The 72089-nt window shown below is 37.3% G+C and overlaps 1 protein-coding gene and 1 long non-coding RNA gene across 3 annotated transcripts; one reads left to right on the top strand and one right to left on the bottom strand.

The window, feature by feature from the left end:
* The first annotated feature begins 25438 nt into the window (after nucleotides 1-25438).
* On the top strand, nucleotides 25439-27015 carry LOC114477433 (uncharacterized). Of its 2 annotated transcripts, none has more exons than XR_003675702.1 (3): nucleotides 25439-26125; nucleotides 26424-26580; nucleotides 26858-27015. It is a non-coding gene; the product is annotated as an uncharacterized LOC114477433 (long non-coding RNA). The 2 variants fall into 2 exon arrangements; XR_003675701.1 differs by lacking the exon at nucleotides 25439-26125 and adding an exon at nucleotides 26272-26323.
* A 31542-nt stretch (nucleotides 27016-58557) lies between these two features.
* kcns2 (potassium voltage-gated channel modifier subfamily S member 2) lies at nucleotides 58558-61114 on the bottom strand. Its single transcript, XM_028470913.1, has 2 exons — nucleotides 60619-61114; nucleotides 58558-60382 (listed from the first exon to the last, which is right to left on the bottom strand). The coding sequence occupies exon 2, from the start codon at nucleotides 60378-60380 to the stop codon at nucleotides 58941-58943; it is 1440 nt and encodes a 479-aa protein (XP_028326714.1). The 5' UTR covers nucleotides 60381-60382; nucleotides 60619-61114; the 3' UTR covers nucleotides 58558-58940.
* Nucleotides 61115-72089: the final 10975 nt, after the last annotated feature.

The following is a 72089-nucleotide window of genomic DNA, read 5'->3' as shown; positions in this document are numbered from 1 at the left end:
GTCCTTCTTTAGTGAGACTTTAGTAGTCACTCATGTATTTTGTCGACAGGGACAAGGCTGGCCTAGAGCAGTGAGTGCTATGTGATATGTGTAAGCCATTGAATTTATATTGAATTTTCATGCCAATTACAATTACAAAGTCAATTATCTAAACTCAATTACAATTTAATTACAAATACGACAGCAATACATTTTTTCAAGTACAATTCCAATTATAATTACCCTGTAATTGTAATTAATTATCAATTACGCAATTACAATTATAACTGACCCCAACCCTGACCCATGGAACAGCTGATTCTTACATGCCTTATGGTATTGTTCCCCAGTACAGCAGTTTTGGTCTCTAATTACTGAAAAACTGTCCTCCATTTTGGACTGCAGGATTCCTCTATCTCCAAATCTATGTCTGATAGGAGACCTGACGATGCTTAATCTTCCAGCAAACCAATCCAACCAATCCCTCCTTGCGGCACTCACCATAGCCAAAAAAAAAACAATATTAGTGAATTGGAAAGATAAAAAATCCTTTAACATCAACCAATGGCAAAATCTCCTCATACAATTAATTTTCATGGAAAAGATGTCTATTCTCAGAAAATGGTAACTTCACTGAGTGTCTGACACTTTCTTGCTGTATTTCATTAAGAAATCAAGGTAGTAGTGGTATAAATATTACAAATAGTAAAGCTCCACACACACACACACACACACACACACACACGCACACACGCACACACATACACACACACGGTGTGGAAAAAACCAAAAAAACAAAAAAAAAATGCAAGAAATTGCACCGATCATAAAACAAGTTAAAAAAAGAAAGTTATGCTGAGTATGAAAACTCTTGTTCATTAAATTATACTTCATAATAGCAAAACTTGTTCTGTAAAGTTTGTTATCGTGATCAAAACCATTGATCTGATGCTGATGCTGTCCTGTAAATAGTTTTCTAATCAACCCATATCAATTGCATGCTTAAAATAACATACTGGTTACAGCACTGCCCATTTCAAGACAATCTGATTCACTTCTAGGTTAAATCCCACCCACTTCCGGGTTAGGAAGATAAAGATACAGAAAATTAATAAGATTAACAGATACAGATACATGTTGTTATGGTCATTTTTATATTCATCATCATATCCTCAAATGTATGTTCATGTGTACAATTTGTCATGTTTTAATACATGACGACTCCATTACTCTTTACACTTTTTCTTAGCTGAATCATGATTAAACAGTACAGATCGTATTATTCTCAGTGCAGCACAGTCTCTGCCAAGCCAGAATCTCTGCTCAAATGCAGACATACACTGACGCACACACTTATCAAGACAGATAAAGACTGGAGCAGAACCTTCTCATAACATCTTCATCATCCTCCAACAATTCCACTATGGGCATCTGACTCCCTCCCTTTTGTCTCTCACTGTTGGGACCTTTTCTTATCTGTATAAAAAGCTTAAGCTGAAACTGTTAGAGGGCGCGGCACTTCCTTCGGACGTCCGCCTGGACGGACGCTAATTTTGTTCCATCTTGTACCTTTTTTCTTAGTTTAGAATAAACTATTTTTTATATAAAATCATCAATGCTTCTCCTGGACTCCATCATTCAACCAGAGCAATGAATCATGTCTTCAAATGAGGTCAACCGTAAATTCAGCCGTAACAATGTTCAGAGAGGCTGTGGGCAGCCTTATATATCTAACAACATGTACACGCCCAGACTTAAGTTTTGTGGTAAGCAAGCTTTCACAAAACTTCTGTAAATCAACAGAGGAACATGGAGTACCTGTGAAGCATCTTCTAAGATACTGATATGTACTACAAACAAGTAGTTGTGTTTCAAGCAAAACGACAATGAGGTTTTAAGCCTAGTAGCCTATAATGATGCTGACTGGGCAGCAGACCGCTCATACAGGTGCAGCACCACAGGATACTGTGTAGCCTAAGTAAAAACAGTTCTTTAGTTTCTTGGAAAACAAACAAACAGCCTACAGTAGCTCTCAACATGTGAAGCAGAATATATGGCTCTAGCTTCTGAAATGCAGGAGTGTATATGTCTCTAGAGCAGCTATTAAAAGGCATAGATGACTACAAATACAACCAAACAGTGGTGTATGAAGACAATCAGGGAACGATCGCTTCAGCCAAAAGCCCTGTAGGCAGACAGAGGTGCACACATGTGGACATTAAATACCACTTTGTAAGGTTCATGGTAAAACAAAGGAAACATGTCCTTGGTGTATTGCACGACTGAAGAAGAACTGGTGTAGATATGTTGTGAAATGTGACAGAGTTTATCTTCCTAGAGACCATCAGGATGTGACACATACACCTTCTGTTAGATTAATAACTGAGATTTTAACGTCTCCCACAGTGGAAGGAACGACGTAAGTCACCATGAAAAATCAGCCAATCACATGCGCCACAAATATACACTGCTTTATAAAGTGTTAAAGAATGTAAAGTCTGTAATAAATATGTCTAATAAGTCATTAGTGAATACTAGAGAACCATATGAGTCAGCATGAGAAATTATAATAAAATATATAATGAAAATAAAATGTTAATGTCTAACTTAAAGACAAACAATGGGAAATTAATAATAAATATACAATGTGTTGACTTGTATATAAACTGTAAGTATATTAAATAAACACATTTATATTTTTATTTAGGCTGTTTTATAATTTAGGAATTAGGGCTGGGCGATATATCAAGATTCAAGATGTATCGAGTTTTCTATTTTGGTGATATAGAAAACTATAATATTTCATATATATATGTATATTATAGCTTATTATGTATCAAAATACTAGTTTTAGGAGTCGCTGCTTTTACTTCTCAGAACAACATGTAAAACTCAGAAGGATTTCTGAGCGCACATATTTGATCAGCTGTTTGTTAAAAAATGTCCCTGTGTGGCATTTTAGCATCAGCAAATTTAACCCAGAATTGTCTTTTTGGTCAGACTTTATTTGATAAAATTATATAGATTTATATCATATATCACCATTTTGAGAAAATATATTGAGATATGAGTTTTGGTCCATATTGTACAGCCCTAGTAGGAATGTTCACAGCATTTCAATGTTAATAAAGGTCGACCTCCAGATTCTAATCACATAATTGTATTTAATAAGTGGTTGACAAGTGGCTATTTTAGATTTATTGTACACTTGTCTTAAAATATAACGGATACTGGAGCTTGGTTGAGCTGGTGGGACGGCTCGTAGTGGGCGCCAGAAAATTTCCCTTATTTTCAAATTCAAAACTTGACAGGTATGCCTATAAGCCTAGATTTTTTTATTTTTTGGCGCCGCGACACCAATGCGCGTCAACTGTTTTGACCCAGCGGCTCACTCACACAGCCAGGATCAGACAGAAGCTGAAAGTAAGGGGAGGGGGAGGGTTTACGTGGACATACAAGTAATGATGATTGGCTAAAGGTAGAGTGATATTTCATGGTAAGCCAATCAGTGACAGAGTTTAGGTAAGTGGGCGTTGCTACCAAGCGTGTGCTGACAGTGAGAGGACAAGAAGCAACCCTGTGGAGCTTGAAGAAGTCTGTTCATTTAAAACTGATGTTTACAGTGTGGAAGTACAATCACTACAAAAAAATACATGTCAAGTGTCCTCTTCATACGCAAGTTATTCTAATCTAATGAAACATCTCTCAGCTGTGCACACCACTACTAAGCTAGTGGCCAAAACAAATAACACTATTAGGGCTGCACAGCGCTGAAAATGTTAAAATGAGCACCACATCCAAGTGTGTTAGTGCTCATTTGAGTACCTAACATTTTACAGTGCAGACTTTATTGCTATTCATGTTCTTGTTCTTAGGGATACAAACATTGTCTGGGGAAATGATTTCAGGTAGGTGCTGCTACTGTTAAAATGATCAAAAAAGCTAACCAGTACTGTTAACAGCAGTAATGTTATAGTGAAACTCGTGGGGTCATTTTATGAAGTCAGATGTCATCTGTAGGTTTTATTTAACTGCCAATTTCATTTTTCTTATCTTGTCAGAAAAAAATATCTGACCCATGAGTCAGACATTGAAAAAATGAGCGCAAGAAAAAACCTCTGGTGCTCCTTGAGAACCAGATCAAAATTGTTGTGTGCACCCCTGGTTATGACATAGCCAGCAATGATGTGTTAACCTTAAGTGTACAGTACAAATGCTAAAATGACTATATAGTGAAGTATATTAAGATACTAGACAGGTAGTGTTTGTTTAAACAATAACATTGCTAAATCAGATTCCATAAATTATCCTGTGTTTAATAGCTTTGCAGCCAGTGAATCATGCAAACAGAAATACTTTTCACTTTTAAAAGTACTTTTGAGTACATTTCAGAGCCTTTACTTTTTACTTTTACTTGAGTAGATATTTGGATCAATACTTTTTACTTTTACTCGTCTTTTTTTTTTACATAGGTATTTTACTTCTACTCAAGTAAGGAATCTGGGTACTTTTGCCATCTCTGTTGACAACAGGTGATGTGTTAAAGGAGGAAGTGTGGTGATACAGCGGAATGTTTTGACAGGTTAACTGTAAGGCTGTGTGTGAAGCAATAAAGAAAGCTGACTCAACATACTCCTTTTTCACGGCTTCTACATTGGTGATGCTGATATTTGAACATGTCAGCAGAAGGCGCACAAGGAGACAGGGCCGCAATGTTTGCCGCTACGGTCAAGTTATCAGAGTTTTGGCAACATGTCGTGGTTTCAACACGTTGAAGCCCAGTTTCAGCTCCGAGGAATCACTGCAGACGACACAAAATATTACCACATCGTTGCAGCCTTGGATTCGTTGACCACCTGTCCAGTGATGGGATTGCTGCGAGACCCACAGCAAATACTCAGCTCTCAAACATCAGCTCCTGAGACTGTGCCGTACCAGGAAATAGTGATGTCATTTAGGCTATGAAAAGCAAAAAATGCTGACACTTTCAAACTTATAGGTACTGTGGGCTATCGGAAATGGAAAAATAAATAATTTATAATTATATTATAAATTAAAAAAAACATTTAAAAAATCAAAATATCAATTCACTCTTGGGTAGGCACTGGAGGGTAGCACTTGAAGTCTTGTACATAAGGCTGACATTACTCTGTCAATGTCTGTCATTAGCATGAATAAGGTGTCGTGAAGGCTGTCATTAAGTGTCGTTTTCTAAATTATGACACCTTTAGAGCTATGTTGGCACTTATCCTGCAGCCTTCGGCCAGAAATATTTATATTTTACTAAAACATGATTTGTTTTTGTCATTAAACCTAAAAAGAAGAGTTTTAAAAAGACTGGATGGTTATAACTTACAACACATCCATTCATTTTCTGACCCGCTAACTTACAGCACAGTGCAGATAAAATAATACAGAATAAATTTTAACAGCAGGCAGAGATCATTCACATTGTACTGTGATATTGTTTCTTTTTTTAGGATTTAAATGAAACATGATGCTGGAGTTAACATTAGGATGCACTGAAATGAATTTTTTTGGCTGAAACCGAAACACCGAAAAAAATTATTAGGCAAAATATTCATCGTATTGCATTTTTGGCTCTGAATGTGTACTAATCACTTTCATTAAAACATTGCTATTGTCTACTATTATATTAATGCTTCAAAAAGTAAATCACTTAAAAACATGAAAATATTATTTTTTAGCACTGACATTCCAAAAACGCAAAATATAAAATAAAAAGTTAAACCTGACCCCACTCTTACATTAAATAATGTTGAAAGAGAGTCAAATTAAACAGGTTATCTAATTAAAACACATAGTATATGTGTCATAGTATAATATCTTGATGAAAATCAGCTTATTGGTTTTATTTATTATCCAAACATGTTGTTTAGATGCACACACTGAAAGTTCACAAAAAATACACGCACAACAATTAACAGTTAAATAAAAAGTAATGATATGAAAAAAAAAAAAAAACACTGACACAATTGGCTTAATGTTTATAGTATTTTTGTATAATTAAATACACATGTGGTGTTTAATGAACCAACATAACATTTGTGTTTGTGTTTATTTATTAAATGACAAATTGACTTGATTTATATAGAGCTTTATCCCTACAATGAAATTCTCAAAGTACTTTACATATCAGCTCATTCACCCATTTACATTCACACACCAATGGGACTAAACTGACTAAACCTCATCAAACCAACCAAATCCCTATTATTCACAGAATGATGATGTTATTATTATTATTATTATTATTATTATTATTATTATTATTATTATTATTATTATTATATAATAATAATAATAATAATAATAATAATAATAACAAGATTTATATTTGACAAAGTGAAAGTATAGAATAAAATTCTATAAGATTTTATTTTGTGAATATTCTTTTATTCATTATTGTTTTATTTTTTGTTCATCAATTACGAGACAATTCAGGCAACTCCATTTAAACTCCAAGCAACCACACCTGGGGTCAGTTGAAAAATGCGGGGGAACAAACGTGCCAAAATAAATAAATAAATAAAAAATAATATATATATATATATATATATAATAAATAAATACACGTAAACAAAAATAAAAAGGGAAAATTTTAGATTAAATACAAATAAATAAATATAAGTGGGGAAAAATACAAAAGTAAAAATATAATTTCAAATATAAATACATCATTGATTTTGCATGCAAAAAAAAAAAACCATTCAAAACAAAAAAAATTTTGTTGAAAAATTCAATGAAATAGATTGATAAATAAAAGTGGAAATAAAAAAGAAAATACAGATATAATTTACATACTTTTTTTAACTTGTATTTATTTAATCATTTATTGTATACATATTAAACATTTTTATTTTTGTTTCTTTTATTAATTTATTTTTAATTTTGGCAGGTCGGTGGTGCGTTCATAGTCCGTGGGAAACCGGGGAATTGCTATGACTTTTACGCAACAGACAGAACGTGAAAAGTGGTCACGTGCGTCGTAAAACTGAAAGTTTCACCTTACGTAATTATTTTTAATTTTATGGTTCATATAAAACGTTAAGATAGTCATTATGTATGCATTGTTTACAAATAAAAACAAAAATAGACAGTGTATCTTGAAAAGTTTTTTTTTTAAGTTTTTACGTAAAGTTGCGTGACGTCATCGCCATGGAAACGAGTTGGGATGCGGCATTTAAATTCACCTGCTGAACGTTAACGTTCTAAGCGAGCAGCGAGAGACGTTGAGGGGAGAGCTGTTAGCATCTGTGAGCACATTTGAGCATCTGTGAGCTGAGAAAGGAGAGAAAAACTCTACAAAACACTGAGAAAAGTCATCAGAAGACCTCTACACGACCAGAAGAAGAACTTCAGACCAGGACCAGAACTTCACAAAAGGACTTATAAGGCGACGAGACCAGAAAAGTGAACCATGGCCCTGCGCATGGCTAACGGTAAGACACGTTTGAATTATTCTCACCTGATAGGCCTTATTTCATCATTTTAGCACTGAAAAGTTTATGATTTATAATCTATAGGTCTGTCTAAATCAGGTTTAGGGCCTGAGACGTTTATATTTTATTTTATAGGCCGACAGAAAATGGTTTTAACATAACGGAAATCAAGAAATGCTGATTTGTCATGTGTTACTTTGACTTTTGTAATAATTTTACTCTGATGTGACACTTTTAGTGAGCGTTTGGGCTGTTTCAACTGTTTTGCAGAGGTCTAATTATTTATTTAATAAAAAACAAAAAGTAGATTTATTTAAGTCCTGTACTGACTGAGGTAGATTTAATGTAAATTTGTACTTTAGTTCATAAATAATTTAAAGTCGAGTTTCACTTCATATTTTTCTAGATAAAATTGATACTGAACTATTTGTTTTGGTTTGTTTTTGAAGCAGCCAATGAGGTGGGTGAAATGTAGTTACCATGGATACTGTTTGCATTGTTTGTGCTTGAATATTTACTTCATTTATTTACATAGATACATACTTTATTTCCTACATTGACTACTTTTTTAAAAGTCTCCTTATTTAAATTTAAATGGCTTATTTTTCCTCCTCTTATTTAATTTGTTTTTCAAAATCCTCCTGTGGACTAGTGTTACAAATTAGCACACGTTAAAACAATTAAAAATTGTCCAATGTCATTGTGCTGTCCATATCAAAATATAAAATAAATAATCAATAAATCAATAAATAAAGTCCTTTTTTAAAAAATAGCAGTGCTAAGCATTAATGAGAGTGATACAGTCATCACTGCACAAATTAAATGTTTATTCATGTTTTGTCTGTATATGTTGTTAAAGTTTATCACTACATAGTGCAATCTTTTTGCACAGCTATAAATGTTTTAATCTTCCAAGAAATAAACAAATACATTTATTTTTGCTTTATTGTTATAATCATTGCCCTCCTGAAGGAAGGACAAACTAAACTTTATAAGGGGAATTAAAATGAAATGAATTGTTTATTTTTGAATATGCAAACAAATGAATTAAAATGGGGGAAAAAAAGAGCATAAATTTGAACATAAAACATCAAATACAGAAGTGTAACTTATAAACTCCTACTCCTTCTTCTAATCTAAACTAATGAGTCACAATGACAATCGTCATTGCACTAAGACAGCATAAATGTAATATATATATATACAATATGTATATAAGTGCATAGCATGTACATCACAAAATATCATCCCAAGTTGCCCGTTAAGCCCTTGAAAAACAAATTAAGAAAAATATAAGATGATAATAATAATAATAATAATAATAATAATAATAATAATAATAATAATACAATTTACCAAATACAAAAACAATAGAACAATAGTGTGTGTATATATATATATATATATATCTATATATACTCTTAATACTCAATGTTACTCAACATCTCCCTCCTCCCTGTACCTCTTAAAAATTGTTGTTCTACCTTCTTTTGAAATGTTTAATATTTGGACTCTGCTTTAACTTCATGGTGAACTTGTTAAATAGTGTCAACGCACTAACTGATACAAAAACTTTGCCTAGTTTTACGAATTGGAGGTAATTTAATGTACATTTTCCCCTCATTATTGCTGAATAACTCCTGCATTTTCATCGCTAATTGTTTTTTTTTTTTTTTTTAGCTTTTAGTCTTGCTGTCTAACATTCTGCAAACAACAACAAAAATATTTGGTGTTTCTGTATGTGAGACCGTATAACAGTTCAAATGTACATCTAAAGGAAGGTCCAAACATGTTTCAGTTAAAAAAGAGCTTTAAAAACTTTTACATTCATTTACAATGTAATGAAAGAAATATGTTTAAATATCACTGTTCGTTAAACATTTTTTTTGTTATTTATTTCAGGTATGGGTCAGCCCGAGGGTTGGGTCGCTGGCTGGGCCGAACCCGAGGGTTGGGTCACTGGCTGGGCCGAACCCGAGGGTTGGGTCCCTGGGTGGGCCGAACCCGAGGGTTGGGCCGAACCCGAGGGTTGGGTCTCTGGCTGGGCCGAACCCGAGGGTTGGGTCTGTGGCTGGGCCGAACCCGAGGGTTGGGTCGCAGGCTGGGCCGAACCCGAGGGTTGGGTCGCAGGCTGGGCCGAACCCGAGGGTTGGGTCGCAGGCTGGGCCGAGCCCGAGGGTTGGGTCTCTGGCTGGGCCGAACCCGAGGGTTGGGTCTCTGGCTGGGCCGAACCCGAGGGTCGGGTCTCTGGCTGGGTCGAACCCGAGGGTTGGGTCGCAGGCTGGGCCGAGCCCGACGGTCGGGTCGCAAGTTGGGCCGAACCCGAGTGTTCAGTCGCAGGTTGGGCCGAGCCCGAGGGTTCAGTCGCAGGCCGGGCTGAGCCCGAGGGTTCGGTTGCAGGCCAGACCGACCCTCCGGTTTTGTTTCCACCCTGGACAGACTCTCGCTGGTCCGACCCTCCGGGCTCGGATCTAGGCTTGGATCCATGCTGGACCGACCCTCGCTGGGCTGACCCTCTGGGTTTGGACCCAGGCTGGGCCACAGGTAAGTTCTGAGAAACCTCCATCGTTCGGCTCTGACTGTCGGTGTGAGTCTGTCACCAAGAGGCCTTGGTGAGGTGACAGTTCTGACTCATCTTAGAGTCTTCTGTTTCTTGTTTTTCTAGATGAGTTCCTTGTTTAAACGTGTCTTTCACAGCTAGTCCTTGCATCTGGCTGGATGAGTTTAGCCTTTGGTTACATTCACGCCAAGGCTTGTGTTTATAATATCACCCTTTTGTAAATAGTTAATTTAGGTGATTAATCACAGCTGGCCTTTGCATCTTGCGAGGCTTCTGATGTCCCGGGCAACGTCTGGCACCTGGACCTTTTTAGATTGTAGATTTAATTTTTTGTTTCTTTATGACGGGCCACAGTGGGCGTGATTCTCCCGTCACTCTCGTAAACAGGTATGTATGTTTAGGTATAGTTAGGTTGTTAAGAGTTTAGAGATTACGTTTTTATTCCCAGCATGTTTGAGACACAAGAGGCATCAGCAGAGGATGAAGACTTCTATCAATCAAAACTATGTAAGTAAATCGTCTCGTTTACACAGAAAGACACTCAACACTTTTTTTAATTGTAAAAATACTGCCATTGGTAGAAAAAAAAGAAACAGATGTTCATTTACACTAAAACCTGTAAATTGTCCACCACAGTGTCCCACAATCAGCCCCAGGAAGAGACGCCAGCAGAGGAAAGAAACAATATTAACCAAAACAATGTAAGTAAAACCTCTCATTTACACAGAAAGACACTGGACACGTTTATTGTAAAAAACGACATTACTTTATCATGCCTGTAAAATATTGGACTTGAACACCAGATTTCACTGATTGAGAACAAGGAAGATGGAAGAGTACCATCATCTACCAATGGAGGAGGAGGAGGAGGAGGAGAAAAATGCGGGAGCACCAGCATCCAAAAGTGTCCCACAATCAGCCCCAGGAGGAGATATCAGCAGAGGAAAGAAACAATATTAACCAAAACAATGTAAGCAAAACCTCTCATTTACACAGAAAGATACTGAACTTTTTTTTATTGTAAAATTTTTGTCATTGGTTAAAAAAAAAAGAAAGAGAAATAGATGTTCATTTACACTAAAACCTGTAAATTGTCCACCACAGTGTCCCACAATCAGCCCCAGGAGGAGACGCCAGCAGAGGAAAGAAACAATATTAACCAAAATAATGTAAGTAAAAGTTCTTATTTACACAGAAAGACACTGATCACATGTTTAATATATAAATAGACGTCACATTTAACTAATGCCTGTAAAATGTCGGAGAGGAACGCCAACATCCACTGATGGAGGAGAAGAAAGATGGAGGACGGGAGTGCCAGCATCTACCAATGGAGGAGAAGAAATACTTTTATTAACCAAAACAATGTAAGTAAAACCTCTCATTTACACAGAAAGACACTGATCACATATTTAATGTATAAATAGAAGTCACGTTTTACTAACACCTGTAAAATGTTGGACTTGATCACCAGCATCCACTGATGGAGGAGAAGAAAGATGGAGGACAGGAGCACACAAACATCAGCACAAGACGGAGATGAAGAAAGACTTCTATCAATCAACCAAAAACAATGTAAGCAAAGCCTCTTGTTTGAACACACATTTAATATAAAAATAGGTGTTAATTACTGTACTAGTGCCTGTAAAACATCTTGTGTGTGATTACAGATTCACTTCAGAGGAGAATCAGACGGTTCCAGATGTTCATCACCACAGCACAGAATGAGACAGCAGTAGTAGTAGTAGTGTTTACTCTGACTGCTTTCATTTCAACTATAAATAAATAAAAAATAATATCTTAAGAAATCAAACTTGGTGAAATGCTTTGTGTGCTTTTAAGTGTTGTGTTCAAGACCACACTATCCAAGACCAAGACTTGCCCGAGACAATTTAAAAAAATCTATAAATAAATAAAACTATGACAAGGTTTGATAGTAAAATAACATTCTCTCTTTAATTTTAGTTTATTTTAAATACATTTGACGGACAAAAAAGGTGCCTGCAAAAAATTAACTAAAATATTAAAACTACTACTGCTACTGATAAATCCACAATTATTCTACATGTTTGAAAACAAGATTTTTATGTCAGCTGAATGTACAGCAAGTGTTTAAAAGTATTTCTGCCAAGAAATAATTATTCTCAATTCTGATTTTTTCAGTTGTGCAGGTCAACAGGTCACAGATTTCACATGATAATTTTTTAGTTTGAAAAAGCCTTTACACAGGTTATTTTTATTAATTCACTCAGTTGATATAGTTTAATTTGGTTGCTGTAATGTAACTAGGATATTCAATTAACAAAGGTTTCCAGCTGTAACTGTAAAAGTGAAACTTTCTGAAATAAAACTACAAACAAGTTGTCAACAGTCTAAAAAACATAGAGCTACAGGTAGATGTGAAACCAAATAATTGTTGAGAATTATTATTATTATTCTGGATACAGTGGAAACAGAAACTATAAAAAATAATTATATTGTGAACCTGTTAATATTGTGGGGAACATATTATATACATAAATGTAATTGGAGTCTAAAGCCACAAAAAACACCACTTTAAAAAGAAAATAGACTAATATAAGACCTCTTTACAGTTATTTGAGTCATTTTGGCTTGTGCAACTTGTGGTGATGACGCGCTGGTGACGACATAATCCAAGATGGCGGCGGCCCGGACTACAGCCGACACTATGTAATAAAAGCCTTAAAAGACATGGATATAATGAAAAGAGTGGATGGACAGAGGCATAAACATGACACACACGGACTTATTAAACACTAGGACCCAGAGGTGGAGTAAATGCGTCCCCCGTACTGCATTCACAGGCTGTAATATCACCAGTTTATCATTTTACCAGTTGTTAGAGCTACTGTCTTTACCAGGGAGATAATATTTATTACTGGTGATTGTTTTCTGGAGTTTTACTGGGAATTAGGGAAGGTTGTGGTCATTATACGGGGTGGATTAAAGAATGAATAAAAGATTGTTTTATCCCGTTCTTCTCTGTGTTATTATCACATTATAAAAAAGTTTTAAAATAGCAGGAGTTAGTGCTGGTCTCGAACGGTCTTGAGAGAAAATCCCGAGTCCGAGACAAGACCGAGACCTTTAAAATTTGACCGGTCTCGACTACCACAACACTATCAGATAGGAGTGCATCCATGGCATAAATGGAGTTTAACTAGAATTTACTATTATGACTAAGTCCATGTAACTATTACCACTTTACCATTCACTGAGTTAACGTTACTTGATTTCTGAGAAGTAAAACGTGCTGTGTCGGAGCTCTGAGCTGTGTTTCAGGGGTCGATCCCACATCCCATAAGACATTTCCTGCCAATGTGATTACATACTTATATCTAATCATATGGTAAATGTAATGTCCAAGATATACGTTTTTCATATAACCTTTAAAAAATAAAGAATAAAAAAAGAACGTATTAACAACACCCAAAACCAAGTATAAAATGAAAAAGGATGAAGTGTCATGAATGACCAACTTTAAAGACTATTTTGAGTGAATTGTTTTTACAGCAATGGGCCAATTGTGATAGGTTTCCGACATGTTTAGGATGAAATCATTATCATGCTTTCAGTAGTTTAATTTACTGTTTGGAGCCTATGATAAATCAATCTAACAAAGTCACAGGTGCTGTTTATTCATTACTTGGACCAGATTTTTTTCCACCACGTTGCCACAGAAACTTTGACAGGATCAAAGCATTAATTCACTATTCAAGAGGTTTATTTGAAAGAATAGCCTGCGATCAATAGCATCAATATCAGGAGAGAAAGAAGATTTAGGGATTGGATGCAATCCTTTGATTTACCCAATGAGAAACTATAGAAAAAGGTATAGATTTTCATCCGATGGACTGACCAACATTTCGTACGAAAGATGATGTTGCCTGATCTTTTCTACATAAGCGTAATGTGCCTGTGTTATCACTGTGTCAGGATGGCCGAGTGGTCTAATTAAGGTGCCTGATTCAAGAATTCTTACTTCCGCTGCCATGGGTTTGAATTCCACTTTTGATAAATATATTTTTTCATTTTAACATATTTAACATGGCAATTTCCACCTTTAAAAATACATATACGAAAAAAATATACATTATAGGGTATTTCCTGGGTTTGGTTAGGGTTAGGATTAGGGATAAAGTTAGGATTAGGGCTAAAATAATAGGGTTAGGGTTAGAACTAAATTAAAAGGGTTAGAGTTAGGGATAGGGGCAGGGATAAAATAAAAGGGTTATGGTTAGGGTTAAAATATAAGGGTTAGGGTTAAAATATAAGGGTTAGGGTTAAAATAAATGGGTTTGGGTTAGGGCTAAAATAAAACTGACAGAACTTTAGGGCATGTGGTGCACCTATCACGTGACCTAATCTGGCCAATGAGGGGTGCTGCGTACGGATTGACACGTGTTACATACTGATAGCCACTGCTATCTTTTATAAAGGGAATTCCTCTGTTGGATACGACAAATGCGAGAAGGGTGGATGTTTTCAGTTTATTTATTTATTGCACTTTTTAACCAGCAGGTGCTGTTATTATTATGTAATTAAACTTGAAGCTGCTTGTGTTTTTTATGACTTGTACAAAAAAAGAAGATACTAAAACCCTCTAGAAACATTTTGGAGACATAGGCTATCGGTGACAGAGTAAATTCTGCCCCGTATTGCATGCTCAGGCTGTAATATCACCAAGTTTATCATTGTACCAGTTGTTAGAGCTGCTATTTTTACCAGGGAGCAAATACAGTATTTACTCTTGGTTATTGTTTTTTGGAGTTCAATAAGGTTTTATTCACCAGTTTGAGGAGACGTGGCAGCAGCATAGGATGGCTGCATAGAGAGCCCCCCTGTTACACTGGCTATAAGACAGTGTGACTGCTGCTTTATATCGCATCATTTATATTGATTTTTACTGTAATGTTGTCTCCAGAGTCATCTCGACATCCAAAAAATGTTAGAAAAACGACTAAACGGGACACGAACTCTCGACCCTATGCTTTCAAGATCAAACTGTATTACAGTATAAAACAACGTTCGTGTCTTAAAAGTGTATTAATTTCAATTGTCACCTCCCCTTTACTTTATCCACAGGTTTCTACAGACGTCAGTAGATGTTTTAATGCAGATCAACCTCTCAGTGTCTTTCACCTAATGATCTGCATCCACACTGTTATAAAGAAAACTACCGTTAGCAAAAAAATAAATGAAAAAGCAACACAACATTAGTAGTGATGTGAGCACGTCTGTGGTGTGTGATGTTACTAATGTGTTTCAGAGAAGAGTGTCAAGTTTCATTAAAGTGTTCAGAAACGGTGTTCAGGTGGGCGGAGCCAGGTAGGAAACCCAGGGTTTCTTCGATAAAACCTGCCAGCGACCAGGTTTAGTTCACGGACAACGTTGCCATGGTAACATACTCAGAGAAGAACATACCTCGCGTTTTGGAATGGGATACTCAGAGTTTCCCTCATTTGAGCCCAAACATACTCAGAGTTTGATCATAACCCGCTTTATGGAATACCCCTCAGGTGTAAAGTCTAGGGCTGCAACTAACGACTATTTTAATAGTCGACTAGTCATCGATTATTGAAACGATTAATCGACTAATCGGATGACAAATTGTACAATTATTTGCTCTATGTTACTACAATCTTTTAAATTTGGCTTGGGACAAATTAGGACAAATAAAAACAATAAATATTTAGAACAATTTCCAACTTAAAGTGTAAACAGGTTCCTTACAAACACAAATTAAATTGAATACATCAACACTATAATGTGCTTCAGTAATAGCATTTACACATTAAAAAAAACTACAACAGCTGCCAAGTCAAAGAACTCATGGGCTGATATTTTATGAAACATGTTTGTGCATTTAGGTCACTCCATTAGTGTTATTGTATATAGTTCATGTTTTTCCTCAATTATAATAAAATTATTTTCTAAAAAAATAAAAATAATAATAACCACATGAAAAGCAAAAATAACTACAATAGTGTTTTTACTGCTACTGAACTTAGTTTATTTTATATCTGATAATGAGTAACAATTATGGTTGATAAATATCTCACTGATTTACTATAATTAAACCAGATCAGACTTGATGATTTTATCATTAATTACTGAGAGCAGTACTAACAGGATATTTAGATGTAATAATCACAATAGTTACATTACTGTCTAATGGGACCAGCTTTGTCTGTGAACACGGGAAATATAATGAAAAAAATTTGCGTTTCACCAGTCGGGACGGATGAATAGTGACAATAGTTTTATGCCAAAACGTATTTCACAGGACGTGTGACATGTTAGCTTTTATCCTTCCATACAATGTTACATCTGGCCCTTTGTGGTTGATTGACAGTGAGCCGTGTACTTTTTACTATAGTCTCTTCCTTTCATGAAGTGGGAAACTGAAATTATTTAAAATGACAAGGAAAAGGAATTTTAAAATGAGGAAAAGATGTTCATGAGTGATTGAATGATGGAGTATTTACTTGGTTGTCATAGTAGTAGTGCTCTACGCGTCTAGTTGTTAACAGTATGAACCCACAGATTGGCCTGTTGTCACATTTCAGATAACTATTCTCAAAGTAATAACAATAAGACCAGATCCACTTAATTTTTTTATTTGAACATTGCTAATAATTTTTAGTTTTAGTGCAACATAGTAAAATGACTTTAAAACTCATAGTTGAGATAAATTAATGCTAGTCGTCTAGAACTGCTCGCTTTTTCTGCCATATGTGTGAAACAAGGGAAGGTGAGATAGATTTCAATCTGTAGTGCTTTCATAATCTGATGCTACAGACAGTATGCTGCACATATTAAGAAATTGGACCATGTAACGTTGGCAAAATATTCATTTCCAAACAAGTTGGATGTTGAAAAAACCCCCAATGTAATCTTTTTTCAAATCTTGTTTGGATAAGATAACGTTGCCTTGTCTTGTCTGTTGCTCTTGTTTCTGAATATTGACCACCTTGTTCACGTCGTGCAGCAGTGAGTGTGGTGTGTGTGTGGGTTTGAGTTCAGGTGGGCAGCAGGTTGGTTGATGCTCAACTACATGTAGGCAGAAGGCATGAGAACAACTGACTCTCCTCCAAATGTGATCTTCTAAGATGTTTCACAGTCTAAGCTAAAGGTCCACTTTAAAGTGTGAACATTTACAGTGAAAAAACTAAATTTTATTCCTAATATCAATTTTAGTGGCTAATTATAAACACAATCATGAATCCACATTTGTCTAAGATTGTTCAAATAACATGAATAATTGGGTTTAAAGCCATACATGCTCTAGAAACATAATAAAGTCTATATTGCACGTATCAAACTCAAGGCTCGTGGGCCAAATCCTTCCATTTAAAGCATCCAATTTGGCCCCCAGGGAAAAGTAAAAAAAAAATAGAAAACATGAATCATAATGTAAATTACAAACTAATTCTGTTGTAGATATCTTAGCCCCTCCAAATACACATTTTTGATAGAACGCCACAATATTTGCAGGGTTTCACAGATTTGACCATGTTTATATCATATGTCATTTGTAATCTCAAATTGTTGAAATAATTCCGAAAAGATCTATTAATTTCCTTAAATTATTCACTCAAAATCCATCAATCAAAGTCGATATCGTAATGGGACTGATATCTGTCACTTATTGTTTGATTATTATACTGTAGGTGCCTTACATATTTCATATATCATTTATACATAGAATTGCAAGCTAGGGCACAACAATGTTGATATTGATTGTTTTCCCACCTATAATCTACTGTCAAAATAGTCCGTATTTGGCCCTTGAACTAAGATGAGTTTGACACCCCTGCTATAAAGCATTAGTCTGTAATGCAAAATGCTCACACTTATGACCTCAATTATGTATGAAGCATCAGTAGTATTATGTGTCAGACTCTCACACTGTGCTTTAATAGTGGGGAACAGTTGGATCTGTTGGTTCCATTAACTCTGATCATACACTGGGTCACCCAACATCCATATAGTTTCAGATAGACTGGTCAAACATATTCAGATAGTAGTGTTGTGTTCAAGACCACACTATCCGAGACCAAGACTTGCCCGAGACCAGAATGCACCGAGACCAAGACAAGACCAAGACTTCCAGGAGCCGAGACCGAGTCAAGACCAAAACCATAAACTTTTTTTTTTTCAATTTAAAAAAATATATAAATAAATAAAATTATGACAAGGTTCGACAGTTAAATAACATTCTATCCTTAATTTTAGTTTCTTCTAAATACATTTGATGGAAAAAAAAGGTTCCTGCAAAAAATGAACTAAAATATTAAAACTACTACTGCTACTGATAAATTCACAGTTATTCTACATATTTGAAAACGGAGTAAATGCGTCCCCGTACTGCTAATATCACCAAGTTTACCATTTTACCTGTTGTTAGAGCTACTATTTTTACCAGGGAGATGATATTTATTCCTGGTGAGTGTTTTCTGGAGTTTTACTGGGATTTTTACTGGTGATTAGTTCATATCTCCCTTGCGCTCCACGGTCCAAACTGAAACCGTAGCCAGACACACACGCACACACACGAGTGTGTCATACACGTCATTCAGTCACATTAAGGAAGGTTACGGTCATTATACAGGGTGTATTAAAGAATGAATAAAGAATTGTTTTATCCCGTTCTTCTCCGTGTTATTATCACATTATAAAAAAGTTTAAAAATAGCAGGATTTAGTGCTGGTCGCGAACGGTCTTGAGGGAAAATCCTGAGTCCAGGCAGCCCGAGTCCGAGACAAGACCAAGTCAAAATGCTTCCGAGTCCGAGACGAGACCAAGACCTTTAAAATTTGGTCTCAAGACCAAGACCGGTCTCAACTACTACAACACTAGATCTAGGTCAATGATTCAACATGAATTGTTCATAATTAATGAGTAAATTGATTGATAAACTTATTTATTTAAATTGCTGTGGTTTCTCCCAGTCTGTGTTAAACTAACACATTCCCTTTAATACAGTGTGACTACAGAAGGTGATTTTATGTCTGTCTAAAATAATACAGTGAGCAGGTTACACGTATTCTATCATTTTCTGTCTTTATTTGCATGTTTGGTGTTGAAGTAATCAAAAGTAATCAGTTACATTACTTTAATATAGTGATACTTAGAGTAAGTTACTGATTCTATTTTTTAACAGGTATCTTGTAATTGTACCAAATTACTTTTTAAAAGTAACCCTCCCATCACTGTGTATAAGTCCCACCTCTAATATATATATTAGGGGTGGGACTTGATTTAAAAAAATAATTTAATTAACTTGGGTCTTTGTAATTAATAATTCAAATTAATCACATTTTAAGTGCATAACTATATTTGCAAAAATACAGTAAACTCAAACAATTTAATGTCACAATTGTGGAAAAATTTAACAAATCTAAGTAAAAGTGCCATTTCAATTACATTATGTACTTTTCACAGCAGTGTTGGCTTCAAATGGTAAAAAAAAACAAAACAAATCAACATCGTGTTTTTTTTTTTAATTCAAGTAAAATTTGAAATATAAACGGTCATTTGGCCTAAATCTCTTTGGAACTCCAAGTACTAAATAACAGTAGATAAACATTCGAGTGCAAAAAATAACACCCATCAGCCTCACAACACCTTCAGGTCTATTTCTTATCCTTCAGCTCAGACAAACTAGCCAGTTAACATTATCAGAGCTCAAGGAAGATATTTTTTGTCACTATGTGACCTGCAAGTGAGAACAGCCTCACACATGGGACAGAAGTGGCAGGGCTCGTCAGAAAGTTGCGGGCCAGGACAGACAGCTGTGGGTGGGTCTCTGCTGGACTGGACCACCACTGCAGAGGGCAGTTTGTTTCACTGATGGTGGATTCAGCTTTGTACAAAGTCAGGGCCCTGTTACACAGGGCTTCCTCATCTGAATCAGAGTCTGAAGACAAGGAAGAGAGAAGGAGGATCTTTTTCCTTGCTGGCTCCTGTTTTTTGGTGGTATCTTTACGCCGTTCCTGCAGCAGAGCTTCAAGGCTGATCCAAACTTCTTCTCTCTCTCCTCTTGAACGACACTTAAAATCCTTAAAGCATGGGTTGAGCACAGTAACAATCTTGAGCCATTTACAGTTTAGAGTAGCAACACATTGGGGCCATCTCTGATGGAGTTAACATGACCAGCTTGTGCTTCTGTCTAAAGCAGCAACAACAGCCTCTTGATTCTTCAGTAGACAAGTGATCATTTGAAGCGTTGAATTCCACCCTGTGGAAACATCCAGTGTAAATGTCTCTCTTTCTTGCCTCAGTCTTGTTTGTTCTTCTGTATTAGCAGGGCTGTGTTTAAAGTGACCCACTATCTTGCTACATTTTGCTAATATCTCACTAAACCTACTATTGGCAAGGCTAACAGTGATAGTTCTCTGTAAGATGTGAGCATCTAAACATAGTGTCCATGAAAGGCACGAGCCAACCACTGGGAGCAATTTAGGGTTCAGTGTCTTGCTCAAGGACACTTTGAACCCCCAACTTCTCAAACCGAAAATGGCCAATTTACCACTTTAGTCATGGTCGCCCCATATACACATACACACAGACAGGACCGTGTGTGCTATAAGATAAAGAAATAGGTTGAAGTCTCATTAAATGTCATATAATGTTTAGAGGTACGTTAAATAAACCAAGTATCACATGTAACGGCAGTTCCATTACATTAACTGTATGGAAAGTCCTTGGCACATGCTCTCTGCCTTCATGTGTGATCGGTGCTCTCAAAAGACAAAATGCCATTCGATGTTTTGTGACAAGTCTTCACCCAATCAGAGACAAGTTGCTGAGTCATCACTTGGTAAACTGCTGATGTGGTGTTCCTAACAGAAGGTGGTCTTAGGTCAAAGTCCCTCAGTGACTCTGTTTGAACATACCTTGCGTTTAGGAATGGGATACTCAGAGTTTCCCTCATTTGAACCCCAACATACTCAGAGTTTAAACATAACCCGTTTTATGGAATACGACTCAGGTGTTGCTCTCCCATCTTTTAAAAGCTGTCGTTTTTCCTCAAAAGAAAGTTTCTCTAATGTCTCTACCACTGTCACCCTGCCGGTAGTATTATATTCAGCCCACTAGCTAGAGAACGGAGCAGCAGCGGCCAAGCTGTATCAATTCACTAATGCACTCTGAACATATGTATAGCATTTAGCATAGCATGGTTACGTCCAAAGGCAGTGTAGAAAGCTGCCTGTTTACATAAATGGTTGTCTTCTTGGGGAAATGACTGAGCATGAGCAAACACATAAAAACACGCTATGGGGCCAGAGGCAGAGCAGCAATGTGCTTTTGGGAGAGGGCGTGGCCTCCTCCTGCATTACAGCAGAGTGAGACTGTGCCGTACCAGGAAATAGTGATGTCATTTAGGCTATGAAAAGCAAAAAATGCTGACACTTTCAAACTTATAGGTACTGTGGGCTATCGGAAAGGGAAAAATAAATAATTTATAATTATATTATAAATTAAAAAAAAACATTTAAAAAATCAAAATATCAATTCACTCTTGGGTAGGAACTGGAGGGTAGCACTTGAAGTCTTGTACATAAGGCTGACATTACTCTGTCAATGTCTGTCATTAGCATGAAAAAGGTGTCGTGAAGGCTGTCATTAAGTGTCGTTTTCTAAATTATGACACCTTTAGAGCTATGTTGGCACTTATCCTGCAGCCTTCTGCCAGAAATATTTATATTTTACTAAAACATGATTTGTTTTTGTCGTTAAACCTAAAAAGAAGAGTTTCAAAAAGACTGGATGGTTATAACTTACAACACATCCATTCATTTTCTGACCCGCTAACTTACAGCACAGTGCAGATAAAATAATACAGAATAAAGTTTAACAGCAGGCAGAGATCATTCACATTGTACTGTCATATTGTTTCTTTTTTTAGGATTTAAATGAAACATGATGCTGGAGTTAACATTAGGATGCACTGAAATGAATTTTTTTGGCTGAAACCGAAACACCGAAAAAAATTATTAGGCAAAATATTCATCGTATTGCATTTTTGGCTCTGAATCATTAAAACATTGCTATTGTATACTATAATATTAATGCTTCAAAAAGTAAATCAATTAAAAACATGAAAATATTATTTTTAGCACTGACATTCCAAAAATGCAAAATATAAAATAAAAAGTTAAACCTGACCCCACTCTTACATTAAATAATGTTGAAAGAGAGTCAAATTAAACAGGTTATCTAATTAAAACACATAGTATATGTGTCATAGTATAATATCTTGATGAAAATCAGCTTATTGGTTTTATTTATTATCCAAACATGTTGTTTAGATGCACACACTGAAAGTTCACAAAAAATACACGCACAACAATTAACAGTTAAATAAAAAGTAATGATATTAAAAAAAAAAAAAAATAACACTGACACAATTGGCTTCATGTTTATAGTATTTTTGTATAATTAAATACATATGTGGTGTTTAATGAACCAACATAACATTTGTGTTTGTGTTTATTTATTAAATGACAAATTGACTTGATTTATATAGAGCTTTATCCCTACAATGAAATTCTCAAAGTACTTTACATATCAGCTCATTCACCCATTCACACTCACATTCACACACCAATGGGACTAAACTGACTAAACCTCATCAAACCAACCAAATCCCTATTATTCACAGAATGATGAAGAGCTGTTATTATTATTATTATTATTATTATTATTATTATTATTATAGCATAATAATAATAATAATAATAACAAGATTTATATTTGACAAAGTGAAAGTATAGAATAAAATTGTATAAGATTTTATTTTGTGAATATTCTTTTATTCATTATTGTTTTATTTTTTGTTCATCAATTACGAGACAATTCAGGCAACTCCATTTAAACTCCAAGCAACCACACCTGGGGTCAGTTGAAAAATGCGGGGGAACAATTGTGCCGAAATAAATAAATAAATATATATATATATATATATATATATATATATATATATATATATATATATATAATTTCAAATATAAATACATCATTGATTAAATGCATGCAAAAAAAAACCATTCAAAACTAAAAAAATATTGTTGAAAAAGATAAATAAAAGTGGAAATAAAAAAGAAAATACAAATATAATTTACATACTTTTTTTTAACTTGTATTTATTTAATCATTTATTGTATACATATTAAACATTTTTATTTTTGTTTCTTTTATTAATTTATTTTTAATTTTGGCAGGTCGGTGGTGCGTTCAGAGTCCGTGGGAAACCGGGTTATTGCTATGACTTTTACGCAACAGACAGAACGTGAAAAGTGGTCACGTGCGTCGTAAAACTGAACGTTTCACCTTCCGTAAATATTTTTATTTTTATGGTTCATATAAAACGTTAAGATAGTCATTATGTACGCATTGTTCACAAATAAAAACAAAAATAGACAGTGTATCTTGAAAAGTTTTTTTTTTAAAGTTTTTACGTAAATTTGCGTGACGTCGTCGCCATGGAAACGAGTTGGGATGCGGCATTTAAATTCACCTGCTGAACGTTAACGTTCTAAGCGAGCAGCGAGAGACGTTGAGGGGAGAGCTGTTAGCATCTGTGAGCACATTTGAGCATCTGTGAGCTGAGAAAGGAGAGAAAAACTCTACAAAACACTGAGAAAAGTCATCAGAAGACCTCTACACGACCAGAAGAAGAACTTCAGACCAGGACCAGAACTTCACAAAAGGACTTATAAGGCGACGAGACCAGAAAAGTGAACCGTGGCCCTGCGCATGGCTAACGGTAAGACACGTTTTAATTGTTCTCACCTGATAGGCCTTATTTCATCATTTTAGCACTGAAAAGTTTATGATTTTTAATCTATAGGTCTGTCTAAATCAGGTTTAGGGCCTGAGACGTTTATATTTTATATTATAGGCCGACAGAAAATGGTTTTAACATAACGGAAATCAAGAAATGCTTATTGTCATGTGTTACTTTGACTTTTGTAATTATTTTACTCTGATGTGACACTTTTAGTGAGCGTTTGGCCTGTTTCAACTGTTTTGCAGAGGTCTAATTATTTATTTAATAAAAAACAAAAAGTAGATTTATTTAAGTCCTGTACTGACTGAGGTAGATTTAATGTAAATTTGTACTTTAGTTCATGAGAGTGATACAGTCATCACTGCACAAATTAAATGTTTATTCATGTTTTGTCTGTATATGTTGTTAAAGTTTATCACTACATAGTGCAATCTTTTTGCACAGCTATAAATGTTTTAATCTTCCAAGAAATAAACAAATACATTTGTTAATTTTGCTTTATTGTTATAATCATTGCCCTCCTGAAGGAAGGATAAACTAAACTTTATAAGGGGAATTAAAATGAATTGAATTGTTTATTTTTGAATATGCAAACAAAATAATTAAAATGGGGGAAAAAAGAGCATACATTTGAACATAAAACATCAAATACAGAAGTGTAACTTATAAACTCCTACTCCTTCATCTAATCTAAACTAATGAATCACAATGACAATCTTCATTCATTCATTCATGCACTAAGACAGCATAAATGTAATATATATATACAATATGTATATAAGTGCATAGCATGTACATCACAAAATATCATCCCAAGTTGCCCGTTAAGCCCTTGAAAAACAAATAAAGAAAAATATAAGTTGATAATAATAATAATATTATGAATAATAATAATAATAATAATAATAATAATACAATTTACCAAATACAAAAACAATAGAACAATAGTGTGTGTATATATATATATATATATATACTCAATGTTACTCAACATCTCCCTCCTCCCTGTACCTCTTAAAAATTGTTGTGTCAACGCACTAACTGAAACAAAAACTTTGCCTAATTTTACGAATTGGAGGTAATTTAATGTACATTTTTTTTTTAGCTTTTAGTCTTGCTGTCTAACATTCTGCAAACAACAACAAAAATATTTGGTGTTTCTGTATGTGAGACCGTATAACAGTTTAAATGTACATCTAAAGGAAGGTCCAAACATGTTTCAGTTAAAAAAGAGATTTAAAAACTTTTACATTCATTTACAATGTAATGAAATAAATATGTTTAAATATCACTGTTCGTTAAACATTTTTTTTTGTTGTTTATTTCAGGTATGGGTCAGCCCGAGGGTCGGGTCGCAAGTTGGGCCGAACCCGAGGGTTCAGTCGCAGGTTGGGCCGAGCCCGAGGGTTCAGTCGCAGGCCGGGCTGAGCCCGAGGGTTCAGTCGCAGGCCGGACCGACCCTCCGGTTTTGTTTCCACCCTGGACAGACCCTCGCTGGTCCGACCCTCCGGGCTCGGATCCTGGCTTGGATCCAGGCTGGACCGACCCTCGGTGGGCTGACCCTCTGGGTTTGGACCCAGGCTGGGCCACAGGTAAGTTCTGAGAAACCTCCATCGTTCGGCTCTGACTGTCGGTGTGAGTCTGTCACCAAGAGGCCTTGGTGAGGTGACAGTTCTGACTTATCTTAGAGTCTTCTGTTTCTTGTTTTTCTAGATGAGTTACTTGTTTAAATGTGTCTTTCACAGCTAGTCCTTGCATCTGGCTGGATGAGTTTAGCCTTTGGTTACATTCACGCCAAGGCTTGTGTTTATAATATCACCCTTTTGTAAATAGTTAATTTAGGTGATTAATCACAGCTGGCCTTTGCATCTTGCTTCTGATGTTCCGGGCAACGTCTGGCACCTGGGCCTTTTTAGATTGTAGATTTAATTTTTGGTTTCTTTATGACGGGCCACAGTGGGCGTGATTCTCCCGTCACTCTCGTAAACAGGTATGTATGTTTAGGTATAGTTAGGTTGTTAAGAGTTTAGAGATTAAGTTTTTATTCCCAGCATGTTTGAAACACAAGAGGCATCAGCAGAGGATGAAGACTTCTATCAATCAAAACTATGTAAGTAAAGTGTCTCGTTTACACAGAAAGACACTCAACACTTTTTTTTATTGTAAAAATACTGCCATTGGTAGAAAAAAAAGAAACAGATGTTCCTTTACACTAAAACCTGTAAATTGTCCACCACAGTGTCCCACAATCAGCCCCAGGAGGAGACGCCAGCAGAGGAAAGAAACAATATTAACCAAAACAATGTAAGTAAAAGTTCTCATTTACACAGAAAGACACTGATCACATGTTTAATATATAAATAGACGTCACATTTAACTAATGCCTGTAAAATGTCGGAGAGGAACGCCAACATCCACTGATGGAGGAGAAGAAAGATGGAGGACGGGAGTGCCAGCATCTACCAATGGAGGAGAAGAAATACTTTTATTAACCAAAACAATGTAAGTCAAACCTCTCGTTTACACAGAAAGACACTGGACACGTTTATTGTAAAAAATGACTTTCTAATAATGCTTGTAAAATGTTGGACTTGAACACCAGAATTCACTGATTGAGAAGATGGAAGAGTACCATCATCTACCAATGGAGGAGGAGGAGGAAGAGAAAAATAGGGGAGCACCAGCATCCAAAAGTATCCCACAATCAGCCCCAGGAGGAGATATCAGCAGAGGAAAGAAAGACTATTAACCAAAACAATGTAAGTAAAACACTGATCACATGTTTAATGTATAAATAGACGTCACGTTTTACTAATGCCTGTAAAATGTTGGAGAGGAACGTCAACATCCACTGATGGAGGAGAAGAAAGATGGAGGACGGGAGTGCCAGCATCTACCAGTGGAGGAGAAGAAATACTTTTATTAACCAAAACAATGTAAGTCAAACCTCTCGTTTACACAGAAAGACACTGGACACGTTTATTGTAAAAAATGACTTTCTAATAATGCTTGTAAAATGTTGGACTTGAACACCAGAATTCACTGATTGAGAACAAGGAAGATGGAAGAGTACCATCATCTACCAATGGAGGAGGAGGAGGAGAAAAATAGGGGAGCACCAGCATCCAAAAGTGTCCCACAATCAGCCCCAGGAGGAGATATCAGCAGAGGAAAGAAAGACTATTAACCAAAACAATGTAAGTCAAACCTCTCATTTACACATAAAGACACTGATCACATATTTAATGTATAAATAGAAGTCACGTTTTACTAACACCTGTAAAATGTTGGACTTGACCACCAGCATCCACTGATGGAGGAGAAGAAAGATGGAGGACAGGAGCACACAAACATCAGCACAAGATGGAGATGAAGAAAGACTTCTATCAATCAACCAAAAACAATGTAAGCAAAGCCTCTTGTTTGAACACACATTTAATATAAAAATAGGTGTTAATTACTGTACTAGTGCCTGTAAAACATCTTGTGTGTGATTACAGATTCACTTCAGAGGAGAATCAGACGGTTCCAGATGTTCATCACCACAGCACAGAATGAGACAGCAGTAGTAGTAGTAGTGTTTACTCTGACTGCTTTCATTTCAACTATAAATAAATAAAAAAATTATTTCTTAAGAAATCAAACTTGGTGAAATGCTTTGTATGCTTTTAAGTGTTGTGTTCAAGACCACGCTATCCGAGACCAAGACTTGCCCGAGACAATTCAAAAAAATCTATAAATAAATAAAACTATGACAAGGTTAGTTAGTAGGATAGTAAAATAATATTCTCTCTTTAATTTTAGTTTATTTTAAATACATTTGACGGACAAAAAAGGTGCCTGCAAAAAATTAACTAAAATATTAAAACTACTACTGCTACTGATAAATCCACAATTATTCTACATATTTTTTTTATGTCAGCTGAATGTACAGCAAGTGATTAAAAGTATTTCTGCCAAGAAATAATGATTCTCGATTCTGATTTTTTCAGTTGTGCAGGTCAACAGGTCACAGATTTCACATGATAATTTTTTAGTTTGAAAAAGCCTTTACACAGGTTATTTTTATTAATTCACTCAGTTGATATAGTTTAATTTGGTTGCTGTAATGTAACTAGGATATTCAATTAACAAAGGTTTCCAGCTGTAACTGTAAAAGTGAAACTTTCTGAAATAAAACTACATACAAGTTGTCAACAGTCTAAAAAACAAAGAGCTACAGCCCAGGTAAATGTGAAACCAAATAATTGTTGAGAATTAATTTTATTATTCTGGATACAGTGGAAAGAGAAACTATAAAAAATAATTATATTGTGAACCTGTTTATATTGTGGGGAACATATTATCTACATAAATGTAATTGGAGTCTAAAGCCACAAAAAACACCACTTTAAAAAGAAAATAGACTAATATAAGACCTTTTTACAGTTATTTGAGTCATTTTGGCTTGTGCAACTTGTGGCGATGACGCGCTGGTGACGACATAATCCAAGATGATGGCGGCCCGGACAACAGCTGACACTATGTAATAAAAGCCTTAAAAAACATGGATATAATGAAAAGAGTGGATGGACAGATGCATAAACATGACACACACGGACTTATTAAACACACACGGACCTCGGTAAACGGAACAGGCTTCACCACCCGGCTGACACTAGGACCCAGAGGTGGAGTAAATGCGTCCCCCGTACTGCATTCACAGGCTGTAATATCACCAGTTTATCATTTTACCAGTTGTTAGAGCTACTGTCTTTACCAGGGAGATAATATCTATTACTGGTGATTGTTTTCTGGAGTTTTACTGGGAATTAGGGAAGGTTGTGGTCATTATACGGGGTGGATTAAAGAATGAATAAAAGATTGTTTTATCCCGTTCTTCTCCGTGTTATTATCACATTATAAAAAAGTTTTAAAATAGCAGGAGTTAGTGCTGGTCTCGAACGGTCTTGAGAGAAAATCGCGAGTCTGAGACAAGACCGAGTCAAAATGCTTCAGAGTCCGAGACAAGACCGAGACCTTTAAAATTTGACCGGTCTCGACTACCACAACACTATCAGATAGGAGTGCGTCCATGGCATAAATGGAGTTTAACTAGAATTTACTATTATGACTAAGTCCATGTAACTATGACCACTTTACCATTCACTGAGTTAACGTTACTTGATTTCTGAGAAGTAAAACGTGCTGTGTCGGAGCTCTGAGCTGTGTTTCAGGGGTCGATCCCACATCCCATAAGACATTTCCTGCCAATGTCATTACATACTTATATCTAATCATATGGTAAATGTAATGTCCAAGATATACGTTTTTCATATAACCTTTAAAAAATAAAGAAAACCAAGTATAAAATGAAAAAGGATGAAGTGTCATGAATTACCAACTTTAAAGACTATTTTGAGTGAATTGTTTTTACAGCAATGGGCCAATTGTGATAGGTTTCCGACATGTTTAGGATGAAATCATTATCATGCTTTCAGTAGTTTAATTTCCTGTTTGGAGCCTATGATAAATCAATCTAACAAAATCACAGGTGCTGTTTATTCATTACTTGGACCAGATTTTTTTCCACCACGTTGCCACAGAAACTTTGACAGGATCAAAGCATTAATTCACTATTCAAGAGGTTTATTTGAAAGAATAGCCTGCGATCAATAGCATCAGGTCGGTGATTAATGAGTCACTGTGTAATGATGATATCTGTGATTGAACGAGTCTCCACATAAAGCAGCAGACACTGGTTATAGTAAATAACATTTTCTTTAGTTGGAGGAAATATTTTTGGTAACACTTTAATTTAGGGAACACCTATTAACCATTGATTAGTTGCTTATTAGCATTAGTAACATATTGGCTCTTAATTAGTAATTATTAAGTACTTATTAATGCCTTATTAATAACTTAATGGTAGTCTCACAGTCCAAAAAGGGTTGGAGTTAGGAATAGGATCAGGATTAGGATTAGGGTTTGGGTTTACCTTAACCCTAACCCTAATCTTAATCCTAATAACCCTAGTATGTTAAGATTGTAATTCATATACAACAACTTCCTTACTTAATACTAATAAGTAATAATTCTGAGGTTATTGAGGGAAAACGCTTAGTTAATGGCTTACTGGTTGTATATTAAGGCCATCCAGAATAAGGCATTAATAAGTACTTAATAATGACTAATTAAGAGTTAATATTTATGCTAATAAGCAACTAATTAATGGTTAATAGGTGTTCCCTATTATTATTATAGTTTTATATATATATATAAACCACAGTCAGTGATTTTACAAAGTACAAGTACCAATACCTTACAACAAACTCAACTTTAAACGATAAATCTAGTAGATAAAACATATTATTATCAATGTCATTATATCTGCAAATTAATTTTAGGTTATTCTATTGTTAATATTATTTATAATCATAAGGTAGTGTCTATTGTTTTACTGTCCATTGCTTCATAGATCACTATCTGTGTAAAAGACCTTCACAGGCTAACTGTTTAACCTGCTAGTAATGTCTGACTGTATATTTTATTCTCCTGAGATGTACATGTACATGTATATGTGGATGAGACAGTCTTGCCCTAAGCACTTCTTCAGATTGTTACAGAGAAGCTTTTTCTCTCCTTCCAGCAATGACAAAGAAAATATCCAAGACAAATTGTTTTGACTTAAGACCTTCATTGTAAATATGTGGGTGTGCATAATATGTTAGCAGGCAGAAAGGATTGAGGGAGGCGATTCAGGGAGGGGCTCTGTTGGTGTCTAATCACAGGTGTGGCGCATGCGATTCATCATGTCTGATTAATATTATCCTAGTGATTTACCGAGCAGGTTGACACTCCTGCCTCAGGACACGGCTGGATTTACTACTATTACGGATGTAATGTTGACAGATGTGACACACCATGAGAAAACCAACAAATCGGCAAGAAAGAAATGAAGAAAAAGCACAAAAACCTTTGTTTTGTAAGAAAATACAGTAATTATTTTCATGCTAGTAGAAGTCACAGTATCGGATGTTTTAAAATGGTAAACTTTGTGTTTGAAAAGGGTTATAATTAGTGTGGAAGGGCTTCTGCTTTGGGCCAATAAACTGCACTTTCATGTCAGATACATGGCTGCTTAAGCATCTATTCTGATTGAGTCTGGAAGTGTGCGTTTTGGTCGCAGCAGCAGCATAATTCATAACTGGTTCCTGGTTTGCACATGGCATGTCACAATCTCAATATGAACATATATACATTTCTTTTAAAACACAGAGATCCTTTCACATGTTGGTTAATAATAAACAACAGGCGTGTAAAAGTGTTTTATTGGATTTATCGCAATAATAAATGTAAGGCAGTTACCACATTTCTTTTGTGTTATCGCATAAATCCATATAGCGTTGAAAATATTTAACCTCATGCTTGTCGAATTTTTTATTTATTTTTATTTTTTGCATCCTTGGTTCACCGGAGGTTAGTTCGTGCCGTTGGAGGCTTGGCGTCACTTTAAATGATGATGCATTATGGGAAGTGGATGCAAAACAATTCTGGAAAGCCAAACAGACATCTGTCTAAAGCAGTCACAGAAAGTAAATATTAAGGACAACTATTTTTGAAATTGTTTAAATGTGAGTCTATACATTAGCAGAGTTGGAGGAGTAAGTGTGCTTTTTACTGATGAGTCAGGTGATTGAGAGTACAAGAAATATGATGCAGCAGCGAGACTTTTGAATATGTCTCTGTCTGCACTGCACACAGACTGCAGCATTCTGTCCCTGTATAATAATGTGTTTGACAATGCCATCAGAACGTTGCAAGCTCAGGCTTGCAACGTTCTGATGGGTTCAATGTCGTCTAGCATTTTACTTTATACTTTATCATAGCTCAGTGGTTTGCACATCTTGGCGGCAGACAGGGCTCAATTCACAGCTGATGGGAAAAATGTGCATCCTTAGCTAAAGTCCTTAATCTACCAGCCTGTTCAAAAATTCTATTGCAAGAAAAACAACAGCATTTTTTGGTGTTTGGGTGATCTCTCTCTTTTTACTTAAAATTGAAATTGGTGTATGTTCTTGCCATTATATGTATATGAAGTCCATCCTATTTAATTGAGATTACCATTACAGACATGTTTGTTAGCTGTTTAATAAAATAATAATTAAGACCAGAGAGAGAATTGCACCTGCTACATTGCTTCACCTCCAATTCAACAGCTTCAAATTCTATTTTGTGCTTTGTCCACTCAGCTCTCCTACATTCTTCATCTTATACACTTTACAACCTCAAAATGCTTGAAACCACATTTGCAATGCTCACCAATTTGTGCAGCAATTTGAGTACATGAGGCACAGCAGGTAAGGAAAGATGTATCCAACTTATTTGGAAATTTGCACCCTTTATTTGAGTTATGAATTATGATTTTGGGTTCAAGTGGATTGAACCACCTTTTATTTACAGAAGATTACTAAAACGGTTCAGTGCTGGGAGCCATTTTATTTCTAATTTATATGAACAATCTCTGTAACAACTTTTTCATGCAGCCGTGTAAGACAATTGCTGTTCAACCTCAGTCACTAAGGCTTTTGAGTTTTTACAAGTTGTTTTTAATGTTATTAAAATTTATGTTGGTTTTAAACACAAACTAAACCAAGCTCATGGTTTTCTCTCATGCAAAGGTTCTACCACAGAACAATTATAACATTTAAAGGAAAAAAAACCTAAATCAGGGAAAAATTCACAATTAGGTTTCATTTTAGATCAGGAGCTTTCATTTAAAGCCCAAGTTAATAATTTGGTTTCCAAATTTTGGGTAAAGCGTGGGTTATTTTTCAGAAATAGTTACTGCCTCTCCCTCAGTGACTGCGACCTTCTTGTCCATTCTTGACTATGGAGCCATGCTTTATTTGACTGTGTCATTAAATGTCTCCACTCTGTTTCATTCAGCACTGAGATTTGCCACTAGCTGTAGTGCAGTGCATGTTAAATTGAATTTTCCTTCTCTGAGTACCACATCGAGATGCACATTGGCTGACCCTCATTTATAAGACTCTTTTAGGCTTGATTCTTCCTTACTTGTGTGCTTTATTGCAGAAAACAAGCAGCTGCTGTGCCTTGTGTTGTTGCACTACACTTGTTTTAATTTAATTAAATAAAACAGGGCTTTAAGCTTTTATTCGTCATGTATATGTATATGTTGTTACACATATATATTGAAATTTGTCCTCTGCTATTTAACCCATCCCTGTTGAGCAGTCGGCAGCCATTTTGCGGCGCCTGGGGAGCTGTTCGGGGTTAAAGGACTTGCTCAACACCCCACAGTGATGGCCCAGGTGAGGCTTGAACTGGGAACCTGATTACAGGGCCAGCTTGGCTGTCCATTTGTAGAGGAATACTCTGTAGAAGGAACTGAAACTTTCTGAAGTCATTCCACCCAAAGCCTTCCCTTCTAGTCTAAAGAAATGCACGTGTGTGTTTGTATGCAGTGTTTTAGCTGAAATGCAATTGAGGGATGTTCTCTCTGTTCTCTATTTGTTCATCAGTTCATTTAAGAGAGCTCTGAGGACCATCACAAGACCTTCTGGACCTCTTTAATATCCTTGGCCCCTTGTCAAGCACACACTCTCCTTCCCTCTGTGCATGGAGAGCCTCTCAGACCTCTCACCAGCTAATTACTAGTTTTATCACTTCATCTCTGAGAGAGAGAGGTGAAGGAAATATTTGAGATAAGGAGGGCAAGTGAACAGGCAGTGCACAGCACCTGCAGTGGATATACAGTACATACTGTAGTTGGAGGAAGGAAGGGCTGAGCTATGCAGCAGTACAAAAAGAGACATTCTGTGCTAAAAGAAAGAGACAGTCAGCCAACAAAGACATGAGCAAACTGACAATTAGAGCTGTCATTTATTTGATGTGCCACCCACCGTCCTTTTTGCTGGGAGTTCCAAGATATTATGGCTTTGCTGTTTTGCTTTACATTTTCATTTCAGAGGCAATTGACAAAACAAAAGTGCAACGTAATTTTTGATTAAAGGTGAACAGGTATTCTATGCTTAATCATAGTACCGCTGATTAAAGTGCTACACATGCAGGCAGTTACCATATATAGTTTTCAGTGAGAGAGACTAAAAAAGATACGAGTGTTACTTGGCAATACTGTGCAACTCGATCTGTATAAGGAAGACGTGTAGGAGGGTAAAAAACATATGAGGTTAGATCCGCCCTCGAACCAAAATTACATGTCTTATATCACAGTCTTTATGTATTTCATTATGTTGGTGTGCAGCAAGGAGATGAAACCCTCTAATGTTTCAGTTGAGTGCAAACTCAGAGTGCGTAAATGTAGGTTTACATTATCTCGACTGTAGAGTGGATCAGCAATATAAACTGTGCGTCACCTCATGTAGAGTCCTCTGTGCACTCACCTGAGAGCATCTTAACTCTCTGGATCCTCTGCATTGTGTGTACCACACAGTGAGCTCAGCTCTCCTACTACCCACTGTCTAATACACTGTCTAATAAGTGTGAGAAAGAGATGAAGATGACCCCACAGTTTACTCTCAGCTGTTATAAAACATCTCCGTGGGTGGACAATCTGAGCCGAGCTGCTTGAGCTCCACCACAGAGTGGACTTATGGCATTTTAAGGACTTTACAGTGAGGGAATGAATTTGTTGTCTCAGAGGCTTTGTTGTCCGATGAAATGTGAAGAAATTAAAAGGTTCCGTTAGAAGGAAAATCATTAACGTGGACGCATGTTACAGTACATTTTATTTTAGTGACATCTCTAAAAGTAAAGATTCCTCATTGATTTTTCGATTTTTACTTGTTTCAAATGTTATAGCATTATTTATAGACTATTGACATACTGCTCGGAACTCCAGCATAAGTCACAGTTTTAAGTTGTAGAATAGAAATGTATTACAATGAGGAGTTTTCTTGGAGTTCTTTGTATATTAAATACACCTGAACAAATGTGGTCAAAGTGTTAGGAGACGTATAACAGAAACACAAAATGAGCATAGCCATGTTCTTTAGAAAGAAAATGAAGAAACTAGTGACATTTTAAAGTTTTTAAGTTATTTGGTGATCTTTTACATTTCTCTTTTCCTAAATCACTAATAATGTCTTTGAATCTCCCCTTTGTGAGGTAAAGACTCAAAAGTTTGATCTGATCATAGAGTGTATTTTGGTTACTTTGTGCAATAGTGTGTGTTATTTTATTTATGAATGTATGTGTATGTCAATATATATTTTCAGAATTTGCTATGTTTACATATATTTTTTTTATTTTTACTTCTTCTACATCACCTGTTTTTAACATTTGTCAAATATTTTTTACTTGTCATTCTATCTCACCTTTGTTAATTTCAATAAATGTTCTTTTTTTTTTAATTTCGACTTGTACCATTTGTTATCTTTGTGTAATTTTTATGATGTAAATTGAGCGAGCAAAAGTAGTATCTGCTCCAAATATCGGCTCAAGAAAATTGGCATTTCGTATTGGTCATCGGCTAAGGCTGATGGCAAAATTTTTTTTATCGGCATCGGCCCTAAAAAAGCCATATCGGTTGATCCCTAGTCACAAGTAACAGTTACTGGTTGTCTTGTAGTCAGCAATGCAAACTTAGAGCATGTGCATGCAGTTTTACCCAGTACTTACACAATCATGGCAGTCAAAGAACACATGCATTCGCATTATTAGGCATCAGTACCAAGTTCAAAGATAGAAGCCATAACCATAAGGATAGGCTCTTGGATAAAGATAGGATTATACACAATTTTCAATTTTAATAATAAAAAAGAGATCAGCCAAAAACATTTTCTAAATAAATTAAAAAAAAATCCATCAAACTTAATTTGACTTTATATTAAATATTATTATTAGTTTGCCTTGCTATTGTATTGTTGAACAGTATGTCATTAATTAAAGCACAAGTACAAGCTTTTGTAGAATGTAGAAATTGAAATATAGGTTCAGAGAGAACAGTGATTTTATTCGTGAAGGTGTTAAATGTATCCAGTAAAACCCTTTGTCTAGTAATTGATCAGTTTAACCAAGCTGAAGACAGACTGCTTTGTTTTAAAGCTGGCTATGCTGCGTTTGCAGTAAAAAATGACACTTTTGCAGATGAAATATTGGAAGAAGTAGCACAAGTATTTACAGTTTCCAAGGTAGAGTTAGCCTTTTCTGCGTTATATATGTTTCTAGTCATGAATAACTGATCATCAGAGAGACATCCTTCTTAAAGATTCCCTTTGTATCAGGTCCAAGCGAATGTTTTTTTACTTTGATTACTTAAAAAGAAAAAGAATTGCACAGCACAGATGGCATGTATCTCATCGTTCATTGATCAAAAGTATGGCATATGTGTGATGTAGGCAACAACAAGCAAAGCTCATTATTCTTGTGATATTGTGATAAAATGCCAGTGAATGTCATGACAGACATAAAGCATAGAAGGCTTCAAACTCCTTTCAGATTGTACCTGATCGCTCGACCGTTGTGGCTTTTCATCATACTGAGAGATAAAGGAAGCCAACTGTGAGCACATTCATCATCATGCAGGGCTGTGGTATGAGCTGCCTGTGTTGGCAGGGTGAAGTGTGCTCCACTTATAAAGTGGCGACCTTTGGATCATCAAAGTAATGGAAATTTACTCATCCTCACTATAAATAGATGAATTATCATTGCCTTGTAGGCTCATAATTTAAAACTGACGTTGTTTGATTCAATTTTCACATTAAATCCACACAACTGAATTTTCCTCCATTTCCTTTTTTATTATTTGTAAAGCCACTAATCCTTACATGGACAAATAAAGTAATGGCAGTTTAAGCTAAAGACACACAAAATAATGTTTCCTCTAGCTTGTAATCAAATAGGAAGCAAGTTCTTCTTAAAAGTGTCTGATAAAAAATGTGATTTTTCATTATTATTGTGGAAAGGCTCACAGTGTACTGCATCTCTGATGAGCTGCTTGTGTTTCATAAACAGTTGCTCTTGATCCTGATGGAATAGATGACCCTGAAAACTTTGGGGGTTTTTTTTGTGGTGTGCTAATAAATGGGACACCAGCATCAGCTGATGGAAAGTGCTTGCTTGATTTCCACATCTTCAAAACTTTCAATACGGAATGGAACTGGGCCGGAGTGTTTTTCCTTGGAGGGCGAACAAAAAGGCACATATGCTAAATTAAGGTGAACAAAGCAGCTCATTAGTCATAAGTTTACAATCCACTTTAGGCTGGATACAAAAAAAGCAGAGAGTTGAGATCTTTTCTGTACCATATCAGCACTAAGCTCATGTTGGCTGTTATGAACAGTACTCACCTTCTAAAGATGTAGAGGTAAACAGACCTTCGTTCAGAACTGCTGATGTCCTGTTATTGATGCTCAGTGGAGGGCATCCTAAAGTGTTGCACCACATCCAGCTTAGCAGCACAGAGAGAAGCTCTTCAAAGCAACAATGCATTCAAAAATCTAACATCATATGGGTTCTTTGGACAACATCTGATAACCCTACTTTTCAAGCAGATCCTACTCAAATTACCACGTGTTTGTACTTCTGTTTACAGGAAGACAGTTCGGAACCATTAAAAGGCAAAAAAAATCTAGTTGTAGGAGAGGTTTAACCTTAATCCTACCAAGTGGGGTCCAATTATTGTGAGATAATTGAGGAACCAACCCAACATAACTGAGTCTACTTTCAAAAAGATCAGTCAATTATGAACCAAGATTTAAATTTTTGGAACTTCGCAAATGATGAGAAATGTATTGATCTGGATTCCCTCCAAAATTTCTCCATCACAGAAATTCATCATCCACTCCTTCAGCTATACATACAGTATACTAATAAACACGTGTATTCACTTTTCTGTAATAGAGTTAATGGCTGGATTAACGGATAGTGTGAACAAATATGCAGTGCTTAAATGATAGAGGTGTGGGTGAAGGTTGAAGGCTCTTGTCCTTCTGAACGCGGCTGTCTGACTCTGATGGTACCTGTATGTGTAATACTGTGGCTGTTAGCAGTCAGTCTCTGTGCCAGATATTTCAGGAGCGAGCAGTCTGAGCACTAACCTGCTGTTTTGCTAAATTATTTAGTCTATTGCTGCCTCAAAAAGTAATTTCACATCAGAAAAATCAAACTTAGCTTTGTTTAGAAAGCCAAAATCTATTTTCTACACATGCCTTAAAGTTTGTCAATAGATTGAAGCTCATTAGAAAATCACATGAATGTATAAGTATATGAACCCGTTTTTAAGAATTATTTTTAAACAAGTCCAGCATCCTGAGGCAATGCACTAACACAATAATGAGCATGAATTAACACAAAAATGGATATATGATACAATTCTAATATTAGCTAAAGTAGTCTTGGCAAAATCATCTTAGCTCATTTCATCCTAGCTCAATCTGTGCAGAGGAGGATCATTTTCCAAAAATGTGTTAAACACACACACACACACGCACACACACACACACACACACGCACACACACACACACACACACACACACACACACACACACACACACACAGTGTGATCCCAGTACCTGACTATGTGTCGAAGTGTCCTTGGGCAAGACACTGAACCCTAAGTTGCTCCCTGTGGTCAACTAGCGCCTTGCATGGCAGTCCTGTCCCATTGGTGTGTGAATGTGAGAGTGATTGGGTGAATGAGCTGATATGTAGAGACTGCTTCAGTGTGGTGATAAAGCGCTATATAAAATCAAGTCCATTTACCATTTATCATTGCATTGAAGGGTGTGTGTAGGAATAAGGCTGTGTATTGTATACTGTATATCGAAGAGATATACAGGACAGCTACAAGTACCCGTCAGAAAAAAGTCTGAGCACATAGGATTATAAATTGGCCAAAAGAGGAGATTGAAGCCACAAATATCAATAACAGAAAGCTCCTCTCCATGCATGGAGGGTCCAACGTCCTGAGGCAAAACACCAAGCTGAATAAGGCACTAATTATGGCAGCACACAAACAAGCACTGAGCACTAAACGCTTAAAGGGGAAACTGGACCACAGCAGATCAGAACCAAGGTCAGGCTGAGTAAAGGTGCCTCTGAGATGATTCAGCACATAGTGGCTGGGTGTAAGATGCAGGCAACATCTGCCTATAGTAGAGAGGTACAACCAAATGGCTGGGATTGTGTACAATACAAGAACATCTGTAGTGTACACTGGGGTGACCGTAGCTCAGTGGTAGAGTGGATTGTCCAATAGCCAAAGGGTCAGGGGTTCAAATCCTGCTCTATCCGAGTCATTGTCACTTTGTCCTTGGGCAAGGCACTTTACCCACATTGCCTTGTATGAATGGGTATAAGTTCTGCATGAATGTTGGTGGAGGTGGTCAGAGGAGCTGTAGGCGCGAAGAGGCAGCCACGCTTCTATACCACCACCGGTATGACTGATGTGAGTGACTGGTGTGAATGAATAATGGTTTCTGTTATGCCCTTAGAGTCTCCTTGAAAAAGTGCTTTATAATTCCAAACCATTACATCTGTACTCATTTTGTACAGTAAGCTCCCAAATCCCAGTGGGACACACCACCAAAGGTGGTTGAGAACAACAGGGCTGAGACCTTGAGGGACTTCCGCTTCCAGACTTCCAAACAGCTGCTGTTTAAACAAGCGGACATAGTGGTGGTTGACAAACACCAAGAGCGGGAAGTGGTCATAGATGTGATGATACCAGCTGACTGCGACATCAGAAACAAAAAACAAGAGATAAAGTGAAAAAAACAAGTGCTCAAAGAATAGCTGGAGCAGATTTAAAAAGTCAAAGTCCACGAGGTAGGACCACTTGAGGCTCCAACAGATTCCAGGAACTACATCTGAAGCCTCAATCCAGAAGTGTGCAGTGCTAAAAACAGCTAAAATACTGAAGAACCCTCAAACTACCAGGCCCCAAGCTTGAGAAAGACAAATATACCAGCCCAAGATAGATACTGGAGATAGATACTGTAGACAGATAGATAGATAGATAGATAGATAGATAGATAGATAGATAGATAGATAGATAGATAGATAGATAGATAGATAGATAGATAGATAGGGCGACCATGGCTCAGGTGGTAGTGGGTCGTCTTCTGATCGAGAGGTTGGGGGTTCGATCCCAGTACCTGACTATGTGTCAAAGTGTCCTTGGGCAAGACACTGAACCCTAAGTTGCTCCCAGTGGTCGACTAGCGCCTTGCATGGCAGTCCTGTCCCACTGGTGTGTGAATGTGAGAGTGATTGGGTGAATGAGCTGATATGTAAAGTGCTTTGAGACTGCTTCAGTGTGGTGATAAAGCGCTATATATATCAAGTTCATTTACCATAGATAGATAGATAGATACATAGATAGACCTTACAAGTAAATTGACCTAATGCAGCATCTTTAATTTTTCTTCTTTTCACCTAACTACAAACACATGGCCAACTGCAGCACATCTTCCTAGCCTCTCTGTTAAGCCAGAGCTCATCTTAAAAAAAAAAAAAAGCAGGCAGCGCCATACATAATGCTTTTGGCGAAGCATGGGACACAGATGGCAGTGGCAGGATGAGACAGGTTTTAATAGCATATTGATTCCTCAGACCTCATCAAGTAGCTTTCTTCTGGTGCAAGTAGTCACTGTAATTTGTTTTGAAATGAAGGATCACAGACTGACTCATCAGACAGGCGATCAAAAACAGAGCGCATACTCCTCTTTGGTCATCCTGCCTCATCATCTTTTATTCAGTTTTAATCTTGTACTAGTCCTTCCATATTTCCTCTCCTGGAAAAACATGATTGTACTTCTTTATGATATAGAAATAGATTTTTAGAGCTGAAAAGTTTCAGTCTTCCAACCCTTAGTTACAGTAATTTGATTATTCGCTCATATATATATATTCCCTATAGAAGATTTGTATTCAAGCTTTTGTATTCAATCTGATCAATAATCAGACCTGTGTTCTTTTGTGCTTCCAATCCCATCATCTTCATGCCTCTCCTGCCCTCAGGGAAAAAAAGCTATCTCTTCCTAGCAATATTAAATGTTCTTAATTATATGGTCTACGAGGCGAAGAGAGTTTCTCACTCTCAACAGTCGCCTCTTGGCACAATAGAACTGTGAAAAGAAAGGTGACTGATTAACTGAGTCCACCAGTGAAGCACAAAGACACATCTGGGTATCTTATGGTGTGACACAAAAGTTATATAGCCCACACACAGGCATACACGTAATAAAATGCATTACTTCTGTGTTTCCTGTCAACAGTTTGTATCAAAAGGAATGGATTGTCCATAAAGCTGTACAGCCACCGGCTAGCATCAAAATAGAGTAGGAAATAAGACAGTGGTGCAGTCTAAAGACTTATGATGTCTCGATGGATGCCACCTTGATACATGCTCACACTTAAAGCTGATATTCGGAGTTTCTGAGAAATCGATGTTTATGTATGATTCTTTTGAAATGCGAAACAATATCTAACTAGTCTTTTACTATGGTCTACTGCTGGTGGTCATTCATATACATGAATGTATATAAGTCTCTCCTTCATCCTATAGACCCTTATACAAATGGAAACGATTGCCGAGTTTTCTCCAGCCAATAGGCTTCAACTACCTAGATCGAGGACTGTCACTCAAAGTGAATGCACGTGCATTAACTGTGCATTGAAACTCAAACAGGCATCACTGAACAGCATAACATCATGGAGGAGAGCTTCGAAACTCCAAAGTTACCCATTCCACGATTGGCAACGTATAAAGCTTCTACTAGAAAGGAAAAGAAAAGTCCAGGTCCAAAGCTTGTGGATAAAAGTCTTTGTAACTGCAACAGAATTTATCTCGGAGCTGCTTTTCAAAGGTGGAGGGACTTGCTGCTTTTAAAAGGATTCCTAACGGTCCAGGATTTGGCGACATTTCTCATGAACAGGTAATAAACACGTTTTAATCAAAAGTTATGGCGCTCTAACAATAAATGTGTAGTTTTTGTAGTTATGTGACTTTTTACGTGCACAAACGTAGAGGCGTAGCTTCTGGTACATTGACAGAGGCAAGGGAGGAATTAGAGCTGTTGAGGGCGGGACATCAAGACATTCTCTCAGAAACTCCGGATATCAGCTTCAAGCTAAGTTGAAGACTCTGAACAGACATTATTTGTAACAATATATCCTGAATCCCTGCTGGCGGTACCCTATTTTAGCAGGATAATAATCCTTGTCAAAGGGCAAAAGTGGTTCAAGAAACTTTACAAGTAGTTGAAGGTCTTGACAAGGCTTCTAGAATCTAGATTACAAAGATTACAATTTCATTGGCAGACACTTTTATCCAAAGCGACGTAAAACATGAGCTGCTATAGTTAAGGGACTTGCTCAACATCCCACAGTGATGACTCTGGTTGAATTCAAACCGCAGTGACCCTCTGATTACATGCCCGTTTCCTTAACCGTTACACCACAATCAGAATCTAAATTTCTATCCAGGCAGGTGTCAGTGGGCCATGCTGCACAAAAACATCTAATCCAAACCAACAATGGTTTTCACCAGCTGTTGTTAGCTTTGATTGAGAGGCAGAAAGCTCTGCTTAACGTGTGCAAAAGCAGATCCAAAGCAACAAAGGTAGGTCAACACCAGCACCCGAAGGACGTAATAGGAAAATGATGCTGACAGCCAATTACTTAGAATCCAGGGCGGCTTGAAAAGAACTTATGACTAACATTGCATTACCAAATCTCTAGTATTATCGACAATCTTTTGATAGAGTTTGCAATTATGGTTCACAACAGGCAGTACTGGTCAATGCTAAGGGCACTATATGTTAGATGTTAAGTTTATTTTATTTCAATACTTTTGCTGTAGTTAATGACCATTGATGGGTGCATATGAAATTGACTTCTTGCTTTTATTGTTTGTTTGTTTTTGGTTTGGAAGTTTGAGATAAAAATAAAGAATAAACTAGACTAAATACCAAAGCCTTTAAAATAATAACATTAAAAAAATAAACCTAGGCTCTACAGTATTTCAAAAAAGAAATAGCAATATTGTTATTTTGTGAAAATATCGTAATTTGCTGTGTTAACTTAATGCTGGTTTCTAGAATATCTTATTTTGTGTTATACGGTACCTTATTTGTTTTTTAGTTTTTTAGATTCAAGTTTTAACTGACTTTTAAAACATTTATAAAACAGGAACAAAAAAAACAACACAACATAAACATAAAGGCTGATGCACCCACCCCCTATCCAGGTAACAACATTTAAAAGGTAACAGTAAAAATAAATCTGAAAAACAAATAACTGCAATAAGCTAGGAAGATTAAGAAATGTGGGAAACACAAAACAATATCACTGCAACCAACACAGAGGCTTTACACAACTCTTCTATCAGCTCTAATAAAGTCCCAAAAGCCATCCCAATCAGTGTCTCTGTCTCCTTCCAACTTGTTAAGCATGACCTCATACAACGCTGTGTCTGCCATTGATTTGAACCAGTTGTTTAACTGAGGGCACACAGTGCTCTTCCAGTGCCTGAGAATGATCCTGGACAAGTCACAAGGCCGACCATAATGACTGAAAAGACTCCTTTAGAGACATTCGACATTTGAGATCTGTCTCCCAAAAGACACAATTCTGGAGTCTGAGGGACTTGAGTCCCAGACCAGGCACTTAGAACCTCCAAGAAAGTCCAGTCCAAAAAAGTGTAACCAGAGAACAGTCCTAAAGCCAGTGTAAATGTCTCCACCTCAGTTTTACATTTCCAACACAAATTGTCTTCCATTAGTTTCATTCTGTGCAGTCTTCTAGGAGCATGACAATATCTATGTAACAGCTTATACTGTATGAATTTACCGTACTTCTGGTCTCCTTTACATATTTGCCACTATCTGATAGAATTACTAACCATTTCTCATTTGTATACTCTGTTTTCAGATTCCTCTGCCAAAAAAGTTTAATGTTAGGCGATTCCCCACTCAAACTATAATTGAACAGTTTCTAAAACTTAGAAGCTGTGTGGCGTCCACGTGGCATGCCAATATAATCTAAAATATGATTTTCGACCGTGTCCCTAAATGTAGAACTCACACAGTGTCTTATCTGTAAATATTTCCAAAAATGTTTTCTACCTTCCAAATTAAATATCCAGGTTAGGTCCTCGTAGGACATAAATTGTCCATCCTTATATAAATCCCCAATAGTACAAATGCCACTGTGCCCAAAAAAACAGGTGTTTTGCTAATACAAATAGGAGGGTTATCCCAGAGAGATGCATATTTTTGTAGATAATGTGACGGCTTTAACATTTTATGTACTTTTGACCAAACTTCAAAAGAATGAATCAAAACTAGGTTTGTTGTGTCAAGCTTTAGAGATAACTTGTGTCTTGGATCAAATGGTGCACAAATGTCTATCTCAATGTTTAACCATTCTTGTCCACTCTCATTGTCCTCCCAATATTTTACAACTTTAGCCATTTCAAATGACAAGGAGTAAAGCTTTGAATCTGGAAGTCCCATACCTCCTTTTTCTCTATTGGCATATCATTTCTCTAATTTTATTCTAGCCTTTTTACCTCCCCACAGGAAATGTTTATTCAAACTTTCACACTGAGGGGGCTGTAATCTTTATAATGATATTATTCTCACAATGTTAGTTTGAGTTTTTCCCACTTTTCAAAGTTTGTTTTCATTTTTGATAACAATGGATTAAAATTTAGTAGGGGTACTTCATCCAAATCCTGACTGAGTCTAATCCCTAGATATTTCATGCATTTAGGTGTCCATTTGAATTTAAATTTTTCCACCATATTGTGTAACCTAAAACCTTTGAATAAGACTGTACAGTGTCCATCAGATGTGATAAGGAAGTAAGTGGATCGGTGACCAGTAACAAAATGTCATCTGAATAGCCCTTTAATGTCCTTATTTGTCCTAATATTCAATGCTTAAGTTTCTATAAAAATAATAAATAACAGGAGTTGCAATGAGTACCACATGAAAAATCAAAAAAGGGGGAAATAATGCCATTGGTCACCACTGCAGCCTTTGGTTCTTTATACAATAATTTAACCCATTTAGTAAAATGCGGTCTAAATCCAAAATGTGATTAAACTGAAAAAGAAAACCCCACTCAACTTTATCAAACATCTTTTCTGTGTCTAGAGAAAAGGCAGCTGATGGCTCATCTTTTGACTTTTGGCTCAACCACATTAAGTGCAACAGTTTTCTGATGTTATCAGAAGAAGAGCACTTTTTCATAAAACCGGTCTGATTGAGATGTATGATACTGGGAAGGACTCATTGTAAGTGTATTTTACGGTCTACATTCAGCCAGTTTATTGGCCTATAGTTTGATGAATCTGTGCTATCCCTATGTGTTGTTAGTATCACGGATATTAATGCCTCATTAAACGTAGGAGGAATCTGTCTCCTCTCAAATGTTTCTTCTCATACTTTTTGTAGAATGGGGACAAGAATGTTGATATACCCTTCATAGTATTCTGCAGGTAAACTGTCGTAACCAGGGGATTTTCCAGCTGTCTTTATCACTGAAATTGCCTTTCTAATTTCTGCCTCTATTATTGGTGCTTCCAAACCCTCAGCAAGTTCCTGAGATAACCTAGGGAGATTGAGTTTGGAGAAGAAGACCTCACACTCTCCCTTGTTTTCATCATCAGACATTGTGGAAGTATATAATGTTCCATAGTATTGTTTGAATGTAGAATTTATATCTTTCGCCGATGTTACCAGAGTATCTCCTTGTTTAATGTCAGGGATCATATTTAGAAATTCCTCCTTTTTAACTTTTCTTGGTAACACTTTACCAGTTTTTTCCCTCCCTCATAAAATGTTGTTTTTAACCTAAACAAAGAATATTCCACTTTTTTATTATAAATTTAATTTAACTGAAATTTAAGCCCACAAATACCCGATACAGTACTGCTCAGATTATGTATTCTCTTTTTTTTTTTTTTTTTTAAGATTTTTTGAATTTTGATTTACACTTTAAAATTATGTTTAGTGTTTTTTTCTTTATGAAAATCTTGTATCATTTTTCGGTAAGTCTTTTGATTTGGTTCTCATTTTCTAAAAGTAAAACAAATAAATAAATAAATAAATAAATAAATAGTCAAAGACAGAGTTTTTTTGTTTGAGGTTAATGAGCTGGCAGTGTAATTTACTGCAACGTAAATCTTGCCTAGGATGCACAATTGCCTAGAGCTGATGCTGACTGCAATTACTCTTCAATGACAGCGACAAAATCATGCAGAAAAAAATTATTCATTTCTTAATCTTAGTTTATCCCGAAAAGCAGGGAAAGTCGACCAGCTGTCATGAATGTCCTTTAGAAAAATTATAACAAGTCTATAACCTTGTTTTATTGTACTACTAATTTTTCAGTGCTGTATAATTTTCTTTACGATGGCTCAGAAAGTAGAGGGACCATCTCATGATATAGAAGATTCAAATTGTTCCATATAGTATAAAACTATAAGCAGCTCCGTCACAAGTGGTGTGAGTAAATGGGTTAATGTGGCAAAAATATTTAAGTGCTGATGAAAGTGTTACATAAATGAAACCATTCACAAATTTTGGGGGGACAATAAAAAGATGAATTAATTGATTAAGCTTTTGTGTATTGGGTGCTATTGACGTTTTTGTTGAAATGTCAAAAGCTGTTTGCTGACTCGGTAACTGACTTCTTTTTCATTGTTTGGACAAAGAAGTGAATTGATTTGTCCTTTCATACTGAAGCTGCTTAGTTCAAAGTTTCATCCAATCAACGTGTTTGATATTCTATAGTGATGTAGCAAAAGAAGAGCAGTTTTCGGTAATATTTGTGTGCATTTTCTCATTCAAGAGAGTAATTCAAAGTAAAAAAAAAAATGAAATGAGGACAGTCATTGTGATCACATGTGAAATGTATAAAGCATTACGAATTGATAAAATTATTAATCTAATTAGACCAGTGTTTTTCAACCTTGGGGTTGTAACCCCATGTGGGGTCACCTGGAATTAAAATGGGGTCTCCTGAAATGTCTAGTAATTGTAAAAAAAAAAAAACATCACTGATTAAAATTATATTTTTAGATTTTAATATTATTTTTCAAATTAACACATCACATACAAAATCAAACAACTGTATTTTTTCTGGCTACTCTGTTTTTGTAACACACTTTAATAAACATGATCAAAAACTAATTCTAGAAAGAAATGGGGTCACGACCCAAAAAAGGTTGGGAACCACTGAATTAAACCCTGTTTGGTCTCGACTAAATCAAATCTGAAAAAATATTTGACATTTTGAATCACTTGCAATTTCATCATTTCATCATATTTTCACATGTAACTTAATGTAATCACAGCAGAAGAAGTAAGGGCATTTATGTTTGGTAGATCTCTTTATAAAAACAATACCTTGGTAAGGAACATGTATTTGTGGGGTAAGTAGCAGTGCTGAGTATGCGGGTTGCACCCTTGAAAAACTTGTCAAATCTTCTCTCCCAATACCAAGCAGTAGCTTGGTATTGGGAGATAGCGTTGGCACATAAACCCACCTAAGGCTCTGTGTGTCAAGGTGCATCATGACAGACTGAGGAACTGAAGCTTAGTTCCAATTCAAAGATTTGTTAAGCAGTGGGTGATTGAATCAGATTATTCTGTCAGGCTGGGCTTGAAGCTGGGAGAAGGCAGTCTTTGATGGAGTAGAAAAAAATGTTATAACACGCACAAGCAGAGACATCAATAACTGCATATTTGGTACTTTGGCAATATTATGACGCCTCTTTAGCAGGACATCCTTGAATGTTAGCAGTGTGCTGAGCCTAGCCACGCCTGTAACATGTCTTACTTTGTGTAGTATGTGACACCGAATGTGGTTTGTTGTACTTCCCTTCATTGAATTTGCCATGATACTGTGGTCTCTTTACGAGAACTGCATGCACAGCATCATCTGTCTCTCCTTTGCACACAGCCTTAGACTCCATCACTGCAGTATAAATTTGATGAGCTATCGTTAAAGCCTTAGTAAGTGTGAGCAGTACCTCCTGTAGTAAACCCTCTCTGATGCGTAGTGAAGTTGTCTTCTCCACGATTTGACCCCAAACTGACATGCTGTAACCAGCTCTTTGAAAGCAGCTGCAAACTGGTCTGTAGTTTCACCCGGGCAGTGGCTCTGTTGTCTGAACCAATAACGTTTGGCCACGACGTTAACTTATTAACTAGTGCAGAGTCATACCTATCGTCAGGAACAGTCAATGTGTAAAAAAACTCTCTGACCTACAGCGCCCAGACAGTGTATGAGCAGTGTGCGCTTTCTTGCATCTGGTAGCTCCGTCTCGGACATGGCCAGCAGGTAGTTCTTGATGCTCTGTATCCATGCTTTAAACAGTATCAGCAATTATTTGGCGTTTTGTAGAAAAGGCGGAGAATGACTCAGGTTCAGGGCTGCCAATCCTTGTCGCCAACATGTTGTGTCGTTGAAATAAGACACTTGTGGGTTTCTGAACTTCAGTTGAATTTTACAGTAACAACAGGTAGCGTACAGCATTGGCATCCATCTCAGTGCTTCTTCTTCACATCTTTTACATACCTAACATCACTCTTGGAACTCTTACTGCTGCCTAGCGGTAGAAAAAATATTAGAACATCACTACTTGTTCTTTGAAGGACATACACACTTTGCTCTTAAAGAGGAGAATCATGAGGGATGACTGTTTAGGTCTAAACTCAGTTTGAAGCAGAACATCTGGTTGTGGACCAATGCACCAGACACAGAACATTATGGTATGCAATTATTGCAACAACTGAAACAGTAAACAATGACCATCCAGAAGTGCTAATCACTGGTGTCCTGTCCAAGATAGACCCCACCTTACACCCCACTATCTGTGACTGACTGTGTTAGACCCCTGTACTGAATAAACAGGGCATTGAGAAATAAATGAATGGTTAAACACCTAATGTGCCATACTATAATTTATCCAATTTTCTACATTAACACCTGAAACCACATTACCTTTTATCAACATAATTTCAAATGTCAAGCAAATTGTTATTTGCATGTAATTTGATCTGAAATTATGCTGATTACATGAATAAATTCATCATTAAAGAATAAGTACACTCCTGCCTTCTGCTGACCTGCCACGAGGAGGGAAATTAAAAAAATGGCTTGATTATGGGTGTTACTGCTGAGACAGACTGTAATACACACAATGATGTGTATGTACACACACACACATTACGAGTTCATAAGCTGAAATTTGTCACTACAACATCAGGCACACACAATCAGGAAGTGAAGCTCACACGCAGCCTTACAGACCCCACTCAGGGCCTTGCTCTCCCACCGCCCCGCGCACATAGAGATAAGATGTACACGCACACACAGAGAAAGATGACTATGTGTCTGTAAATACACACATAGCTTAATGAAACCTCTGATTAACGCAGAATCAGCTTTTTATAGAAGCACAGAGTCAAAAACAACACCACAGGAACGCACGCAGCATCAGATTTCCTTAGTTACGCTGTCAATCAAGGCACAGTGAGGGCTGTGATTGGAGGAAACCCTCTCCCTCCTCTCAACTTTTATAGGAGGGGCGGGGCCAACAGTGAAAGTTGATGAAGCAGGGGAATCTAAAAGAATCAGTTTCAGCCAATAGCAAAATTTAGTTGTAATAGTTCAACCCTTAGTGGCCAGTATACCGGACATTTTACAGCTAATTACGCAAAATTAAAATACTTTAACTAAAATGTGAAGAGTGGGACTAGGATCAATCAACAGCACTACTTAATACCCAAATACATATGTATTCAGCAGAAAATGGTTGGTTTGGGGGTGTACTTACCGGTACTCTTTTAGAATTGTGTAGTATTAGTAATAGTAATTATTTTCAGTGTTCGACTACAATGATTCACAGTCTACTTGGAATTGTCTTGCATCATCCCTACCACCAGAAAACAAAAAACAAGTTAGGAAAAATGGCGAAAATGTATTTAGATATACTGTACATTCTGTATATGAAAGCAATGATAAGCTCTTTGGGAAAGATGTGATTGTTTGGATCTGATTAAATTCTCTGTCTCTAAATAAGGTTTTTGGCAAGATGTGAATAAAACATTGGAAAACAGGAGGAATGACAATCCCTTTGTGCGTTTATGTGGGTGAGAACTGATAGATAATGGAGATCTGCAGCAGTGAGGGAATGTGTCTGATTTTTTTTTTTTAAACCTCTGTTTTGAATGAGGGGATGAGCCCTCGCTTTGCTTAGAGCATATCAGCTCGGACAGAATGTCATTAACTCCACACCCACGGTAGATGCCATTCTCCTTGTTTTGTAGTATACGAGAGCCAGGTGGCACCAGACAGAAGCAAATAGATTTCTGCCTCTGGGTAAAAGAGCATCTGATTTTTCCCCTGACTGATGGAGAGCAGACGTTTCCTGTAATTCATAGCTAAGTGTCCTTTCAAAGGAAATATCAAGCATCCTTCACCATCTACTGCAGGAAGATATATTAATGAGTGGCCACAACATGTGAGAGGTCTCTCCTGCATGCAATTAAGGTGTATGTGTTGGGTGGAAGAATGTGTCCATGAAAGAGTAATGAGCTGGTTGGAATGATGCATCAGTCCCCAGTGGCTCAGCGACAACAAAATCCAATCTTTTACGCAAAGAATATTGGAGTGACATTTCAGAGAGAGCAATCTGTTCTCATGGAGGCAGCACTGCCCCCATCTGTGGTTTCATGGGTGAAAAAGAAAGAATCATGGAAGTCCCTTCATGAAAGCAGATTTCTTGAAGCACCCCAAAGACCATGTTTTGTCTCCACTTGGCTGCACTCCTTATAAACCAAGGTATAGCCCTGGTATAGGTGCATCACTGCACACACACACAGATGTGCCTGGAATACTGCAGTCCTACTTAGGTATTTGCCCAATTGGAGTTGACATGCAGCCCTGACAAATAGATTAAAAGTGTCTGGGGTGAGCCAATTTCTGCCTATTTTTTCTTCCTGGCCCTCTTTTCTTCCTCCCCACTGAATCTATTCCATGTGACAGAGCTTGAAGTAAGAATTTTAAATGCACGTGACAGTGTTCTCTGTGCAGTTAAGAACCAGGAATTCTATACCCATTCACTTTAATGTATCAAACCACAGATATCAGCTCTGTCAATGGCACACAGCACTCCTGCACACTCACGTTGGCTGATATTTGGTCCCGAGGAAGCCATAATGATTCATAATAAGAGGTTATCATCTGTATCCTTCAACTGCCTTCTCACATTTACTCCCCTGCTGCCTCCATAATGATGAGCATGCAGCAGTGACTCTTTGAGCATCTCTCTTTCATCTGAGGTTACTGAATCATCTACATCCACTCAGACTAATGTTCTCAGTGAGTGACTCCTCTTACTTGAATGGTAAATGATCCTTGCTTACCTTGGATTTCCTGTCAGCTTAATCACCCTTATACTCTGTTTAGATTCACACTGGCATTTAACATTTATTCTTTATGCAGATATTTCTGCAGTTTTATTTCCATTTCAAAGATAAACATTTTAAAACATGCACATTTACAGAGCCCAAGACACGACATAGTAAAAAAAAAATATTAAGGGGATAAATTAGCAATGACGTGCACACAAAATACTAACTCTTGGCCACAATACGTACAGATGAAAGTCGTACATCTCCACGTAACAACATGGTTCTCAATATTCTGTTTAGGTGCCTCTCGGTAATAATAAATCCTCGCAATGCCAGGTAGCTCAATGTCTTTGTAGCTCATTCCCAGGCTGAAAAAAACTTCAATCATACTATCCCTTTCCATCATATCGTTTTAGCCCCTTTACTGCCTCTACATTAGTCCATAGAGAAAGTGTATTCCATAATGCAGCCACAATTTCTCAAACCCAATACAGTAGAGAAAATTGAGACCAGTACACATTGGGACAATAATTCCAATGTTGAAGTTTTGTCTAACTGAGACACAATTCCGCTTTCACCAAATTAGGAGTTCTCTTGTCTCAGTCGTAACACTTAGACTTAGCTGGAGAAATACCCTGCAACAGTACCTCAGCCCCACACATCTGGACGATGCTAGAGAAAACGCCTGTAACCCAACATAGTCCAAATGGTTTTCTGAGACTCGTTCCCAACTGGGAATGCTCCTGTTACAGTCATTTCACTCTCAGCTATTTATAGTCCAAATCCTGTGGTTATCTCATAACCTTCCCGTGTTCGTTTTTCACGCTCTCACCCTACGAGCTGGCACAAAAACCTTTGCGTGTTATATACGGACCAAAGGTGTCAGGGGCCACTAACCCTATAACTAACCCTCGTACTGGACACCTCACTCTGTAATCGAGGGGTGCCGGACTCCAATTCTTGTGGGTCAGATTCCTGATACTTTTATTGCTCCAACACACCTGAATCAACTGAATGGCTCGTTATCATGCTTCTGCAGAGCTTGATGACAAAACATTGGTTTCAAAGAGGTGTGTTGTAGCAGGGACACATCTAAAAGTCTCAGGAATCCGGCCCACGAGGACTGGAGTCCGGCACCCCTGCTTAATCAGTACCTCAGACTCTAACTGAGACCCAATACTACATTGGAACTAATGTTAAAGTTTCTTGTCCAGACAGGCGCCCTCCAAGCAATCGTCTTTACCACAGGCTCTTTTCCCATATGCTGAAATCACTGCCCAATTCTGGAATCACTCATTTTGCGTGATTTTAAAGCAAAATCCCAAATTACATTTAGATTTATAGTAAAATCTCAACATAAATATTGCCCTTGTTGTCAAAAGTGGTTTGCCTCATCACAATCATGAAGCCAAGAAACATATACAGTCTTTCCTGATACTAATGGCAATGGTTCAAGTTATTCCACATATCTGTATCTTTTAATACATCATTTACGCTCTGATTCCCATTTTGTCAGTGTCATAACTACCTCTCTTACAGACTACTAGTATCAAGCTTTTGTAAATTAAATCCACTAAATAACGGCATCTACTGCCTCATTTAAGCAATACAAAAACAGATTTGTTTTGATAACTTCCTCAGTGAAAGCTGCAAATGGTTTATCTCCTGCAGTATCCTGCTGAAAAGCTTCTCCACACACGTTGATCTGAGCCCAACCTGAGATTAGCCAGAATTAGAAACAGTAGCTAGAGGATGAGAGAGCGTGGCTGAAGCTCACTTTGTCTCTACAATCAGTTTCCTTCTGACAGTTGAGTCCCTTGCAGCTTACCGTATTGTACAGTATAATTAACACACCAGGTGGAGTTCTAAGGCAATTAAGCAGAGCAGACACTTTACATCCCCGCAGTTCTAACAAATTCAGCAATAATCACCATTCTACAGCTGTATAGGAGGATAAACGTTGTCTTTAGTGTTTAGTGTAGCTAAAATATGCTACACTAAGACAGACAGAGGGTGATGGGTTCTAGTTCAGAGCAAAAGAAAAAGACTCAATATGTCGTTATTTTTTCCCATCTTGTCTCACAATGTGTCATCGCAGCTTCTGGTACTCTTAGGAAATCAGTTTTCATACAGACTGTCTCGGAATCATTCGGTGGATGTTGCATCGTAAAAGTCCTGGCAACATATTCACTCGTAGGAATCAATCCATTTAGGTGTCACCCAAACAAAGCAACAACAATTTAGTACTGCCTGCAGCCTGAAAGTATAATATTGTCTTTTTTTTTCTTTCCCTGAAATGATACACAGTATTATTGATTTTTCCATCTGACTGAAATCTTCTAACTCAAATTTTATAACTGTCCTCCACCATAACAGTATATACTGTGATTTCTGCAGTGCCTTCTTCATAAATGCATTTTACTCCTAAAAGCAGAGCTTAAGATTTCAGGGTTTTTTAGGTATTCTAATTATTATTCTGCTGGGCTCAGGTGGACTGACACAGCCAACCTGCTGTTCAAGCTTTACAAATCAAACTGTCTACTCTACACTAATGTCCTTGGTACATGACTGCAGGAAATTGATTTAGATGTGACTAAAACACACGTTTTTCGTCGGGCTTTTATCTTCTTCAGTACTTTATTTACAAAGTGCTGTCTTTTATGCTGTGATTCAGTGACACACAGAATTGAATGGCTTTCCGCTCCCAGTTCTGGAGGATTAAGTATTCCTCTGTTTCCAGACACTGCAGTCCATCTTTACATGCATAGTTCACAAGTTGCCTTTCCACACCTTGCACTTCAGTTTGCTCCCAGGGTGTCTTTCGGGTTGAAGCTCTACCTGCATGAAACCAAAAAATGGGATTAAATATTCTTCAGCTCATTCATTAGCATAAAAAAATGGGTCAGAGGTGCTACTCTGTCTGATGGTTCTTCCATAGTGAGACTGATCTTGGTTGCTAGCCTTAGAAGGAAGCGCCTTCATCCTCCATCTACAATATATGTTTTGTGAAGATAAATGCAAACATAAAAGGGTTCTCCTTTAGGACCCTACATGCCAGTCTCTGCTTTACCAGAAGCTCCAGAGAGTTAACCATTATGGATGCCATGAGTATCGATACTTGTGTGCCTCACTTGCCCCAGGTAACAAATTGGGTGCCTGCAGAGTTTCCTTTCCACCTCACTGAATGCCCAGTATGTTCTGATGTGAATGTGTCTCTGAATGAAAATAAAGATTGTGGCATACCAGTTAAAAATAAACAATGACATAAATAAGACAGATTTTTCCTATTTAAAGCGCAAAAAATGCCACTCTGCAAAGATAATGCAAAAACAAAAACTGGCAAATCATGCCACTCTCAAAATAAATCAAAATCATGTCATCATCATAATATTCTACAATAAAATGTTTTCTTAAAACATCACTTAACTCCATTTTATTAGGTTAAAGGCATGTGATGGTTCCCATGGTAGCGTAACGTTACCTGGTTTAAGGTGCTTTCCATAAAGGCTTGCATGGATCTGTAGTAAGATGGCTCATAGTGGCGTCCAATTCTACGCCCACAGACATTATCAAAGTCTGGGTTTTTGTTTTCTGTTGATTGCACCATCAAAAACCATCCATTGTAATGTTTCTGGTCTTCTTAGGAATAGTGCCATAACGCCCAAAAAACTGGATGACATGTACGTAACTACCAGTAAGCACCATCATGTCAGATTAAAAGGCTATTTCAACATAGACATTAATGTGGTAGGTTGCAAAACTTGCAAAAAATGGTTTAAAGGCTTTAAATTTACCAGTCTTTACAAAACTATGGCATGTGTGGGTGTAAACTGTTATGAAACCAGTGTAAATATACCTTTGTAGCAAAAAAGATTCTTGTTCAAGTTTGATTGTTTTTCTGGAAACAGTTTGATTATGATCCAGTGTGTGAATAAATGATTGTAGACACATTATTTAACACAAGTCTCACTGGTGATATTTAAAAAAATTGAGTAGTGTTGTTAGTGTTTTTAAAGGGAAACATAAATGTACCTATAGTTTAGTGAGACCCTGCGATTGAGTCATTAATAGACTGACTGCCCGTCTTTCTACTGTATTTGTCTGTTACGTAAGTTGTTTGTTCGTTAATTCTAGACGTAGCAATCCTATTTAATTTCAAATCTACGTTAGAGACTGTTACAGCTTGTGCTTTATTGTGTGTTTTCTGTGTTGGGGGTAGAGTGAGAGCTCACCCACAATTTAACATCTTTTCCCCAATCAGCAGGTCAGCAGGGATTGGCCAATGCAGGGGAAGCTGAATAGTTCTCACCAGGAGTGGCACCACAAGAGAACTGTCAATGCTGGAAGCAAATGTAGAGTATTAGTTGTTGCGTTGGCTCTCCCTTGCTTGTTGTCCTCATTTTGATTATCTGGCTTCATATTACTGTGTAATTTTCCTGGTTTATTCATCATTTTCAGTTCTGTATTAGTGTGTGGTTTACCTGGTTTACCCAGCACTTAAAGTTAGAACCATACCAGGAATTCTTGTTCAGTGTTCATACATGTATTGATAATAAATGACTTTTGTCTTTTTTCAAATCTTTGCGTTTTGTGATATATGTTATGCTTCTAGACCCTAGACCAGCGGTGTAGCAGCGACCTGTTTGGAGTTCTCTAGTACTTTCTGGTACTTTCTGGCAGTGAACCATAAAAAACTCAGCAAACTTTATATATAAATGGGAGAGTTCATCCTTCAAACTAATTAAATAGGTCTTGTTTATCCATAAATGCTGAAAGTATTTTAGTATGTTGGAATGATTTCACACAATCTATGATTTATTTTAATTGGCAATTTCTAAGGCAGATGTATCCTCCCGAGCATTACCTGTAGCATGTGTTAATTATCTATGTTCTGATCCATGTAGTGGGAGATTATTTTTGGAAATGTTCATAGATTAGGCATAAAAAAAATTGCATTTAGAGAAATAAAGGCTGCGAAGAGCCAATCTTCCCACGCTACAGAGCAGAGGGCTCCCAGCAGATGGTAATGTGCAACAATTCAGAACTCCCGCTTAGTAGCAGAGTTTTATATCAGCCACACTTAGCAGGATGAAGATGACGCCTGAGCTGCCAGTCCCAATAACTTCCTCATTAGCCACACTGACTGCTGTGTTCAGGCACAGCACATACACCATTTAGTTCACTGGCCATTTAAAAGCCATCTTTGTGTCTTTTTTTTTTTTTTTTTTAATTGCTGCTTGAGTTTACTTTGAAAAGAAACCCACATCATAATTAGGAGTTGTTTTTCATCCAAAAGCAGGTGCATTATTAATGGAAATCTAATTAGAAATTACACCCTCGTGGTTTGTGTTAATTACATGTGAGAATTAAAACCAAGGCAAGTCCCAAACTTCCCTCTGTGGTTGATAAGAACTCAGCTGGTGAGGAGAACAGCAGACGTGTGATGCCTGACCTAGTCTTCTAATGATCACAGCCACTGCCATGCCATGGCTGTCGACATGATAGGATGAATACAGTTAAGCCGACTGGAGGCCACTGAGAGGCCAGACATCTGCATCTGATTCAGCAAGAATCATCTATAAAAACACACAGAAAGGCTTTAAATGTTTAAAAGCAAACAGAGGTAGAGTTCTTTAATTTGATCCTATGTGTAAATATTTAAAAGAAGCTTCTAAAAAAAAACAGGAGAAGCTCTCATTAATAAGCTATTGCCATTGTGCTGTTATTTCAGCATTCCTGAACAGGAATTCTGATGATCTTTCATACAACTAAGGGAAAACTTTTATGTATTTATGAAAGGAAAATGTGGTTTGGTGTAAATTGGTCCCTGGAGTCGTTTGCTATTGTGCTGTCATGGCTGCCAATCTATTCACATGTCTATATACTCACAGGGTAATGATCTGTTTGAATATGATACGTGTTAATCTTCCATCTGCCAACACATTTTAATATAAGCTTTTTTTCTTTCTTTTTTAATTACGCCGCAGCCACATAAGCAGATTAGTTTTTCTACGTTCTGTGTAAGATGAACTTTGCATTCTGAGCTTTTCATTTTTTATGTCATGTCAGTTTTGTTTTACGAGTGGAAAACTATATATATATATATATAAAAACAAAAATTAATTAAATTAAATAAATAAATGTTGGAGCTACAGATGGGCTTTTATAAGTTAAGCACTGACATGCAAGAAGTAAAAGTGACACTCTTAATGTAGAAGTGTTTCTTTTATCAGTGTGTGCATTTCTTGGAGGAATAAATAAAAACCTAAGCTTTTGTTTTTCTTTTAAATGAGCTTTTAAAGAGAATTACACATTGCAATGATAATCAAATATACTCGCCTTCGATACCAAAACTTGAATTCTTGGCCCTGCAGTTTTCTTTTATCAGGTATTATTATTCTCAACAAAATAAATAACACTAATGAAGGTTTATTACCACAGTTACTGCTAGGACAATATGTTTATTCCAATGCTGTGTTAGGGCTGCAAATTGTTTCATTTATTGGAGACACTCTGAGATGATAAATAATAGAGAAATATGCAGATTATTCTTTGAGGCTCATCTTTGAAGTTAACACACTGACAGACGCTGTTTTATTTGCAACAGAACTAATCAATTAAAAAAAAATCTAAATCTGTTTTTATCCCATGGCTTGAAAGTCTTTGTGATTTTTCAAGAAACTTTTTGGATATGATACCCTGTCATTTGCCTTGAATGGAGGTCTTTGATTCAAATTGAATAACGTCTTTTTTGGTTCTCTAAACTACATTGTACTCCACTCCTGAAAGAAAAATCTAATCTTGTATTAGAATAACTCTATTCGTCATGTCAATGCTGTTTGATATTTGTTATGCTCGTCATTGGGGCAAAGTTCACATTAATAGTTTCACCTGGTTTCTCGCTTGCTCGTGTGGCAAATTTGAATATTTTTTTCCCTCTGTAATATTTTGTGCTGTGCTTATTTTCTCCTTACTTTCTACTTTTTTCTGTTACTTTTCACCTTTTTAAAAGCCTCCTGTGGACAGGTGTTGTAAATGAACACATGTGCTAACACACTCAAAACAATACATCTGGGTAACTAATTTAATTGTGATGTCGATATCAAATAAAGGTAATAATAATAATAATAATTTTATTATTATTATTATTAATAATAATAATAATAATAATAATAATAATAATAATAATAATAATAATAATAAGTGTCATTCACTACGATGAGTCCTGGTGTCCTCCTTAAGGCTTACGTGTGTTCTCAATCTGTCTCAACCAATAAACACTACCTATAACTGCAGATGTAAGAAAGGCCAAACAAAACAACAAAATATACAGAATATTAATTTGTTGCCTGTGTAATTTCTCTTTAATATTTACACCATTCATCTGTATTGTTGCAACATCACAAACACAGTAAAACTGTTTCAAACAAGACACGGCTGAAGTTACTTTGAACAAATCTGATCACATACAGCTGGAAGTATAACTACAGTGTGACTCTGTCTAAAAGAATCTCACTGCGTGCAATCACGTGTTGACCTGCTGGGGCCACGATGGTGCACAGTGAATTAACATGGTCAGCCTGTCTGTACATTAGCTTTTTTTTTTTTCTCACGTTCTACAGATGAAGACGTTATTGCACTGAGCTACAGAAAGGCAACAGATCGGACATCAGAGGAAGGAAGAAGGTGTCAGCACCGTGGACAGCTCCAGTCCTGCACCTCAGTGCACGGACTCATTGAGACTCTGTTCACTGGGAGAGCTGCGACTCATGTTGGACAGACTGGCCATGAGGGATTTGACTTTGTGTGCGTAATAGTTCCTCAGATTCACCGAGGGAACCTCTTTGATGCCCTCGTCGAAATCACAGCTTCTCATGGCGATCTCCAGCTGTTTCTGTCTTTTGTAAAACAGCGAGAATTTATTGAAAATCAACGTGATCGGAAGAACAACTACTAAGATCCCGGCCAGGATGCACGCAGAGGCGGTCAGTTTCCCCGCTATGGACCCGGGGACCACATCTCCGTACCCCACGGTGGTCATACTGACGGTGGCCCACCACCAGCACGCGGGGATGGTGGACAGATCCTCGCTGTCCTCCTTCTCTACCGTGTAGGCCATGACAGAGAAAAACGACACTCCCACGGCGAGGTAAAGCAGCAACAGGCCCACCTCTCTGTAACTGTTCCTCAGTGTGGCCCCCAGAGAGCGCAGCCCCGTGGAGTGCCGCGCCAGCTTCAGGATGCGGAAGATCCGCATCAGTCGCAACACTTGCGCAACGCGTCCCAAGTTGGCCAGCGCAGGAGTGCTTTCCACCACCAGGTTGATCAGCAGCGTCAGGTAAAAGGGGAGAATAGACACCAGGTCGATCACGTTCAACGGGTGTTCAAAGAAGTGCAGCAGATCTGGAGCCACCACAAAGCGGGCCGCCAGCTCCAAGGTGAACCAGCCGATGCCGAAGTGCTCCACTGCCTCAAAGCGCGGGTCCTCCGTGGGCTGGCCCTCCTCGTCCAGCAAGCTGTACTCAACCATGCTGTTCATGCACATGGTGGCGATGGAGCCCAGCACCACCAGGATGGAGAGGATGCTGATGATGCGGCTGGCCACGGAGTACCCGGGGTTGTCCAGCATCAGCCACACGCGCCTCCGTGCGATCCCCAGCAGCTGCTTGTCAAACTTAGACGCGTCATTGTAAAACTCCAACAGATCGTCAAAGGATGACGTAGTGCTTCCCACATCGCTCCGGTCCTCCCAGTCCTCCCGGTCCTGGTCCATCTTCCTGCAGTGGTAAGCTCCGCTGCAGCAGGAGTCGATGAAGAACTCGTTGATGCCCCAGTACTCGATCTCCTGGCTGAAGGAGAAGATGCACAGCTCGGCCATGACGTGCAGACGCCCTGTGTTGTAGAAGTTTAAAACATAGGGGAAAAGCGCAGGGTTCCTGTCAAAGTAAAACTCCTTCTCCGTGTCGTCATAGTCGTCGCACAGCTCCAGGATGGACTCCTTGGACTGACAGTGGAGGAGACGGGCCAGCCTCGTCTCAGGGAACCGGGACAGGGTGTCTGACTGAAGACGCTTCTTGAAGCCTCCGACGTTGATGCAGATCGCAGCAGCTTCGTCCGTGCGCGTCCTGTTGCGCGATCGGTCCAGAGTCTGACCCGTCATGGCTGGAGGAGGACAAGGCGGGCAGATGAGGTTAGCACAAAGAGGATGACATAAACATGGCAGAGATACACGATCCGAAAGAAAAAGAAAGTTATTCGATACAATTCTGCTTTTTCCGACTTCTTTAACCCGTTTATCATTTGTCCTATTTGTGTTTTTTTTTTTTTTTTCTAAATTAAAGAAAATCAAAAGACGCATATTTTATCATATTATAAATAAAATCCACAAAATAACTTACTTTAAATTTGGCAGGTCACCGATATTCCTACAATAAGACCCCGCGTTTCAACCCCATCGAGGGGTCATTTGTGGACAACCTGTAGACTCCGTTCCTCTGGTCTGCTAACAGGTGGTCTCACTATGAGGAAAAGTCTGTTTCACGAAACATCCTCTGCACATCAAATGTGATTTCCTCATCTGTAGCCTCCCTGCATGGTGGATGTGTTTCTATACATGCTGCATCCCAACGATCAGCCACGGTGCTGATCCACGCCCTGGCAGCCAGTCCTTTGTGAGAGGGAATTCCTCACCCAACCTTTCTATCTGTTGCTGCTCAGCAACACGTAGTTCTACGACTGCACCGCCCTCTGCTCTGCTCTGCTCTGCTCAGCTCAGCTCTGCTCAGCTCTGCTCTGCTCTGAGTTGTTGCAGAGAGAGAGAGAGAGAGAGAGAGAGAGAGAGAGAGAGAGAGAGAGAGAGAGAGAGAGAGAGAGAGAGACAGAACAACATGCTGCGCTCTAGACTCAGTCTCAACTGGGAATAAACTGCTGCCGCCACTGCGTCACTGCCATCGGGCCCTCACAGACCCATGGAGACACGTTCACCATGCATCACCATTATTACATCACAAACAACAACTACATAATAAACAGAAAAGTAGGAGAATCAGCCAACCCTTTCCAACAGGGTGCCCGCGGATACCTGGTAGCCCACATGGACCACAAGAGGGGCCCTCACATGCAGGTAGATTTGTGTCTTTATTATTCAATTTAAAAAAAACTAAAACATTTTCAGTCAAAGAAAGAAAGTGTTCAAATACAATTAGTTGGGCCTCAAATATTTTTTGGGATTTGGACACTTTTTTTTTTTTTCTTTGATTGAAAATATTTATTTTTGATTGAAGTTAACTTTTTTTTTTTTTGATTGAAACGTTTTTTTTTTTTATTGAGGTGATTTTATTTATTTATTTATTTATTTATTTATTTATTTATTTATTTATTTATTTATTTATTTATTTATTTTATTTTTTATTCAATAATAAAGACAGACATCTATCTCTACCCTGTAGATTTAGCTCTGTCTAAAATCTGATTTACCTGCCAGGCTTCAAACTCACAAATATGCAGCTGTTAGATATAGCCAGAGCCTTATAGAGTTACATACTGCTGCACTTGATACGTTCTTGTATTAAATTAATTATCTTTAAAAATGTATTTTCACTGAAACATTAGGACAAATTTAACTGCTACAGATTGGATTTTGTTAAATAAGCGACATATTGTGTTAAGATTATTTTTATTTTTTTTCTAAAAAAAATGTTGAATTGTACAAATTTGACATGTTTTAGTGGCTAGCAAAATAAGAACAATTATTTCCTATTAAATGCAATGAAAATGAAACATTTCTTCAATTAAGAAAAAAAAAGTGTCGCATGTTGAAACAATTCCTGTACCTATACCTCTTTAAGTCACAGCTAGTTTTTAATTATCTTATACTGTTTAATTAAAGTGAAACCGTGAAAAATTTGTATTTTAAAAATGTGTCAAACTGCTAGCCCTTTAGATTATTGAGTATTTGAAGTAGCTCACAGTTTCAGAAGGGTTAGTGACCTCTGAACTATAGTCAGTTCATCAATGAGGTCCATCTAAAATCTGATTTACTTGAAACAATGACATAAAAGTGTCGAATGTTGAAACTTAAACATTTCCTCCCTTTTTAAATCATTGCTTGTCTTCATTCATTATTTCACCCTGGAATTAAAATCAAACATTGAAATCTTTGTATTTAAAGTGTTTATCAAACTGGTATCCTTTGGATTATTCAGTACCTTGGAAGTATAGCTCACAGTTACAGAAGGGTTGGTGACCCTTGATCCAAAACACACTTTTCCTATTTTGCTTCTCCAGCATAAAACATCACATTGATTCTTTCAGTCTAATGAATTTTACAAACTGCAAAAGTCAGCTTCTTTTTCTTTGTAAAAACAAAAGAAAAACAGCTTTTGCCTTTAAAACATTTAGGACAAAGCCTGTTTGACGCCAGTGTTAGAACCTTTCTATTACAAGTTAACAGACTTTTTATTTTTAATTCATAAACAATAGTTTCAGTCAAACTCATTTTCAAAGCCTACTACAGTATGTAATGTATTTTTTATGGGTTCAACTTGTCCCAGTGGCTCTGATTGTTCTGTGCAGATGTTTTCAATAGTAAACAGACAGTTAATTTAATATGTTTGTAATAACTTCATTTGTGTGCGTTATGGCGTTTCTCTGGTTAATGTATTAGTCCTCCAATCGATGGATGTCCTGCCCTGTGTGTAGTTAGCATAGGCTCCACCACTCTATGACCAAACACTGGATGGATTTAAGTATTAAATATTGTATCTCTTCTCTCACACCATCAGAGTTCCCAGAAAATATTTTGTCTTCGTTTTTAGACTAAATATTTTTTTCCCCAACGTGCGTCATATAAAGGTTAAACTCTGTTTCATTTCACAAAGGCAATGTTTATTTATATATTTTTAAGGACCTTTGTGAGGATCAAAGGCATTACAACCTGTAACTAAATGCTTCAATTTATCACACAAATGTCAGAAGTTTCAAATACAAACCTGTTAGCCTGATATAAAAGCAATTAATCTTATTTCATGCATTAAATTATGTAAATGAGCTCAGGGGCCGGATAAAGTATTCCCACAGATCTGCTTTGATCACAATACTGAACAGATAGATATATATAGGAATTTGACAATAGAATGTTTAACAATTAAGGCTGTATAATTCTGTATATAGTTCTTGCTCTTCTCCATGAAAATTATTCAAAGGTTTGCAGAATATAAGGAGCAACAGTGGCATGTATATACTATTGTTTGTTGTACCTTTGCTCATCGTGTACCAAGTTTTTTCTCCCTCACCACATGTCTTCCACTGAAGAATTATGTAGAATACAAGAGCTTTGATCCAATTGTTGTAGATTTACCATCTTTGAATCTCCTTTTATCTATAGACAGTATTCACTTGACGTCACAACCCAGGTCGGCATGCATCTTTGAGGGCATCCAGTGCTTGTTGCTCCCCAACCAACCACTGACTTGTGTTTTAAAACCTGCTGAACGCGTACACGCGAATGGACTAAATAATATTAGCAGGCAAAGACATATGGAGAAACTACAGCTAATTGGGGGGGATATTTTCCCACATCAGGTTTCCCAAACATTAGTAATGTATATATTTTGGATATTGTATATATTTCTGATTACAATTTTTTTTTAACTGTAAATCATATTACAGCTAATGTACAGTAAAATACTGTAAATTATAGGTTTTTAACTATACTATATTACTATATTACTATATTTACGGTACGTTGACTGTATTTCTCCCATCAATATTTTTTTTCTATCACCACCACCATTATTGAGAAAGACAAAAGAAAATGTTATAATATACTTTTCAGACTTATTCATTGAACATCTAATAGTGTTGGTCAAGGCAAACAGTTATTTAGCAACTGTATAGCGTCCTACGAGGTCAATGACCACTGCAAGCTGCTCCTTTAGCTTCTTTCTTTTTTGAACCCCATCATACCTTTGTCTTTTTTTGTTTTGGCTTGATTTAGATGCTGATTTCGCACAACTTCTGTGATGGGGCCCAATCTGAGTTTGGTTAATGGTTTTCCTGCAAAATATATAAATAGTAATATATTTTCAACACAGTATGAAAAATACTTTATTCACAAGGTCATGTTTCATGTCCAATGAGAATATATATATATATATATATATATATATACACATACGTATATATGTATACATATTGTAAGGTTATCCCCCATCCAGGTCTCTACCTTCTTCCTGGATCTTTTAAATGAACAGCTTCGAATATTTATATTCCTCCGTGTAATTTATTCTAAGTTAAAGTACAGTTTAGCAGGCCTGTTGTTTCTGCAAATAGCTCACACGCAGGTGGATATAAGAAGCAAGTGTGTCCAGAGAACTGGGAGTAGACATTTTATCTTCTTGGGCTGGGTGTGCCCCATACAATAGTTTGGTTGGTGCACCACAGGCAACTGTGATTTCTGAGCTTTTACTGTATGTTGTGACGAGAAAATGTAGGTGTATGGGTGTTGAGTCATGCTGACATGGGCTAAAATGCAACAGGGCTTTAGAGATATGAGCTGGTTGTATAGAGAACAAACCTAGAATTCACATTTCAATTTTTGAAGGATGTCATAGGTTTTAACATCAGATACCTTTGCTAACACAACCCTCTGCATGCATCCAGGTCTGGGTGCTCCGTTGGTCAGTTTTCTACCCGTCTCACTGACCCCCTCTTTCCTCCAGCTTATTCGCGGAATGTTTCAAACATTTTTCCAAGGGATTAAATAAATATTGTACCTTGTACCGAAGAGATCCTTGTGTGTCTAATGGGCTTAAAGTTGTTCCTGTTGAACCAGGCTATTCACGTCTCCCTCCTCTGCCAGTGGTCCCTGGTAAACTAATACCTAGGGTCCTGAATAAAAGCTCAGTTTGACATCTTTGCTCAGTCTGCCGTGACAGCCAAATACATCAAATACGTATATTATTGTGGCGCGATGGTGACATATGAGAGTGTGTGTGACACAGCATTGCTCAGACCTGTGCTGGATGATGGTCAGTAGTTCATCTTCAAATAATGCCGACTGATTGACAGACTGTGTTGCTGTATTAACTCAGATCAATGGTAGATCAATAGGACGGATTCTGTCCTAATCTGCCTATTTTTCATGCACTGATCAGAACAGATTACAGGACCAGACGGAGCACCCACATTAATCGAGTGGGTAGAAAATATCTTTAGGTTTTTGAGTTGTTGTTTAAACAACAGAGACAGAGAAGTTCATCTGCCTCCAATTTAACTTCCTCAAACCTCATTTTGTGCTTATGTGCACTCACGTCTCCACTCCACATTGAACGAGCAAAAAACTGATTTAAATAGGGCGTACTGCACCACTTCTGCACGTGCACTAATCATTGCTGCAATCTTAGTGAATTCCTCGCAGCAGGTGAGGACTGCATCACTAAAGAAGGATCTAGGGAAGCAACTGGATTACCACCCTTTATTTCAGATGTTTGTGAATCTGCCCCTCAGAGTTTAGGAAAGTAGAGTTGGAGTCATTTGTGCAGCGAGGCTGTCGAACTAATACATCGAAAAAACACTACCGTCTCTAATTATAGACCTTTTTTCTGGTGCTGTATGAGCCATTGAAAAACACCCCTGTGGCTCATTTTCTATCACGATGCAGAGTTTTAAGTGGCTGTGATGTGGTGGAGGTTATAGCTTTGCCGCTTCATTCTGCTGAATGAGAAGATACAAACTGGAGATTGTTAACACAACAGTTAGTGCTCTCTCAGGTTATGTCAGTGGAATTAGTCCAGTCCCTTCTCCAGGGTCATTCAGTTTGAACACACTCAGCAATAGGTTCTTTTAAAAAATCAGTTTGAAATATGTACATAGCAGACACATTTATTGCTTGCCTTATTAAGATCCAATGCTTTAAGATTCGTAATTCATATCTCATAGATTAATTTTAACATCGGCACATTACCCCCAATGCTCTGAAATGGTCTCCTTATGTGTGACATCCACATTCCTCTTAAAGTGTTTGATTCAAATTAAAATATCAGGTCTTCACTCCCTTGATAGAGCTTGACATAAGCTTTCACAGATTCCCAACACCATTAAAATGATCTGAGATTAGCGAGAACCTTGTACATACTAGTCACATCCCTAATGAGTATCATACAGAGGAAATACATATATTCTCATCAATTCCTCTCACTTGTGTACATTTGTGGTGAGCCTGCTTTAGTCTATAATAACCTTCTGAGGGCTATTCTCTCTGTAATGTCATCGTTATTTGTTGTATTCTGTGTTTTTTCTTGGTCATGTAACACATCTTCACTTTAACCTGTAGAAGGATTCTCTCAGTAAGGGCTGGGCGATTTTGCCTAAAAAAAAAAAAAATTGAGTTTCGATTCGATTTTTTTTTTTAATGTACTTAAAAATGACTGCAGACATCAGATATGAGGGGGGAGAGAAACAAAAATGTAATTTTGATCTACAAATAAATGTAATTTTTATCTAAAAATCGTTTTTATCTACAAATTCTATAAATCGATTAAATCGATTTTTTTGCCCAGCCCTACTCTCAGTGTTTACCTGCTGAGAAATGCTAATTTTCTCCTGGGGAACTGTGGTTATCTGGAAATAATAATAAGTGTCTCGCTCTGAAGACTCCATCACTCGTGGTTTTTATCTGCAGCTCTTCACACACAGCTTCACAGATTTCATTAGAGCGGCTAAGAGAAGCTCAATGTTTATAAATGCACGTCATCGGGACTTTGTTTAGGACTGCCAAGGTGGGATATTTTTAAATGAATCATCTGCTTATGATTCATCAGCTGGATTGAATTCCAGCGTGATGCTTTTCATTTCTCCTTTCACAAACTGTGCTTTGTGCCTTTTTCAAAGGGGAGCAGTGGCATAGCTCCATCCATCCATCCATCCATCCATTCATCCAGTCACATTATTGATCAGATTAAATAAAACTATACTTTCCATTTCCAGGACTGTTTGCAGGGTCTGTATTGATCCTGGATTTGAAAGGCAAATAATGTAAATAAGAAATGACAGTGACTTTTAAAAGTAGCCTATCAAAGCAGTTCGATTCACTTCTTGATCAAATAATATTCTATATAATTAATTACACACAGTCAGGAGAAAGAAGAAAATGTTTGCTTTTGGAAAGAGAAACAGAAAAGAAGAGAAGGAGAATGTAAATGCTATTATCACTGCCTCCATCAAAGCCTGAGGATCAGAAGAGAGATGTGTGGGAGATTTTTGTGTGGAGTAAATGTGCTGCTACTATCTTTTGTTCATCTTTCCATCTCCTTTTGATTTCTCTCCTACTCTTTCTCAGTCTTGCTATGTCTCACTCATTATGTTCCATCAGTGGGCTACTGTTTGCTCTTATGTACCCCATCTTTTGTTGTGTCAAGGATCTTTCGCAGTTAACATTTTAAAGTGTATCGATTTCCCCTTCGACTGAAAACATGAGGGTGCAAACTGAAGCCTTGTAGAGCTGACCTTGTAAAAAGCCACGGCTCTTCATTAACAAGAAAAAATGTCATCCAAAGCTCACAAATAGATAAAGCAGCATATATACAGTACTTCTTATATTGTCCTGAGGGATTTTTGCTTTGGCAAAAGTAAGAATGTACACTGTGTAGTTCGGTTTCTCAGACATGTCAAATAAAGAGAGCGCTCACTTCACGTCACAGTAATAGCATCAAATGGGCTTTCATTGAGATGTGGTGGAGAAAGTCATCTGACTAAGGGCGGAGTGCAGACAGAGAGGGTGCAGAGTGAATACAAATAAAGGAGCTTACACTGATCCTCCAGCAGCTCCTACAGTGTCAGAAAAGGTATCATACATACACAGGGCACAATCAAAACGTGTGTGTGTGTGTGTGTGTGTGTGTGTGTGTGTGTGTGTGTGTGTGTGTGCGTGTGTGTGTGTGTGTGTGTGTGTGTGTGTGTGTGTGTGTGTGTGTGCGTGTGTATGTGTGTGTGTGTGTATCAAATCTGACAGGGTTGATTTAGTTCAGCATAGACTCAACTAATCAACCCTTGGTTTTATATTCCAGAGACTGGCTGGATCCAGCAGGGTCGCTTTGAAGCTGATCATCAGAGGCACAAACACACCAGTTGGACTGATGGGCTGCAGGAGACAGACAGTGGATGCTAAGTCAAGGTTTCCTCATCAATCAATGAACAGTGACTGAATCTGAACCTCTGACCTTAAGGCAGACGTGTGCTGGGCGTGGGTGGCTGGTGTCCCTGTGGAGGCCGCTCTCCTCTAATCTACACTATGTTGTTGTAAATGCTCTACAGTTTCCATTACGCTTGGAAATGCGCAAAATCTAAATAGCGTAATAAAAACTAGTAATGGAAACACTCAAATCTCACAAAAAAAAGAAAAGACAAATGGAAGTTGTTCTGGTAGCTGGAGAGGTGCCAGAGCACTTCTCAAGCACTGTCGAGGTGCCCTTGAGCAAGGCATCAAACCCCAACACTGTTCCCTTCATTGTAAAGCGACTTTGAGTACCCAGAAAAGTGCTATATAAAATTGAAGTATAATAATAATAATAATAATAATAATAATAATAATAATAATAATAATAATAATAATAATAATAATAATAAAGTTTTTATGCTTTCATGAGGAGGTTTTTTTAGATCTTTCAATATTGAAATTTATTGCAAAAGTGCTATGGAAACACACGCAAATACACGTCACAGAATACGACGTACATGGTCACATGACGTGAGGTATCTGGTTACATGACCACTTCTCTCTGAGAAAACATGATGCGGTACGTGCAAACAAAAGAGGAGACCGGGACATTTTTTAGTATACTTAAATATTACTGCCACATTAGAGGTGAAAAAACAAAGGAATACAGAGTATTATAAGGAGGTTCAGAGTGTCTGTCTTTCTGCGGCGAAGTCTCTCAGGATGAGATTTCAAGGGAGTTACAAGGCTCCTGCTCAAAACAACCTTCAATGGAAACACATTTAAAATGCAATTATACTTGGTCGACATTTAGAAATATCCAGGTGCCACAGTGGGGGACCGTCGCTCCAGTGGTATCTGTCATTGTGTCCTTGGGCACCCACATTGCCTAGTATGAATGTAGTGTGTGTGTGAGTGTTGGTGGTGGTCGGAGGGGCCGATGGCGCACTATGGCAGCCTTGTATCCATCAGTCTGCCCCATGGCAGCTGTGGCTACAATAGTAGCTTACCACTACTAAGTGTGGAGTGAAAGAATAATGACTAAATTCTGTAAAGCGACTTTGAGTGTCTATGATGACGCGCCATATAAAAAATCCTTGAGTAACAGTGTGACATTAGTGGTAAACCAGGAGGAAACAAGAAGACATTGACAGTTTATTTTACTATCATTGCATAGTGTGTCATCATTCTAATTGCATATAACTGAAGAAATTCGAAAAAAAATAGGGTTTTTGTTATCAAATGACCCATCAAATAAAATCCTGATAACATTGTCATGTATACAGTGATAATTACTGGCATCTGCTGTTGTGTGTTCATGTAGAAGCTGTTTTTTAGTCTCTGACACATTTTTGCAAGGCTTTGGAGAGTTACGACAGTATTTCGTCTGGAGAAGCAGACTTCATTGCTCTCTATAAAATGTTCAAGTGAATTGAGGTCAGGACATCAATGACGAATGAACCAGTCCTTTTTGCTGCCCAATCAGTGCTTCAGTATGACAGTGGCAAAAATGTCTACATGACATTTTTGCCACAATATTACCTCATCTATTAAAGACCGTGTGAAGCAAATTCAGCAATTTCTTCTGAACACATTAAATAGGTCATAACTGTATTCCTTAAAACACGTAAAAAGCCATTCAACCAGGGTCGGCCCTGCACATCTCGAGGCCCTAAGCAGGAAACCTTTTGGGGGCCCCACACTGCCAACTATGGACAGTTAAGGAACACAAAAGCAGATACCATATTGTATTATAAACCAAATTAATTAGATTTTTCCCTCTATGAACATGATGGCCACAGTTTACTAACTGCTTCTCCTCTGTCTGAATGATCCTCAGTGTCAAACATCAAGTCTAATGAACCACTTTAACCTTGAGGGTAAAATACAACGTATGAAAAGCCGCTCTAATGGAAGATAAATACTTACAACAAAAGGTTAAAGCCTGATTTTAAATGTGTTCATAAATGATCATTTTCAATAAGCCAATAATAAGGGACTCCTTCAAATACACTTGATACTCTGAACTATTCTCCTTAGCAGAAACACAATGTCAAGGTAAAAACTGCAAAAAGTGAAACATGAATACAAATAGAAATTGAAAAAATAAAAACACTCATTGCAACAAAATGAATATGAATAGTATTTATAAAGTGCTAAATAGTTGTTCATAAAAAAGGAGCCTCAAAAGAAATGTTGAAAAAGTCTAAAGATCCAAATTAAAAAATGCATTAAAATATTGTTTAGAACTTAAAAGAAGAAAAAAAAACATTACTGCTTATCATCTCCAACCACTTCTTTTTTTTTCTTCTTCTTCTTGCTAATGAATATATGTTTGTTTTTCTTGTTCTTTGAAAAGCAAAGTCTATTATCACATCATCATAGGAAATCTGCCTTCCAACCACATGTTTGATACTAATAACTGCCAGTCCACTAAGCCTTTCTTTATGCCCTGGAGGATCTCAAGTCTGACAGATGCTGATTCAACATCATAGTGACGTTGACAGTGTTTTTTGAAGGATGGGGGGTGTCAACAAGTAGTTAGCAGTTTGCTGTAATTAACAGGTCAAAGAAGTGTGACGAGCAGCCATCATGTGGAGGGTCTCCTGGTGGCCGCGGGGCCCTAAGCAACCGCTTAATCCGCTTAGTGGAAGGGCCAAAACAAACTGTATTTCAAATGTCTGTGTTCGGGATTTAATGGGTGGGTCATAAATCATGGCTGCGTTACGTAACGGAGCCATCATTAGCATAAACCCGACACTGCTGCGGAAGCACAACAAACTTCCGTGGCCTCCAGCGGCTGCAATTCAGCCCCTCACCTAAAAACAAACCACATCTTTGGACTTGAGGGAATAAAACGCATCCGCTGGTGCCACATTTTCCATGAAATGAGCACTTTCTTGCACCGTGATTGTGTTTTTTGCACACATTCGGTCTCTGGCAAAGCAGACCTATCCGCTGACATCTTGTTTGGCCCGATCAGAGCACTTTTGGAAAACCAATGGGAGAAGCACTGGCTGCGGCCAAATAGTTCCTCCTTCTCCTTTACTATTCACTGTTCCTTCACCTTCGGAAGTGTTTAAGTGGTGGTCATCATATAAAGTGATCGAGTTCTCTTTAAGCTGAGGAAAAGAGGCTCAACGCTTCCTTTTTTACCTCCTTTAGCCTAGGAAACACTGATGCATCCTTTACCAAAGGAGCCCAGATGATGCTGACCCACAATTTCTAGCGACGACAACATTTAAAGGGACACGCACACCCAAGTGCTCACGGAAACTCACAATGACCGACAAGGGATGGAGTAGGAGATCATGTAAGTTACCAATGCAATAAAATGCTTTGAACAACTTTAAATAATCTAAAACCCATATCTTATTATATGTAACACGTATTGTCAGATTATAACTGACATAAAACAAACACCCTGTGGTTCAAGAAAAAGGGATCAGAGTCATTTTTAGCCTCATTACATTTTATTCAACATAATTCATGTTTTTGACTGGAAGGTGAGTGTGAGCAACCATTCTCAATGTGATGTTCTTTTAGTTTCACTTTTGTTCCTTGTCATACCTGTCACGTTTTGGATTTGAAAATAAGGCAAATTTTCTGGCGCCCACTACGAGCCATCCCACCCTCCCAACAAAGCTCCAGTAT

The sequence above is a fragment of the Gouania willdenowi genome, chromosome 16 (assembly GCF_900634775.1).
Source record: "Gouania willdenowi chromosome 16, fGouWil2.1, whole genome shotgun sequence".
NCBI classification, from domain to species: Eukaryota; Metazoa; Chordata; class Actinopteri; order Blenniiformes; family Gobiesocidae; genus Gouania; species Gouania willdenowi.
Note: the sequence above shows the minus strand (reverse complement) of the source record. Positions and strands in the feature narration are given on the sequence as shown.

What these genes read in the sequence shown, in the direction of transcription:
- kcns2 (XM_028470913.1), bottom strand. Translation starts at nt 60,380, where the DNA reads ATGACGGGTCAGACTCTGGACCGATCGCGCAACAGGACGCGCACGGAC.